Source organism: Monodon monoceros, unplaced genomic scaffold (assembly GCF_005190385.1).
Source record: "Monodon monoceros isolate NGI ecotype Baffin Bay Population unplaced genomic scaffold, NGI_Narwhal_1 Contig534_ctg1, whole genome shotgun sequence".
NCBI classification, from domain to species: domain Eukaryota; kingdom Metazoa; phylum Chordata; class Mammalia; order Artiodactyla; family Monodontidae; genus Monodon; species Monodon monoceros.
The window spans coordinates 303,802-375,890 of record NW_021701183.1 but is presented as its reverse complement, the minus strand read 5'-3'; positions in this window follow the sequence as shown (position 1 = coordinate 375,890).

Below are 72,089 nucleotides of genomic sequence, written 5' to 3'. Positions count from 1 at the left end.
TCAATAACAAAAAAACAAACAACCCAATCCAAAAATGGGCAGAAGACCTAAATAGACATTTCTCCAAAGAAGATATACAGAATGCCAACAAACACATGAAAGAATGCTCAACATCATTAATCATTAGAGAAATGCAAATCAAAACTACAATGAGATATCATCTCACACCAGTCAGAATGGCCATCATCAAAAAATCTAGAAACAATAAATGCTGGAGAGGGTGTGGAGAAAAGGGAACACTTTTGCACTGCTTGTGGGAATGTGAATTGGTTAAGCCACTATGGAGAACAGTATGGAGGTTCCTTAAAAAACTACAAATAGAATTACCATATGACCCAGCAATCCCACTACTGGGCATATACCCTGAGAAATCCAAAATTCAAAAAGAGTCATGTACCAAAATGTTCATTGCAGCTCTATTTACAATAGCCCAGAGATGGAAACAACCTAAGCGCCCATCACTGGATGAATGGATAAAGAAGATGTGGCACATATATACAATGGAATATTACTCAGCCTTAAAAAGAAATGAAATTGAGCTATTTGTAATGAGATGGATAGACCTAGAGTCTGTCATACAGAGTGAAGTAAGTCAGAAAGAAAAAGACAAATACCGTATGCTAACACATATATATGGAATTTAAGGGGAAATAAAATGTCATGAAGAACCTAGGGGTAAGACAGGAATAAAGACGCAGACCTACTGGAGAACGGACTTGAGGATATGGAGAGGGGGAAGGGTGAGCTTTGACAGGGCGAGAGAGAGTCATGGACATATACACACTAACAAACTTAGTAAGGTAGATAGCTAGGGGGAAGCAGCCGCAAGGCACAGGGAGATCTGCTCGGTGCTTTGTGACCACCTGGATGGGTGGGATAGGGAGGGTGGGAGGGAGGGAGATGCAAGAGGGAGGAGATATCGGAACATATGTATATGTATAACTGATTCACTTTGTTATAAAGCAGAAACTAACACACCATTGTAAAGCAATTATACCCCAATAAAGATGTTTAAAAAAAAAATCGACAAACTATTTCTTGTATCTTTTTACACAAAAATAACCAAAAAAAGGCATATATATGGGTATTCATATAACAATAAGCATTCCACACTAAATTCAAATTATATGTAATATGAGCCTGCTGTCTACTGATTACATAGGAACACAAAGCTTCTCAATGACAAGAAATGAATGAATCATTTTGTAATCACTATCTAAATTTTAAATGGGGTAAAGTAATATTCTATATTTTGACTAGTTCAAAATTCAGTTCATACTGATAAGAAAACCTTAGCTTAATCATCTAAGAAAGCAGACTCTTACCCTAATAAAATATTATTTAAAGATGGCTTGAGTAGCATGTCCAAATACTATTGTAGTCATTTCTGTAATTATTAACAGTACACTAAATCATTCCTGAGAAAATGTGGTCCCAAATAAGGATAAGTAAGCAATTTAGAGTGTCTTAACTATATGATACTCTGCAATAAAAAACTAGAGATTATAAAAATCTTACATTTATGTAAAGCCAATGCTTACTCTGTTATTAAAATAAAACCAGACAAAAAAATGATGCATACTGGGCAACGCATATTTAATAACTAACATGTATGATAATAATCTTTCTGTTTAAAAGAATGAGAGTGAAATTTATTGGAAAATAACAGAATCTTGTGCACAATGTGATTCTGTTTGTATAAAACACTTTCAATATTAAAAAATTAAAACAGATAAATTATTCAAATTTATGCCACTATCCATGTATATACATTTAAACTTGCAAAGGAAATTATATCTTGAAAGACACAGACCAAGTTACTGATGGTGATTACCATTAAGATGTGAGAAAGAGCGCTTCCCTGGTGGAGCGGTGGTTGAGGGTCTGCCTGCCGATGCGGAGGACACGGGTTCGTGCCCCGGTCCGGGAGGATCCCCCATGCCACGGAGCAGCTGGGCCCGTGAGTCATGGCCGCTGAGCCTGCATGTCCGGAGCCTGTGCTCCGCAACAGGAGAGGCCACAGCAGTGAGAGGCCAGCGTACCGAAAAAAAAAAAAAAAAAATGATGTGAGAAAGAGAAGTTTTATATTAAGACCTTATTTAGGAGTAAAAAACATTTCAAAATAAATGTCATGTGGTCAACCATGTACTTTTCCTTTGTGCCATTAAATTTAGTCATTAATTGTAATTTATTGCATATCTTAAATATTTACTTTTTAAGCATCTGAATTCTAAATGTAATTATAAGAACCAGCTTTTAGACATAATAGTTTCAGTTTTTTAGTTATTAATTTAGTTTTTTTAAAGGACAATTTTGAAATAACATTTCTTTAGTAATGCTTATGAATGCTAGGAGCAAGTAGAGACAGAACAAATCTTTCCTTAAAGTATAAGGCAAATTCTAAAAGAATCAAACAAACCAAAGATATAAAATCAAGAAAATGTCTATTCTTATAATTATTTGGTCATTTTCTGTCGTTATAATACTTCAAAATAGTCTTTAAAATGAAAAATAGGCAAATGATAAAATTGTTCAAATTTTTGTCTTTTTTACGTTGAATGTAAATGAGTGATGTGGGAATTAGATTAGTAGTAAATCTGATACATATAAATATTTCAAAATTATCCAATTACCTTCCAAAATAACAACAAATACAATAAATAATATTTGTACAGAAAAATCAGGAATATATTTTTTGTCCTTAACAATATTGTTAAGCCCTTATTAAAATAACTTACACCACTCACTAACTTTACATAGAATGCAGGATCAGGCCTTAGAACAAGAAGGAGAAAGAGTCATTTACAGAAGAATATACTACTATAAACACCATGACAGTTTGTAGCTTGTAAAACTTCTGTAGTAAACTTAATGCTAAAGAGAAATCCATCTGCACCTTGTGGAATTAATTAGCAGTTGATTTAGAATAACAGTAAATGCATACTTGTTATTAGATTCTTTAGGGACTAATTTTGAAATAGAAGTTACAAGATTCCATTGAAAACAGCTGACTCAATTGTTTTTTAACTTTCAATTTGAAATTCTTAATGATAATATGTTAACAACATGAGGAAACATCTAAGTAAAATATGACCTAATGCTCTCTGAGTTCACTAAATGCCCCATAACATGGATTTATAGTGTAGTTTGTCATAAGATACAGATAGTTTGTCATAAGATACAGATAAGGAGCAGAAGTGGGTAAACAGACAAGTTTAACTGATTATATTAAGTAAAAATACAATAAATATATTTGCTGCCAAAGCATGCAGGAGTTAAGATATACACATTTTATTTAAAATTAAATTACAATGAACGATTATAGTGAACAGATTCAATGCCATTGCAGTTTGATGAGTTTAAATTTCATATCTAGGTCAGTGAGGAATAATTTATCTTTGCAAACTATTTTTTCTATTATTTATAAAAGATGCTGTTTTTAAAAGTCAGTTGAATTGAACAAAGCTAGAAATAATATATTCTTCACATTTTTCAAAGGAAATAGATGACTTCCTGGGATAAGGCATCTTTCATAGATATTTTAAATATACATTTTTAGCACATACAAGAAAGCATATTGTGCAAGTATGTTATCAGTTAGCACGGAAGTCACAGTTGACTGTGGAACAAATTCCTAGAATTTTGTGTAAGTTTCTCAAACCCTTTGGCTTTAGTTGGTCACAACTAATTCTGGTTATATAGGCAATGCATGTTATACCCATAACATAATACTCAATAAATGTATTCCCACTTAATGAAAACTGCCTCAAGGTTTATATTTCTAGTAGACAATTACCTTTTTCTCATTTAGTATAGTTTGCAGGTAACTCAGTTACCTCAGAAAAATGGCTAACACAAAACATTATTAGTAGGAGTTGTTTTAATATTATTTATACATTTAAGGTTACAGCAATGAATTTTAAACTGCAGGGCCCCTCAATGGAAAGTAATTTATTAAAGTGTTCACAGGGGTCATAGGATTTTGTAAAATGTGCATACAAAATAATTTTTTATTTTTTGGCTTAAAGTATATGAAATTTACATATTTTGTATAATATTTAAGCCTCACAAAACTTGGATCTATTTTGGATAAAATATAGACAAAGATCTTGTTGAACTACTGATATTTTTTCCTTTTCAGAAGAAATCCTGGATTCTGGATTTCAAATAAATGGAAGGAATCATTTATGTGAGCCATGCTTTATGCTCAGATCTCTTTAAAATTATCTTAATGAGTATAGTTGCATTGCTCATACATTTCTATATGACAGAAACAGAAAATATAGTTAAATTGTAGACACAGTCTTTACTTTTTTAAATAGTTGACTGGATAACTACCTTCCAGTTGATTACTGAATAATAAAATTATATGAAAAAATGATTTCAGTTATTTCTGCTATCTTTATAACCAGATATGATAAATAAACTAAAATATTGATTTATTCAGTGTGTTCATTCATTAATAATTTATTGATCATACACTTAGTTCACAATTCTATACTAGAATTGGGAAAAAATCAAAATTATCAGCTTCTAAGTGGCCTGCAATTTAGTTGCAAAGATAAAACATGAGTGATTCTACAATTAAACATAATAATTTTCTATCATCTTCTCAAGAAGAATCAGAAATAGAACCTCTATGGAAATAAGTTGTGTTCTAAATATTCAGAAAGCCTTAAAACCTAAAAAAACCCTATTCTAATGTTCTTCTTTCCACTCTGCGAATATACAATAAATATTTAAATCTGATGAACATTAAAAACAGCCATATACCATACTAACCTACTTTAATTTTTTAAAGAGAACTAATATTTTCACTAGAATTATCTTTTCCTCTTTTCTAGTGTTTTAGGAAGTGTAAGTTGATAGAAAAGTTATGAAAGGGCATGATAAACCTAGGTATAAAAGTTAAAGATACAATGCTTTTGTCTAAAAGGAAAGACATGCCCAGCAAATGAATGCTTACAGTTCAATGGCCAAAACTATTTTAAAAGCTACATCTAGGTGGGAAATTGCTAGAAGAAGAGTACTTAACTTTCCACACTCCATAGCAGAGGAAAGCAAGTTTGAGGGTAGTTTGATTTCAGTGATGAATGAGCCAATTAATAGCATACTTCAAAATGAATGTACTCAAAGTGGATTGAAGAGGAATATATAGGTCTCATTTTTTTCTAAAAGCCTTTATAAAGCTTTCCGATATCTCATGCAAAAAGCTATTCTATAAAAAGCTGGTGTGCTAGCATGTGTAGCCTCTTCTCAATGCTCTATTTTATAATCATTATTACTTTGTATATATTTTTTGATTACTTTATCCTGCACATTTTCAGAGAGAAATACCAATGCAAGTCATAATAGCTTTAAAATTGTTTCAGATAGTTTCTGTTACAAATACTTTTAAATAATGGATTGATGACTATGTCGTTGTTACTGAAAGTGGATATGCAAAATGATTTTAATATGGAGAGGGTTCCAGAATAAATCAAAATGTTTTGAACAGTTATAATCTAGTTTGTCCAACTAACAATAAAAACTCAAAATTAATATATGAACATACTGAAAGATCAGATAACAGTTTAAAATGTTCTTCAATAATGACCTTGTGACCATTTAAGCTGTAAGTACCCAGCTCAAGGGAAATTTAGTTTATCCTGGGGTAGTTAATTTATTTAAAATACCTTAGGTTGAAATCACTCTTTAACATATTTAAAAGATTTTAGTCCATGAATATTCTTGTTATTTAATAGGCTTAAGCATCTTTGGTTCTAGTTTTCTTGACTACTAAACATTATAGCAAGCATTTAAATTGTATGAATGCTATGTCAGGCATTGTTCTATGTGCATTACTTATACAAAAACATTCAATTCTCATAACAATTCTGTCAAGTCGTAACCATTATTTTTGCCCTTTTCTAAATTAGGAAAATAAGGCACAAGGAAGTTAAGAAAATTTCCTAAGCCACATAGTAATTGCAGGCTGGGAGTTAAACTGAGGAAGTCCGCTCTACATTCAATACTCATAACTATTCTACAGGTCTACCTATCTATAACATGAAAGACAATATTTTTTAAAAAACAGAAAATATTTGAATACTTTATTAATTGCCTTTATCTGGTCTATATGGATAACACTTTTATTCAGATGTTTATCTTACTTATAAAAAGAAGATTTGGTAACAGTTTACCTATTGTCTGGAATTTAGGAAAATCTTTACTCAGATTGTCTCCTTAAATATTTACTGACTACATATATATCCCATATTTATGATATTCATAATTTATAAAAAAGTAAATATGTCTTTTGTCAATGGGGAACAAGAGTAAGCAAGTTATACTTCTTGCTATTTTATTGCTAATCTCGGTGAAATTTTAATAAACTGCAGTAGAACAAATGTATGGTAAATTTAATACAGTGAGAGAGAATGAAACAACATCTGCCACAAAAATATCCATCACTGGCTCCATATTCTCAATGGCTTCTGCAAGCTGGTAATAAGGAGATATAAATGATTTGACTCTGCCAATTTCTAGTTGTGCAGCCAGTGTAAAATATAGGGATTATAAAATGTTACTCTGTCACATATTTTGGCAGTGATTGGAGTATCTAGTGAAATATGGATTTTATTCTTAGCACTTTAAGTTAATAACAATAACTGTAAAACTAATATTGTTCTTTCCAGTAATTGCCACCATCCATCATATTGCCGAGTAATACAGAAAAAATTTGTGCCACTTTATTTCAGTGCTGGCTCCTGGGTAAAGCTACAATATTATTACTGCAACTTTTCTACTTAAAACATTATTCAAAGAAATGATGAAATCATATATTTAAAGGGAAACACAAAACTAAGAGTGTAATAGTGATTTCATGTTTTATAGCAATCTCACCACCTACTCTCCGACCTGGTATTCTGAGGGTATCAATTTGTTATGAATATAGTTGAACTCCTTGCAAAATAGAGGGTAATGATAAGGTTTTATCCAAATTATAGTTTCTTAGTATATACCATAGGTTTCAAAAGAGAAAAAAATTCAGATTGTGGAATGGACTGTTTTGCTCAGAACTCTTATTCCCAAAGAAAAGACATTTTAAACATCTTAAAGAAATTATTTTATTTTATTTTAGTCTAAAACTACTACATCACTTTTTTACACTTTAAATGGCCAGATAGAGTCATAAGTAAAAAGGGAAATGAAATAAACAAAAGCATGCTTCTTTTTTCCTGTCTATATTTAGTATAAATATGTTTTTAAGTAAAACATTTTTCTTTTTCTTTTTGCTCAAAGCACTATTTCTTTCTAAATAGGGCATGATATTAGTTATAGGTGACATCATTAATGTGCAGTTTAAAAATAGCTCAACAGTCATATCAAATGCTAATTCTACATTCATGTGAAATTTTCAAAGTATCTTGGATGTTAAGTCTCATTTCACAATTACTTAAAGGTGAAAGGGCAAGTTGCTATGGGAAAGTGATTAAATTTTCTAATAAAAACCAGTTGTGTAAATTTAAGCTCAAAGAGAAATTAATGTAAGGAGTGAGTATAATAAAATACATAGTCAATGAGGAGTGGCCTCAGGAAATAGCTGGACAAAGAGTCATTGGTTTTGGACAAATAAGATTTTTTTTTCTCACTGGCTCTCTTCTCTGTTTCTTTTTGTGCATCTGCTCTTCCCTATTGTTGCAAACTGGTTTGTGCTTCCTACTTTGACATTGTGGAAAACAGTCTCTGATGGTGCTCAAGGACACAGTTAATTTCAAAAAGGAGCCAAGCCAATTCTAAATTCTTGGGGAAGAAACTTTAGGTCCAGTATGCTTGTGTTCCCCACTCCCTGCACAGTCAATGCTAACTGAAGTAATCATAGTGCGTGGTCTAGTCTGAGTCTCTAAGATCCCTCATTTGAAGCCACAGTTTTGGTTCTGTGGATTTAAAGGTGCTGAATCTCAGAAGTGAAGTGCCCCATTAAACTATGAAGGGTGGTAAATTATCCCACACCAAACTATGTCACTTTGGCATAAAGATTTTTTTCAGCTAAAGACACTTGATAAAAAAAAAAAATTAAACAGTACATCCTTATCTCTTTTCATCCTGAAAATCGTAGATAAAAACTCCAATGTGAAAGATGCCCTCCCTGTATTAGAAGAAAAAATACTTTGACAGGGAGTCATAACTGAGAGGATTCTGTACAAAATAATTATATAATATTTATTATAAATTACTTTTTTAAAAATAATTCCTATCTTCTTTTAGCATACCCCAATAGTTTAGTACTTTTCCACAATTGTCTCTCTCTGTTCAACCTAATATTTAGATTTTACCATTTCTTTAGGTCTTCATTTCCTTATGAGGGTTTCCATATGATTTAAACTTTATTTTTAAAATATTTATTTATTTATTTATTTTATACAGCAGGTTCTTATTAGTTATCCATTTTATACCCATCAGTGTATACATGTCTATCCCAATCTCCCAATTCATCACACCACTACACCCACACCCACCACTTCACCGCCTTGGTGTCCATTCGTTTGTTCTCTGTTTCTATGTCTCAATTTCTGCCCTGTAAACCAGTTCATCTGTACCATTCTTCTAGGTTCCACATATATGCGTTAATATACGATATTTGTTTTTCTCTTTCTGACTTACTTCAATCTGTATGACAGTCTCTAGATCCATCCACGTCTCTACAAATGACCCAGTCTCATTCCTTTTTATGGTTGACTAATATTCCATTGTATATATGTACCACATCTCCTTTATCCATTCGTCTGTTGATGGGCATTTAGGTTGCTTCCATGACCTGGCTATTGTAAATAGTGCTTCAATGAACATTGGGGTGCATGTGTCTTTCTGAATTATGATTTTCTCTGGATATATGACCAGTAGTGGGATTGCTGGGTCATATGGTAATTCTATTTTTAGATTTTTAAAGAACTGCCATACTATTCTCCTTAGAGGCTGTATCAATTTACATTCCCACCAACAGTGCAAGAGGGTTCTCTTTTCTCCACTCCCTCTCCAGCATTTGTTGTTTGTAGATTTTCTGATGATGTCCATTCTACCTGGTGTGAGGTGATACCTCACTGCAGTTTTGATTTGCATTTCTCTAGTAATTAATGATGTTGAGGTTTTCATGTCCTTCTTGGCCATCTGTATGTCTTCTTTGGATAAATGTCTATTTAGGTCTACTGCCCATTTTTGCATTGGATTGTTTGTTTTTTTAATATTGAGCTGCATGAGCTGTTTATATATTTTGGAGATTAATCCTTTGTCTGTTGATTTGTTTGCAAATATTTTCTCCCATTTTGAGGATTGTCTTTTTGCCTCGTTTATTTTGTTGTGCAAAAGCAAAAGGTTTCCTTTGCTGTGCAAAAGCTTTTAAGCTTCATTAGGTCCTATTTGTTTATTTTTGTTTTTATTTCCATTACTCTAGGAGGTATATCAAAAAAGATCTTGCTGTGATTTATGACAAAGAGTGTTCTTCCTATGTTTTCCTCTAAGAGTTTTATAGTATCCCATCTTACATTTAGGTTTCTAATCCATTTTGTGTTTCTTTTTATAAGTGGTGTTAGGTAGTGTTCTAACTTCATTCTTTTACTAGTAGCTGTCCAGTTTTCCCAGCAGCACTTATTGAAGAGATTCTCATCGCCATTGTATATCCTTGCCTTCTTTATCATAGACTAGTTGACCATAGGTGCGTGGGTTTATCTCTGCACTTTCTATCCTGATCCATTGATCTATATTTCTGTTTTTGTGCCAGTACCACGTTGTCTTGATTACTATAGCTTTGTAGTAAAGTCTGAAGTCAGGGAGTCTGATTTCTCCAGCTCCATTATTTTCCCTCAAGACTGTTTTGGCTATTTGGGGTCTTTTGTGTCTCCATACGAAGTTTAAGATTTTCTTGTTCTAGTTCCATAAAGAATGCCATTGGTAATTTGATAGGGATTGCATTGAAATCTGTAGATTGCTTTGGGTAGTATAGTCATTTTCACAATATTGATCCTTCCAATCAAGAACATGGTATATCTCTCCATCTGTTTGTATCATATTTAACTCCTTTCATTAGTGTCTTACAGTTTTCTGCATACAGGCCTTTTGTCTCCACGGGTAGGCTTATTCCTAGGTTTTTTATTCTTGTTGCAGTGGTAAATGGGAGTGTTTCCTTAATTTCTCTTTCAGATTTTTCATCATTAGTGTAAATGAATACAAGAGATTTCTGTGCATTAATTTTGTATCCTGAAACTTTACCAAATTCATTGATTAGCTCTAGTAGTTTTCTGGTGGCATCTTTAGGATTCTCTATGTGTAGTATCATGTCATCTGCAGTGACAGTTTTACTTCTTCTTTTCCAGTTTGTATTCCTTTTATGTCTTTTTCTTCTCTGATTGCTGTGGCTAGGACTTCCATAACTATGATTGAATAATAGTGGTGGGGGTGTACATCACTGGCTTGTTCCTGATCTTAGAGTAAATGATTTCAGTTTTTACCAGTGAGAATGATGTTTGCTGTGGGTTTGTCGCATGTGGCCTTTATTATGTTGAGGTAGGTTCCCTCTATGCCCATTTTCTGGAGAGTTTTTATCATAAATGCGTGTTGAATTTTGTCAAAAGCTTTTATGCATCTATTGAGATGATTATATGTCTTTTTTCTTCAATTTATTAATATGGTGTATCACATTGATTGATTTGCATATATTGAAGAATCCTTGCATTCCTGGGATAACTACCACTTGCTCATGGTGTCTGATCCTTTTAATATGTTGTTGGATTCTGTTTGTTAGTATTTTGTTGAGAATTTTTGCATCAATATTCATCAGTGATATTGGTCTGTAATTTTCCTTTTTTGTAGTATCATTGATGGGTTTTTGTATAAGGGTGATGGTGGCCTCGGAGAATCAGTTTGGGAGTCTTCCTTCCTCTATAATTTTTGGAAGAGTTTGAGAAGGATCGGTGTTAGGTCTTCTCTAAATGTTTGATAGAATTCACCTGGGAAGCCATCTGGACTCGGACTTCTGTTTGTTGGGAGATTTTTAATCACAGTTTCATTTTCATTGCTTGTGATTGGTCTGTTCATATTTTCTATTTCTTCTGGGTTCAGTCTGGGAAGTTTATACCTTTCTAAGTATTTGTCCAATTCTTCCAGGTTGTCCATTTTATTGGCATACAGTTGCTTGTAGTAGTCTCTTAGGATGTTTTGTATTTCTGTGGTGTCTGTTGTAACTTCTTTTTCATTTCCAATTTTATTGATTTGAGTCCTCTCCCTCTTTTTCTTGATGAGTCTGGCTAAAGGTTTATCAATTTTGTAAATCTTCTCAAAAAACCAGCTTTTAGTTTTATTGATCTTTGCTATTGTTTTCTTTGTTTCTATTTCATTTTTTCTGCTCTGATCTTTATGATTTCTTTCCCTCTGCCAACTTTGGCTTTTGTTTGTTCTTCTTTCTCTATTTCCTTTAGGTGTAAAGTCAGATTGTTTATTTGAGATTTTTCTTGTTTCTTGAGGTAGCCTTGATAGCTGTAATCTTCCCTCTTAGAACTGCTTTTGCTGCATCCCATAGGTTTTGGATGGTAGTCTTTTCACTGTCATTTATCTCTAGGTATTTTTTTGATTTCCTCTTTGATTTCTTCAGTGATCTCTTGCTTATTTAGTAACATATTGTTTAACGTCCCTGTGTTTGTGTTTTGTTTTTTTTTTACATTTTTGTCCCTGTAATTGATTTCTAATCTCATAGCATTGTGGTCAGAAAAGATACTTGATATGATTTCAATTTTCTTAAATTTACTGAGGATTGATTTGTCAACCAAGATGTCATCTATCCTGGAGAATGTTCCATGCACAATTGAGAAGAAAGTGTAATCTCTCATTTTTGGATGGAATGTACTATAAATATCAATTAAATCTATCTGGTTTATTGTGTCATTTAAAGTTTGTGTTTCCTTATTAATATTCTGTTTGGATGATCTGTCTGTTGGTGTAAGTGAGGTGTGAAACCCCCCCTCTTATTGTTTTACTGTTGATTTTGTCTCATAGCTGTCAGCAGTTGCCTTATGTATTGAGGTGTTCCTATGTTGGGTGCATATATATTTATTATTGTTATATCTTCTTATTGGATTGATCATTATGTAGTGTCCTTCCTTGTCTCTTGTAGCATTCTTTATTTTAAAGTCTATTTTATCTGATATGAGAATTGCTACTCCAGCTCTCTTTTGATTTCCATTTGCATGGGATATCATTTTCCATCCCCTCACTTTCAGTCTGAATGTGTCCCTAGGTCTGAATTGGGTCTCTTGTAGTCAGCATATATATGGGCATTGTTTTTGTATCCAATCAGCAAGCCTGTGTCTTTTGGTTGGAGCATTTAATCCACTCACGTTTAAGGTAATTAACGATATGTATGTTCCTATAACCATATTCTTAATTGTTTTGGGTTTGTTTTTGTTGGTCCATTTTGTCTCTTGTGTTTCCCACTTAGAGAAGTTCCTTTAGCATTTGTTGTAGTGCTGGTTTGTTGGTGTTGAATTCTCTTAGCTTTTGCTTGTCTGTAAAGCTTTTGATTTCTCCATTGAATCTGAATGAGGTCTTTGCTGGGTAGAGTAATCTTGGTTGTAGGTTCTTCCCTTTCATCACTTTAACTATATCATGCCACTCCATTCTGGCTTGTAGAGTTTCTGCTGAGAAATCAGCTGTTAAACTTATGACAGTTCCCTTGTATGTTATTTGTCATTTTTCCCTTGCTGCTGTCAATATTTTTTCTTTGTCTTTAATTTTTGCCAATGTGATTACTATGTGTCTCAGCGTGTTTCTCCTTCAGTTTATCCTGTATGGGACTCTCTGGGCTTCCTGGACTTGATTAACTATTTCCTTTCCCATGTTAGGGAAGTTTTCGACTATAATCTCTTCAAATATTTTCTCAGGTCCTTTCTCTGTCTCTGCTCCTTCTGGGACCCCTATGATGCAAATGTTTTTGCACTAAATGTTGTCCCAGAGGTCTCTTATGCTGTCTTCACTTCTTTTCATTCTTTTTTCTTTATTCTATTCTTCAGCAGTGAATTCCACCATTCTGTCTTCCAGGTCACTTATCTGTTCTTCTGCCTCAGTTATTCTACTATTGATTCCTTCTAGTGTATTTTTCATTTTGGTTATTATATTGTTCATCTCTCTTTGTTTGTTCTTTAATTCTTCTAGATTTTTAAAAAAACATTTCTTACATCTTCTTAATCTTTGCCTCCATTCTTTTTCTGAGGTCCTGGATCATCTTCACTATCATTATTCTGAATTCTATTTCTGGAAGGTTGCCTATCTCCACTTCATTTAGTTGTTTTTCTGTGGTTTTATCTTGTTCCTTCACCTCGTACATAACCCTCTGCCTTTCATCTTGTCTATCTTTCTGTGAATATGGTTTTTGTTCCACAGGCTGCAGGATTGTAGTTCTTCTTGCTTCTGCTGCCTGCCCCCTGGTGGATGAGACTATCTAAGAGGTTTGTGCAAGTTTCCTGATGGGAGGGACTGGTGGTTGGTAGAGCTGGCTGTTGCTTTGGTGGGCAGAGCTCAGTAAAACTTTAATCCACTTGTCTGCTGATGGCTGGAGTTTGGTTCCCTCCCTGTTGCTTGTTTGGCCTGAGGTGACCCAACACTGGAGCCTCCTTGAGCTCTTTGGTGGGGCTAATGGCAGACTCTGGGAGGGCTCACACCAAGGAGTACTTCACAGTACTTCTCCTGCCAGTGTCTCTATACTCACGGTGAGACACTGCCAACCCCCGCCTCTGCAGGAGGTGTTCCAACAGTAGCAGGTATGTCTGGTTCAGCCTCCTATGGGGTCACTGCTCCTTCCCCTAGGTCCCAACGTGCACACTACATTGTGTGTGTCCTCCAAGAGTGTAGTCTCTGTTTCCCCCAGTCCTCTCAAAGTCCTGCAATCAAATCCTGCTGGCCTTCAAAGTCTGGTTCTCTAGGAATTCCTCCTCCTGTTGTCAGTCTCCGAGGTTCAGAAGCCTGACGTGGGGCTCAGAACCTTCACTGCAGTGGGTGGACTTCTGTGGTATAAGTGTTCTCCAGTTTGTGTGTCACACACTGAGCAGTTATGGGATTTGATTTTATTGTGATTGCACTCCTCGTACCATCTCATTGTCCCTTCTCCTTTGTCTTTGGATGTTGGGTATCTTTTTTGGTGAGTTCCAGTGTCTTCCTATCGATGATTGTTCAGCAGTTAGTTGTGATTCCAGTGTTCTTGCAAGAGGGAATGAGAGGATGTCCTTCTACTCCTCCATCTTGACTCAATCCCCCGTTTAAATTTTGTATTAACTTATATGATTTTCTCCTGTTAATCTTTGTATGTTAATTTAATTCTCAGGCCCAGCTGAAAACTCTAAGATGACATAGCTAAATTTTTCCTCCCCTACAACTGCAAGTTATAGCTGCCACTGAGTAATTTTGGACTATGTCAAAAGAACGACTGGCAAGACAGTAAATCATGATCCTGGAAGGAGTAATCAATAGGAGTATAGATAAGTTTAATGTGAGCAAGGAAAAATGCATCTGGCACTTGGATATATATTGGCAGTTTCCTGGTCAATTTTGAAAAAATATATGCAGCAGCCACAACCTGAGAAGGCTATGATGACCAGAGGTCTAGATGTCATAGAAATGAAGGTTCTTGTCACTTACCAGCTAAGCCACCTAAGCAGTGGAATTGCTAACTATCAATAAAAGAAATAAAACATGGGTTGTAGAGAATGGAGATGATAAGGATAAGGATCAATGATGCTGACACCAGCTTCAGCAACAAGGGTTATACTTTCCCATTAGACTTTTGCTTGGAAAATATTGCAGAGGAAAAGGCATCAAACCAAAATCCTAGAGAAGCTGTTTCTAGATGGGATAAAATTATGTTAAAGAACAAATGGTGGTGGGGCTTCCCTGGTGGCGCAGTGGTTGAGGGTCCGCCTGCCGATGCAGGGGACACGGGTTTGTGCCCTGGTCCGGGAAGATCCCACATGCCGTGGAGTGGCTGGGCCCGTGAGCCATGGCCGCTGAGCCTGCGCGTCCGGAGCCTGTGCTCCGCAACGGGAGAGGCCGCAACAGTGAGAGGCCCGCGTACCAAAAAAAAAAAAAAACAAATGGTGGGTGTGCCCAAATGACTAAGTAGTAAGACCATGAGCTCACTTTCTCCCGTGTGCACACCAAAATTACAACTACTTAGAGAGAAACTATGGATGAGAATGACCTGAAAACTAGCAGAAAAAATTTTACACAACAAAAGATATAAAGAAAAGAACTACAATGAGACAGGTAAGAGGGGCAGAGATGGATACCCCACAGAAGGCAACCCACAAATGGAAGGATAATCACAATTGCAGAGGTTCTGCCAAAGAAGTGAGGGGTCAGAGCCCCACATAAGGCTCCGCAACCCAGGGGTTCTTCACCATGAAGATGAACCCCCAGAATGTCTGGCTTTAAAGGTCAACAGGGCTTGTGTTTGAGAGAGCCAGAAGGCTTCATGCTCGAGTCTTAAAGGGCACTCACAAAATCTCACACACACTGATACCCAGTACAGGAACAATAATCTGCAGGGAGCCTGTGTAAGACTCACTTGCTGATCTTGGAAAGCCTCCTGAAGAGTCAGAAGGCAACTGGGACTCCCTCAAAGGACATAGATGCTGGTGTCAGCCATTTTGGTGAACATATTTTACCCCAAGAACACTGGTTCAGAGAAGTGCCATTTTGGAGTCGTATCATTAGCCTATTAGTGCCGTGGCTTACCCACATACCAACTGGGTTGTCACTAACCCCAGGATATCATAGGCTGAGCAACCAGCCACACAGGGACATAATTCCACCCACAAATAGCCCACAAATAGAACACACCCTGGGCCTGAAACCTCCCACTAGTGGTCTGGCACCAAACGCAAGACCCTCAAGGCCCTACCACCAACCAAGCTGGAAACTGACCCTGAAAAACCAACAGGCCAGCACAGCCCTTGGACTACTCAGACACCACAGCCAGCCACGTGGGAAAACAGCCTTGCTCACCAATGGGCCAGCAGCCGCTGAATGATGCAGGGAATGGCAGCCAACCAGGCCAGGGATCAGCCCTGGCTACTTTCATGTCCAAAGTAGTTGGCTACATCACAACAAAAGGATTGATGCAGCCTACACAGTGAGCACCCTAGAGCATATACCTCTGGCGACTTGAGGGGAATGTGCTGCTAGGCCCCATATTATGTCTCCTACATAAGGCCATTTCTCAAGATTGGGAAACATACATGACCTACCTATGACATAGAAATGAAAACAGAAAATTAGGTGAAATGTGGTGACAGAAGAATATGTTCCAAATGAAGGAACAAGATAAAATCTCAGAAGAGAACTAAGTAAAATGGAGATAATCAATCTACCTATTTAAAGGTTCAAGGTAATGATTATAAAGTTGCTCAAAGAGCTGTGGAGAAAAATCAATGAACACAGTAGGAAGAATAAAAAAGAGTTAGAAAATATAAGAGGAACCAAACAGAGTTGAAGAAGACAATAACTGATATATATATATATATATATATATATATATATATATATATTAGAAGGGATCAACAGTAGGTTAGATGACACAGAGGAACAGATTAGTGAACTGGAACACAGAGTAGTAGAAATCACCTAAGCTGAACAGAAAAAAAAAAACAAGGACAGTAAGAGACCTCAGGGACAACATCAAGTATACTAAAAATCATATTTTACGAATCCTATAAGGAGAGGAGAGAGAGAAAAGGAAAGATAACTTACTTGCAAAAGGAATAGCCAAAAACTACCTTAACCTGAGAAAAGAAGCAGACATCTAGGTCTAGGAAGCACAGTAGTCACAAACAAGATGAACCCAAACAGATCTACACCAAGACAGATTGTAATTAAAATGGCAAAAAATTAAAGATAAACAGAGAATATTAAAACCAGCAAGGGAAAAGCAAAAAGTTATGCATGAAGAAACTCCCATAAGATTATGAGCTGACTTTTCAACAGAAACTCTGCAGGCTAGAAGTGTATGGCACCATAATTTTAATGTCATTAAAAGGAAAAATATATGTATAACCAAGAATACCCAACAAGACTATCATTCAGATTTGAAAGAGAAATAGTTTTATAGACAAGTAAAAGCTAAAAGAGTTTAGTACCACTAAACTGGTTTTACACAAAATGTTAAGGAGATTTCTCAAAGTAGAAAAGAAAAGACCACAAGTAGAAATATGAAAATTCTGAAAGAAAAAAATCACATTGTTAAATGCAAATATACAGTAAATTTCGTCGGTCAAACAATTATAAAGCTAGTAGGAAGTTTAAAAGATGGAAGTAGGACTTCCAGGAAGACGGCGGAGGAGTAGGATGCGGAGATCGCCTTCCTCCCCACAGATACACCAGAAATACATCTACATGTGGAGCAACTCCTGCAGAGCACCTACTGAGCACTGGCAGAAGACCTCAGACCTCCCAAAAGGCAAGAAACCCCCCATGTACCTGGGTAGGGCAAAAGAAAAAAGAATAAACAGAGACAAAAGGATAGGGACAGGACCTGCACCAGTGGGAGGAGGCTGTGAAGGAGGAAAGGTTTCCACACACTAGGAAGCCCCTTCGCGGGCTGAGACTGTGGGTGGTGGAGGGGGAGAAAGCTTTGGAGCTGTGGAGGAGAGCACAGCAACAAGGGTGCAGGGGGAAAAGCGGAGAGAATCCCGCACAGAGGATCGGTGCCGACCAGCACTCACCACACCGAGAGGCTTGTCTGCTCACCCGCCAGGGCAGGCGGGGCTGGGAGCTGAGGCTCGGGCTTTGGACGGAGCGCTGGGAGAGGACTGGGGTTGGCGGCATGAACACAGCCTGCAGGGGGTTAGTGTGCCACGGATGGCCGGGAGGGAGTCCGGGGAAAAGTCTGGACCTGCCGAAGAGGCAAGAGACATTTTCTTCCCTCTTTGTTTCCTGGTGCACGAGGAGAGGGGATTAAGAGTGCTGCTTAAAGGAGCTCCAGAGACGGGTGTGAGCTGCGGCTAAAAGCGCAGACTCCAGAGACAGGCATAAGATGCTAAGGCTGCTGCTGCTGCCACCAAGAAGCCTGTGCGCGAGCACAGGTCACTGTCCACACCCCCCTTCTTGGGAGCTTGTGCAGCCCGCCAAAGAGAACAAAGAAGAGAAAGGGAAATCTCTCCCAGCAGCCTCAGAAGCAGCAGATTAAATCTCCACAATCAACTTGAGGTACCCTGCATCTGTGGAATACATGAATAGACAATGAATCATCCCAAATTAAGGAGGTGGACTTTGAGAGCAAGATTTATGATTTTTTCCCCTTTTCCTCTTTTTGTGTGTATGTATATGCTTCTGTGTGAGATTTTGTCTGTATAGCTTTGCTTCCACCATTTGTCCGAGGGTTCTATCCATCCGTTTATATTTTTTTAAATTTTTTTCTTAATAATTACTTTTTATTTTAATAACTTTATTTTATTTTACTTTATTTTTGTTCTTTCCTTCCTTCCCTCCTTTATACAGATTTATGATTTTTCCCCTTTTCCTCTTTTTGTGAGTGTGTATGTGTATGCTTCTGTGTGAGATTTTGTCTGTATAGCTTTGCTTCCACCATTTGTGCTAGGGTTCTATCTGTCCGTTACTTTTTTTTTCTCTTAAAATTTTTTTTATTTTAATAACTGTATTATATTTTATATTACTTTATTTTATTTCACTTTCTTTCTTTTTTTCCTTCCTTCCCTCCTTCTTTCTTTCCTCCCTCCCTCCCTCCCTCCTTTCTTTCTTTCTTTCTTTCTTTCTACTTCTACTGATTCTTTCTTTCTACTTTTTCTCCCTTTTATTCTGAGCCCTGTGGATGAAAGGTGCTGCAGGCAGGAGTCAGTGCTGTGCCTCTGAGGTGGGAGAGCCAACTTCAGGACACTGGTCCACAGGGACCTCCCAGCTCCACATAATATCAAATGGCAAAAATCTCCCAGAGATCTCCATCTCAACACCAGCACCCACCTTTACTCAACTACCAGTAAGCTACAGTGCTGGACATCCTATGCCAAACAACTAGCAAAAAAGGAACACAAACTCACCCATTAACAGAGAGGCTGCCTAAAATTATAATAAGTCCACAGACACACCAAAACACACCACCAGGTGTGGACATGCCTACCAGAAAAACAAGATCCAGCCTCATCCACCAGAACACAGGCACTAGTCCCCTCCACCAGGAAGCCTACACAGCCCACTGAACCAACCTTAGCCACTGGGGACAGACACCAAAAACAACGGGAACTATGAACCTGCAGCCTGCAAAAAGGAGACCCCAAACACAGTAAGATAAGCAAAATGAGAAGACAGAAAATCACACAGCAGATGAAGGAGCAAGATAAAAATGCACCAGACTTAACAAATGAAGAGGAAATAGGCAGTCTACCTGAAAAAGAATTCAGAATAATGATAGTAAAGATGATCCAAAATCTTGTAAATAGAATAGACAAAATGTAAGAAACATTTAACAAGGACCTAGAAGAACTAAAGATGAAACAAACAATGATGAACAACACAATAAATGAAATGAAAAGTACTCTAGATGGGATCAATAGCAGAATAACTGAGGCAGAAGAATGGATAAGTGACCTGGAAGATAAAAGAGTGGAAATAACTACTGTAGAGCAGAATAAAGAAAAACGAATGAAAAGAACTGAGGACAGTCTCAGAGACCTCTGGGACAACATTAAACACACCAACATTCGAATTATAGGGGTTCCAGAAGAAGAAGAGGAAAAGAAAGGGACTGAGACTTAATAATAAAAAGCAAACAACCCAATCCAAAAATGGGCAGAAGACCTAAATAGACATTTCTCCAAAGAAGATATACAGACTGCCAACAAACACATGAAAGAATGCTCAACATCACTAATCATTAAAGAAATGCAAATCAAAACTACAATGAGATATCATCTCACACCCGTCAGAATGGCCATCATCAAAAAATCTAGAAACAATAAATGCTGGAGAGGATGTGGAGAAAAGGGAACCCTCTTGCACTGTTCATGGGAATGTAAATTGATACAGCCACTATGGAGAACAGTATGGAGGTTCCTTAAAAAACTACAAATAGAATGACCATATGACCCAGCAATCCCACTACTGGGCATATGCCCTGAGAAAACCATAATTCAAAAAGAGTCATGTACCAAAATGTTCATTGCAGCTATATTTACAATAGCCAGGACATGGAAACAACCTAAGTGTCCATCATCGGATGAATGGATAAAGAAGATGTGGCACATATATACAATGGAATATTACTCAACCATAAAAAGAAACGAAATTGAGGTATTAGTAATGAGGTGGATAGACCTAGAGTCTGTCATACAGAGTGAAGTAAGTCAGAAAGAGAGAGACAAATACCGTATGCTAACACACACACACACACACACACACACACACACACACATATATAATTTAAGAAGAAAAAATGTCATGAAGAACCTAGGGGTAAGACAGGAATAAAGACACAGACCTACTAGAGAATGGACTAGAGGATATGGGGAGGCGGAGGGTAAGGTGTGACAAAGCGAGAGAGAGGCATGGACATATAGACACTACCAAACATAAGGTAGATAGCTAATGGGAAGCAGCTGCATAGCACAGGGAGATCAGCTTGGTGCTTTGTGACCTCCTGGAGGGGTGGGATAGGGAGGGTGGGAGGGAGGGAGACGCAAGAGGGAAGAGATATGGGAACATATGTATATATATAACTGATTCATTTTGTTGTAAAGCAGAAACTAACACACCATTGTAAAGCAATTATACTCCAATAAAGATGTTAAAAAAAATGATCACTGACTTAAATTAATCATTGGATTGTAATGAGGTGATTCATCTGTTAAAAATGTCATGATGGGAGTTTAAAATACAACTCACTATATCTTGCTTTGTGTCATAGATGTGGTTTAAATAGAATGGCAAAGATAAAATTAACTTTCAGATATTGTATTTTCCATGCAATTGCAATATTAATAAAATGACAAAACAGAGTGTCATGAGCAAGATAAAACTTTTTTTTTTCTTTCTCACAGAGTAGTTTAGGGTTAGTTTAGCAGTCCAAAGTTGGTTTTCTCATCTTTAATATATGGCTTCCTCTTTTGGGTCCAATTTAGTTGTTCAGATGGTCACCACCTGTCAGGCAGCATCATGTGGAAGAGGACCAGGGCTCACACACATTCACTTTCTAGGCCTGACCTGAAAATCACAGATCACATTCTACTAACATTCCACTGGGCAGAACTTTGTCCCATCACTACAGGAAGTTGCAGGAAAAACTGAGAAATGTACTCTCTTGATGGTTAACCTAGTAACCAGCTAAAACTAGGAGGTTCTTTTATTTAAAAAAACATAAAATAAAGAACTGCTGGTAGATATCCAGTCATCTCTGCTACAGTAATATCCAGGTCTCACAAGTCCAAAACTTGCATATAACCCACTTGAGGAACTTGTTAAGTTGCAGATTGTGATTTATTAAGTCTGAGATAGAATCTGAGATTATTTTTGTAACAAGCTCCCAAATGGTACCATTGCTAATTATCCAAGAATCAAACTTTGACTTTCAAGACTCTAGATTATATCCTGCCTAGAAGATTTGCTTTTGAGCCAGATCTGGAATGGACCAGGATTCAGCTTAAGCAATACTTTTACTCTTTAGTTTGCATTTTTTGTTTCTTGTATGTGGGATGATGATGGTGGCAATGAGAGAAATCACAAAGAATGAACTAGCATTGCAAATAAAATTAGAAATAAATGGACTCTAAAAAAAAAATTTAAAAAATACAAAAAAAACAGATGAAAGTAGTAAAATTATCTGTATACACAACAAATAACGGATACACAAAAGATGTAAAATATGATTTCAAAAATGGTAAATGTGGTGGAGTGGATTAAAATGCAGGGTGTTAGATTGTACTTGAATTTAGTAAACCATCAACTTTAAGTAATAATATATATAAATATATGCCTCATGGTAATCACAATACAAAATTGTATAATAAATACAAACACACCCAAAAAAAAGACAGGAATCAAATATAACACTAAAAATAATTTTCACATCACAAGAGAAGAAAACAAGAAAAAGAAAGGAACAAAAAAGAACTACAAAAACAACTACAAATCAACTTTAAAAATGATCATAAGTACATACCTATCAATAATTACTTTAAATGCAGATGGATCCAATGCTCCACCAAAAAGACATAGAGTGGCTGAATGAGTAAAAAGCATGATGCATCTATAGGCTGCCTACAAGAGACTCATCTCAGATCTAAAGGCACACACAGACTGAAAGTGAAGGAATGGAAAAGGTATTCCATCCAAATGGAAATGAAAGGAAAGATGGGGTAGCAATATGTATATCAGTCAAAATAGGCTTTAGAACAAAGACTATAACAAAAAACAAAGAAGTACCTATAATGATCAAGGGATCAATCTAAGAAGAAGACACATTCTTAGATTGTAGAAATTGTAAATATATACACAACCAAAATACGACCACCTAAGTACGTAAAGCAAACATTTACAAATATAAAGGGAGAATCTGACAGTAGTACAATAAAAGCAGGGGACTTTAATATCTACTTACATCAATGGAGAGATCACCCAGACAGAAGTCAATAAGGAAACAGTGACTTTAAAAGACATGTTAGAACAGGTGAACTTAATAGATATATAAAGAATAATCTATCCAAAACCAGCAGCACACACATTCTTTTCAAGTGCACATGGAATATCTTCTGAGAGATCACTTTCTCAGCAACAAAACAAGTCTCAGTAAATTTAAGAAAATAGAAATCATACCAAGCATCATTTCCAAACACAAAGGTATGACACTAGAATTTGATTACAAAAAAAACCTCTCCCTATAAACCAAACACATGGAGTCTAAATAATATGCTACTATACAACCAATGGATCACTGATGTAATCAGAAGAAATCAAAAAATACATAGAGAGAAGTGAAAATGAAAGAAAATTATCCAAAATTATGAGACTCAGCAAAAGCCATTCTTAGAGGGAAGTTTATCACAATAGAAGCCTACCTCAAAATAAGAAAATTCACAAATGAACAATCTAAACTTGCACCTAAAGGAAATGTAAAAAGAAGGACAAACAAAACTCAATTAGTAAAAAGAAAGAATAAGGAAGTTCAGAGCAGAAATAAAGAGACTTAAAAAAATGGAAAAGATCAATGAAGTCAAAAGCCGGTTTTCTGAAAAGATAAACACAATTGACTAACCTTTAGCCAGAATCATCAAGAAAAAAAAAAGAGAGAGAGAAAGAGGGAGCTCAAATATATAAAATCAAAAATGAAAGAGAAGTTACAACCAACACCACAGAGATAAAAAGGATCATAAGTGATTACTATGAAAAATTATACCAGTAAAATGGGCAACCAAGAGAAACAAATTCCTGAAGATGTACAATCTCCCAAGACTGACTGAATCATGAAGAAATAGAGAATATTAACAGTTCAATTACAGAGTAATGAAATTGAATGATTAATTTTTTTTTAAATTTCAACAAACAAAAGTCCAGGATTAGACAGTTTCACAGGTAAATCCTACCAAACATTTAAATAAGAGTTAACACCTATCCCTCTTGAACTATTCCAAAAGAGTAATATATACTTCTGAAATTATTCTATGAGACAAGCATCACCCTGATACCAACATCAGACAAGGAAACCACAAAAAATTTACAGACCAATATCATTGATGAACATATATGCAAACATCCTCATCAAATATTAACAGAATTCAACAATACATTGAAAAGATCATATACCATGATCAAGTGAGATTAACCCAGGGATGCAAGCATTGTTCAATATATGCAAATCAATCAATGTGATATATCACATTTAAAAATTGCAGAATAAAAATAATACAACATTCAGTAGATGCAGAAAAAGCTTTTGCCAAAATTCAACATTCATGATTAAAATTCTCAACAAAATGGGAGCAGAGGAATCATACTCCAACATACTAAAAATCATATAATGCAACAACTAACATCATATTCAATAATCAAGAGTTGAAAGCATTTCCTCTAAGATCAGGATTACAAGTATGCCCAATCTTGCCACATTTATCCAACATAGAATCATAAGTCCTAGTCATAGGAATCAGCCAGAAAAAAAGAAATAAAAGGATCTTAATCAAAAAAGGAGTAAAAATGTTACTTTTTGCACATGGAAAATCCTAAGACATCACCATAAAATTTAAGAACTAATAAATGAATTCTGTAAAGTTGTCAGATACAAATTAATATACAGAAATCTATTATGTTTTTTATACAACAAAGAACTATAAGAAAGATAAGTTAAGAAAATAATTCATTTACAGTTAGATCCAAATGAAGAAAATATCTAGGAAGAAATCTAACCAAAAATGTTATACTGTACTTGGAAAAATATGACATTAATCAAAGATTTGAAGACTACATAAACAAATGCAAAGATATACAGTGCCCATGGTGTGGAAGGATCAATTACTAAAATGCCCATATTCCTAAAACAATCTACAAATTCAATGCAATCCTTATCAAAATACCAATGGCTTATTTTATGATCTATAACAAATAATTCTAAAATTTGTATGGAAACACAAAAGACCCTGAATAGCTAAAACAAACTTGAGAAAGAACAAAGCAGGAGGAATCACACTCTTTAACTTTAAACTATACTACAAAGCTAGAGTAATCAAAAGAGCATAGCACAAAAATAGACACATGGATCAATGGAAAAGGATAGAGAGCCCAGAAATAAACCCAAGCACGTATGGCCAATTGACCTATATCACAGCAAACAAGAATATACAATGAGGAAAAGACAGCCTCTTCAAAAAATGGTGTTTGGAAAACTGGACAGCTACATGCAAAATAATCAAATGGGACTACTTTCTCACATGATATGCAAAATAAACTCAAAATATATAAATGACTAAAATGTGAGACCTGAAACCATAAAGCTCCTGGGGAAAAAAAAAAAAAACATAGGCAGTATGCTATGATGCTATAGAACAACAGAAGCCACCACAATGAGAAGCCCGCACATGACAACAAAGAGTATGAAGAGTAGGCCCCACTCACTGCAACTAGAGAAAGCCCATGTATAGCAACAAAGACCCAATGCAGCCAAAAATAAGTAAAATTAAAAAAACAAAAACAATAAAACAGCCTACTGAATGGGAGAAGATATTTGCAAAAGATATATCTGATAAGAAATTATTATCCAAAATATAAAATAAATTTATATAGCTCAACATAAAGAAACACAAACAACCCCACTGAAAAATAAGCAGAGAGTCTGAATAGACATTATTTTCAAAGAATACACACAGCTGGCAAACACACATATTTTTAGACACTCAACTTCACTAATCATCAAAGAAATGAAAATCAAAACTACAATAAGATCCCACCTCATATGTCTTACAAGGACTATTATAAAAAATAATACAAAAAAGTATTGATGAAGACGTGGAGAAAAGAGAAACTTCATGCACTATTGGTGTGAACGTAAATTGGTACAGCCTCTATGATCATCATTATGGAGGTTCCTCAAAAAATTTAAAATAAACAAAATAAGAAATGAAAGAGAAGTAATAACAGATACCATAGAGACACAAAAAAATCATAAAAGTATACTACAAAAAGTTGTATTCCAAAGAACTGGAAAACCTAGAAAAGAACAAATTTCTAGAAACATAGAGCCTTCCAATACTAAATCAAGAAGAAACAATTTTAATAAACATCACCAGTAATGAAATTAAATTTATAATAAAAACAGACCCAGCAAACAAAATTCCATGACCAGATGGCTTCATAGGGTCATTCTACCAAATATGTGAAGAACTAATACCTATTCTTCTCAAACTATTCTAAAACCTGAAGAATAGAGAACATTCCCAAATTCATTCTATGAAGTCACTATTACCCTGATACCAAAACCAGACAAAGCCACTACAAAAAACAAACAAACAAACAAAACAAAATAAATACATACAGGCCGTTTATTTGATGAATATAGAAGCAAAAATCTTCAACAATGTATTAGCAAACAGAATCTAACAATATATAAAAAGAATCATGCACCATGATCAAATTGGACTTATTTCACTGCCACAAAGAGTGGTTCAACCTTTGCAAATCAATCAATGTGATACACTACATTAACAAAAGGAAGGAGAGAAATTATATGATCATCTCAATATATGGAGACTAAGCTTTCAACAAAATTCAACATCCATTCATGATAAAAACTCTCATCAAAGTGGATATAGAGGAAACATATCTCAACAGAATAAAGCCTATTTATGACAAACCCACAGCTGACATCATACTCAATGATGAAAAGCTGAAAGCTTTTCCTCTAATTCAGGAACAAGACAAAGATACCAACTCTTACCACTTTTATGTAATATAGTATTGTAAGTCCTTTCACAGCAATCAGACAAGAAAAAGAAATAAAGGTCTTCCAAATTGGAAGGGAAGACGTAAAACTGTCACTGTTTGCAAAGGATAGAATACTTTATATAGAGAACCCTAAATTCTCCACCCCAAAATGATTATAACTAATAAATGAATTAAGCAAAGTTTCAGTATACATGATTAATATACAGAAATCTGTTGTTTCTGTATGCTAATAATAAAATATCAGAAATAGAAAGTTAAAAAATTGGTTTAAAATTGCACTAAAAATACATAGGAATAAATTTAACTAAGGAGGTGAATTACCTATACTCTGAAAATTATAAAATATTGATGAAAATATTTGAAGATAATACAAAGAAATTTAAAAATATCTCATGCTCTTGGTTTGAAAGAATTAACATTGTTGAAATGGCCTTACTACCAAAAGCAATATACAGATTTAATGCAATCCCTGTCAAAATATCCATGACGTTTTTCACAGAGCTAGAACAAATAATCTTAAAATTTATATGGAACCACAAAAGACCCCGAATTGCCAATGCAATCTTGAGCAAAAAGAACAAAGTTAAAGGAATCACGCTCCCAGACTTCAGACTATACTACAAATCAAACAGCATGGTACTGACACAAAACAGACAAATAGATCAATGGAACAGAATGAGAGCTCAGAAATAAACCCATGCATACTTGGTCTACAACAAAGGAGACAAGAATATACAATGGATGGAGACTTTCCTGGTGGTCCAGTGGTTAAGCCTTTGCCTTGTAATGCAGGGAGTGTGTATTTGATCCCTGGTCAGGGAGCTAAGATCCCACATGCCTCGCAGCCAATAAACCAAAACATAAAACAGAAGCAGTGTTGTAACAAATTCAATAAAGACTTTAAAATGGTCCACATCAAAAAAAATCTTTAAAAAGAGAATATGCAAAGGAGAAAAGAAAGTCTCTTCAATAAGTGGTACTGGGAAAACTGGACAGCTACATTTAAAGCAATGAGATTAGAATATTACCTCACACCATATAAAACCTAAACTGAAAATGGATTAAAGACCTAAATGTGAGACCTGAAACCATCAAACTCCTAGAAGGGAACGTAGGCAGAACACTCTTTTATAAAGTTGTAGTAATATTTATTTTTTGGTATCTGTCTCCACGGGCAAATGAAATAAAAGCAAAAATAAACAAATGGGACCTTATTAAACTTAAAAGCTTTTGCACAGCAATGGAAACCATCAACAAAATGAGAAAAACAGCCAACTGAATGGGAGAAAATATTTGCAAATGATATGACTGATAAATGATTAATAACCAGTATATATAAACAGCTCATACTACTGGATAGTATTTTTAAAAATGAAAAACTAGCCAAAACACATGAATGAATATTTTTTCCAAAGAAGACATACAGATGGCTAACATAAACAAGAGAAAATTTTCAACATCACTAATTATTAGAGAAAAGCAAATAAAAACAATAATGAGATATCACCTCATCCTTGTCAGAATGGCTATCATCAAAATGTCTACAAATAACAATTTGGAGAGGATGTGGAGAAAAGGGAAGCCTCCTACCTTGTTGGTAGGAATGTAAATTAGTACAGTCACTGTGGAAAACAGTATGGAAGTTCCAGACTTACCATGGTGAACATTTTGTAATGCATAGAATTATCAAGTCACTATGTTGTACAGCTGGAACGAACATAGTGTTGAAGGTTTAATATAGTCCAAAAAATATGTAAGGTATGAACTGTAGGAGGGGCACTGGGTGCATCATCTAGATCCTCCCCTTTCAAGACAAAGGTACTGATTCCTCAGGAGCGTGCCTTGTGATGGCTGAATCCTTTCCCAGAAATTGCTGAATTTCCCAGAAATTGCTCCAGTATGAGGAGCTCCTTTGGTCAAAGCCATGGTCCCTTCAGTGGACAGCTGTAACAATGGTTGGTCTATGTAGAGAGGTAAAAATTATGTCCCCCTTTCATTTATATCTCAAGTAGTCTCTGAAAAATCTGTTGATGCCAACTGAGAACAGCTATTTGAAAAAATTTGGAGCTCAACTTTTCTGTTTGTCCTTTCCTGTCCTTCTCACTCCCTCACAGTGGGTTGTTTCTGTTTCTCTCTATTAAACTTATCCATACAAATTTCCATCTCATTGTTTTTCCCAAATCTATCACCTATTGGAATAATGCTGTGAGAATAAAGCAGTACCCCATAATATCTGAAGTCTCTAGAGTTTCCAGCACAAGATGGTTATGTAGGAAGATCCTGAACTCACTTCCACCTACAGACACACTGAACCTACAGGTATATGTAAAATAATTTCTTCTGGAAAAAAAAAACCATAAAACTATCTGAGTAATTGCAATAAATTGCTAGATGAGAAAAAAACACCATGAAAGCAAGTTGAAGAGGCTGAGCCATAGTCTTGTCATAAACCCTATCCCTGAATCAGTGACCTACAATCAGGAGGGAATTGAAAACCCAGAGGAATTAAAAATATAAACCCTACATAGGGTATCCCAAATTTTAAGACCTCCATCTAAGTGATTGGCCTCCAAGACATATAGTTTTGAAAGCCAGTGGGGTAGAGGTCACAAGATCCATGTGGCATAGTGAACTGAGAAACAGTTAAAGGCACAAACAGGTGGATTACCCACCCTAAGACTCACAGAGGAAGCCAAATGAAAAATGCCCAGACTCTCTGTGAAAGAGGCTCATTTTGTTATCTTAAAGTGTCAGCCTGAGGGTCCTACTGAAATGCTCTCCAGGCACAAAGGCTAGAAAACACCAACTTTGTGCTCTCCCTCTGTCTTGCTCCATCTGGTAGGCACCATCTTTGCACTTCCCCTGTGCTGAGCTCCAGAGAACAAGTATCTCCCGGAAGGGAGGTTTTACAGGTTTCTGGTGACAAGTTTTTTTGCAGCTGCCACCCAAAGGATGACCTTTGTTTGACCTGGCTCTGTTGGCAAGCATGGCTTGTGAACCTGGATCCTATGGGGCAGAATCTTGGCCAGATACCACCCTTAGGATACTGTGCAGACACTAGACTGAAACACACTCCTAGTCTTTCTGTGAATAGACCTATTTCTTTGTCCTGGAGCTTCAATCTGAGGGACGAGCTTCAGGTACAGTACATAACCAGTGGTCTAATGAACTGCTTTCAGGGAATGGAGAATGGCCAATGTCATTTTAGCAATCTCCCTCTACCTCAATCCAGCTCACTGGTATTTCCCAGAAAGGAGGCATCTTCAATGGGCATCCTAAATATTTTTGCTGCTGCCTATGGACACCTCTAGGTCACCTGGCTCTGTTGGCCAGTGGGGCCTGTGTTCCTGGGTCCCATGGAACTGTGATAAACAGAGAGAGAGTTCTTGGTTGGCTACCATCCCCAGGGCATTAAAAGAGGTAAAGCGCTCTTTCTCTGAAAGAGGCCTATTAGCTTATTTTCATAGCTGCAGCCTGAGGGACAAGTTTCAATTTAACCACACAACAAACTGACCACTGTAACCCTCTTCAGAGACCTTGGATGTCAGGTACAATATTCACATTATCTCTCTACTGCATTGAGAGTGTCGCTGTCTCCCAGAGGGTAGTATGTACATGTATCTAGTACCCAGGTTTTTATATCTGATGCCCTGATGTACATTATGTGACTTCTGCCTCATAAATGTTCCTATTCACTTGGCTCTGGTGGCCAGTGGGACTTGCGCCCCTAGGTCCCATTGGACTATAAAAAATGTAGAAATAGATCTTGGCTGGCAACAACCCCCAGAGAACAGCACAGACAGCAGACTGGAACACACCTTCATTCCTGCTATGGAAGAAGCCTATTTGCTTATCCTAGAGTTTTGGCCTAAAGGGAAGGCATACATGGTTCGGCATACACCTAGAGGCCTACTGAGGGTTTTCCAAGGATGCAGGCTGCTAAACACCAGGTTTGTGGTCTTTCTCTGCCTCATTCCAGGATGCTGGTATCTCCCAGGAAAAAACTTGAGCACCCATTTGGCATGCCAAATATTGCAGCCTTTTTTCTAGGGGACAAGCCTATATTATCTGATTCTAGGAACCAGTGGGACCTAGGCTTATGGTCCCACAGTACTATACATATTTACATACTTCAAGAGCTGCTACCTGAAGAGATCTGGCTTCCAATCAGCCTGAATCTAGGTCTTGACTGAGATTCTCCCCTTCTGTACACTGACACGTCCTGGCACACCCTCAAATACTGGAATCTACTAAAAGTAAAATAAGCTGCTTTGACAATAACAAAATTTTGAAAACAACCAAGAGCTAGAGCAGAGTTGAACTGTAGGTTCATCTCCTACATGAGACCATCCCTCAACACCAAGAAGTAATTGTTTTATCTTAATGCATATAACCAACAGAGAGAATTAAGGAAAATGAAAAAAAGAGGAATATGTCCCCCCCTCCAAAAAAAGATAGAACTTCAGAAAAATTCCTGCATGAAATGAAAATAAGTGATTTACCTGATAAAGAATCTAAACTAATGGTCATAAAAATCACCGACAATCTTAGAAAAAGTAGGTATAAACATGTGAGCACATAGTGAAGAGAAAGAAAATATAAGAAATTACAAAATAGAAATCACAGTGCTGAATAATACAAAAAGTGAACTGAAAAATAAACTAGACAGACTCAACAGAAGATCATATGAAATAGAAGAAAGGATCAGTGAAATTGAAGACAAGACAGTGGAAATCATCCAATCAACATCAAATAAATAAATAAATAAAATAAAAGAGGGAAGATAGCCCTTAAGGAACTTATGGGACAATAGTAAGCAGACCAACATTTGCATTATCGTAGTCCTAGAAGGAGAAGAGACAGAGAAAGTGGAAAAAAACCTTTTTTTTTTTTGATATAATGGCTAAAAATTTCTCTAATCAGAGGATGGAAAGAGACATTCTGATCCAGGAGCTCATAGAGTTCCAAACAAGAGGAACACAAAGAGACTAAGACCACAATATAATTAAAATGTTGAAAGTTAAAGACAAGAAAAGAATATTTAAAGCAGCAAGAGAAAAACAACATGTTAGATACAAAGGAATCCCTACATGACTATCAGCAGATTATTTAGCAGATAGTTTGCAGCCAGAAGGGATTGCCATTTATATTCAAAGTCCTGAAAGAAAAAAAAAATACAAGCAAGAATATTTTACCCAGAAAAGATGTCATTCAGAATTGAAGTAGGGATAAAGATTTTCCAGATAAGCAAAAGCTAAAGGAGTTCATCATCATTAGACTGTCCTGAAAAGAAATGTTAAAGGGACTGTTTAAAGGAATAGAAAGTGTGCTAATTAGTAATAGAAAAACATAAGAAAAATCTCACTGGTAAAGGTAAATATATGTAATAGTCAGAATAATCTAATGTAAAAGTGGTTACTTAATCACTTATAAAGCTAGTACAAAGATTAAAAACAAAAGTAGTAAAAATAAGTATAAGAACAATAATCAGTTAAGGGATACACAAGATAAAAACATGTAAAGTGTGTCATCAAAACCATAAAATGCAGGGTTGGAATAAAAACAAAGAGATTTACAATGCATTCAAAATGAAGCTGTTATCAAATTTAAAATAGACTGTTATAAGTTGTTATATGTAAGCCTAATGATAACCAATAATAAAAACCTATAGTAGATAAGAAAATAAAGAAAAAAGAATCTAAGCCTAACAGTAAAGAAAAGCATCAAACCACAAAGGAAGAGAACAGAGAGGAAGAAAGTAGGACAAAGGAACTACAAAACAGCCAGAAAACAAATTACAGAATGGCAATAAGTACACACCTACCAATAACTACTTTAAGTGTAAGTGGACTAAATTCTCCAATCAAAAGACATAGAGTGGCTGAAGGAATTAAAAAAACAAAACAAAACAAAAAACCACAACCCATCTATATATTGCCTACAAGAGACTCATTTCAGATATAAAGACACACACAGACTGAAAGTGATGATATGAAAAATGATATTTCAAACAAATGAAACTAAAAGAAAGTGGGTCTTGCTATACCAGACAAAATAGACTTTAAAACAAAAACTGTAATAAGAGACAAGGGTATTGCATCATGATTAAGGGGCCAATCCAACAAAATAATATATATTATTTGTAAACATTCATGCACCCATTTAAGAGCATCTAAATATATAAAGCAAATATAAAAGACCTAAAAAATATACAGCAACACAGTAATAGTAGAGAAATTTAATATGTTATTTGTGTCAATGGATAGATCATCCAGATAATCAGTAGGAAAACATCAGCCTTAAATGACACATTAGATTAGATTTACTTAACAGAGGTATGTTGAACATTCCAACCAAATGCAACAGAATACACATTCTACAAAAGAGCACATAGAACATTCTCCAGGGTAGGCCACTATACAGGTTCTAAATTTGGGAAGATTGATATTTTGTCAAACATCTTCTTCAACCATAGTGGTATGTATTTAGAAATTAATTGCAAGAAGAAAACAGGAAAATTTGCAAATATGTGGCTTTTAAGCAACATGCTACTGAACAACCAATGGGTCAAAGAAGAATTCAAAAGTCAAGTCAAAAAATACTCAGAGGGCTTCCCTGGTGGCACAGTGGTTGAGAGTCCGCCTGCCGATGCAAAGGACACGGGTTTGTGCCCTGGTCCGGGAGGACCCCACATGTCGTGGAGCAGCTAGGCCCATGAGCCATGGCTGCTGAGCCTGCACGTCTGGAGCTTGTGCTCTGCAACAGGAGAGGCCACAATGGTGAGAGGCCCGTGTACCACAAAAAAAAAAAATACTCAGAGACAAGTGAAAATAAAATACAACTACCAAATCTTATGGGATACAGCAAAAACAGTCCTAACATGGAAGTTCATAGCAATAAAGGCATAGATAAAAAAACAAGAAAAATCTCAAATAAACAATCTAACTCTACCCCTAAAGTAACAAGAAAAAGAAAATCAAACAAAGCTCAAAATTAGTAGAAGGAAAGAAATAAAGATCAGAGCAGAAATTAATAAAAATTGTGACTAAAAAGAAATAGAAAAGATCAATAAACTAAGAGCTAGTTTTTGAAAAGATAAATGAAATTGACAAACCTTTAGCTAGGCTCACCAAGAATAAAATGAGGAGAACTCAAAATCAGAAATGAAAAAGGAGACATAATACTGATACCACAGAAATACAAAGGATTATAATATACTACTATGAACAATTAGAGACCAATAAATTGGACAACTTAGAAAAAATGGATAAATTCAAGACTGTCATGAAGAACTAGACAATCAGAGCAGACATATTACTAGTAACAGAATTAAACCCATCATCAAAAAAATCCCAACAAACAAAATGCTAAGAACAGATGGCTTTACTGATGAATTCTACCAAATCTTTAAAGAAGAATTAATACTAATCTTTCTCAAATTATTCCAAAAAATGAAGAGAAAGGAACACTTCCAAATTCAATTATGAGATCAACATTACCGTGATATGAGCCAAGGACACAACAAGAAAAAAAATTACATACCAATATCTCTGATGAATATAGATGCAAACATCCTCAACAAAATATTAGTAAACTTAATTCAAAAATACATTAAAAGCATCATGCATCACATTTAAATCCAGAAATGTTTACACATTTGCACATTTGTTTACACATTTGCACATTTGTGCAAAGATGTTTACACATCCATAAATCAAACAATATGATATACCACATTAACCAAATGAAGAATAAAAATTATATAATCATCTCTCAATATATGTAGAAAAATAATTTGAGAAAGCTCAATATCCAGTCATGAAAAACTCTCAAGAGTGGGTATAGGGGAAACATACCTCAACATAACAAAGGCCATACACGGCAAGCCCACAGCTAACATCATACTCAAGGGTAAAAAGCTGAACACTTTTCTTCACTGATAAGGAATAAGACAAGGATTCCTACTCTCACCATTTTTATTTAACATGGTACTGGAAGTTCTAGCCAGAGAAATTGGGCATGAAAATGTGTGTACATTATAACGTGTACATTCATTAAAAGGTGTGTGTGTATTATACAGCATGATACATCTGCCTGCCCCCTCATGTCTTAATGGCAGTATCTATTTTTAAGAAAGAGGGAGAAATCTAAGAATATGTGCATATAATATTTAATAGCATATTAATCTGCTAGAGTTATCATAACAAATTAACACACACTGGGAACTTAAACAACAGAAGTTTGCTTTCTCACAGTTCTGGAAGATTGAGGGTTAATATGAAGGTGCCAGCAGGGTTGATTTCTGCTGAGGCCTCTTTTCCTGGTCACTTTCTCACTGTATTGTCACATGGCCCTACTCTGTGCACACTCAGAGAGAGAAAGAGTTCTCTGGTGTCTGTTCTTGTTCTCATAATGGCACCAGTCTTCCTGAATTAGGACCCCTCACGTATGACCTCATATTAATAATCACCTTAAAGGTTCTATCTCCAAATACAGTTACAGTGGGAGTTAGGACTTTAACAAATACATTTTGGGGATACACAAATCAGTTCATAACAAACAGGAACCACCCTAGACCTTAAACAAGTTTTAAAAGGAAATAGAGGGGCTTCCCTGGTGGTGCAGTGAGAGGCCCGCGTACCACAAAAGAAAAAAAAAAAAAAAAGGAAACAGAGCAAGGCAGCTCTCCAGATTGAGGTATGAAGCATCAAGTTATTTATTAAATACATAATAAAAATGGAAGCACACTTCTAAACCTAAATAGAATTAATTACTATTTATTTGTTAACTTGATATGCATGACCATGTAATTTGGAAATGTTATAAATAGTACTATGATCCAGCCAACTTGCCCTGCCTCTTGAAAGTGTAATGTGTTCACCTCTTTCCAAACCTGTTTTTAATGCCTTCATGCTGAAAGCCTGAAATCAGGCAGAGTAGTTAAATAATATAGAAATTTGGAAAAAGCTACAAATAGGGTTCCCCCAGCACATACCTAGTTGGAGAAATGGAGTTGAAGAATTTAAGAATAGGTATTTATAAAGAGAAAATGTACTAACCAGAAGGCAGTGTTTATTCCATAAAAATGGCAGGTAGTTGATCTAATGGAAGTAGCTATAGGTTTATGTTTTTTACTCTAGGGAATTCTTCTTACTTTATTTTAGGACAAACTCACACAAGAGAGAAAGTTTTAAGAGGTCAATGCTCCTAAAAATTGCACCTTAATAATAATATATTTCAATGCCAAATGCAATTCATAGAGAGTTAGCATGTCAAATTACCCTGTCAGAATACATCTTAAGACAAATTGTTCATTTAATCATCAAATATTGTATCAGGTAAGGTCATATATTTTGCTATGTACTAGATGTATAAACCTGGAAGGGTCTCTTTCCTTAAGGAAAGTCTAGTGATAAAACAGATATGAACAAACAAATCAATATGAAACTACAAGTGTAGAAAAGATCTATTAAGTTCATGAAAATGTACCATGGTAGAAAATGACAAGGGCAGATTTAATTAGAATTTGGAGGAGACTTCTTTGAGAAGATGATATTTAAAGTGAGATTTGGAGGATGAAATGAAGCAGGCTTTGTGAAAATTCCTAGAAAATGCACTCCACGCTGATAGAACAGCATGAAAGGGCACTAAGTAGGACGGTTCTTTGCTTGTTTTACGAATTGAAGGCAGGGCATTTTGGCTAGGGCACAGGCTGAGACTCAAATGCCTATTGGGGCCAATCAGGCAAATATGTAAACTAGAAATGTGTCTTTAGTTGTATTCTTTTTATCCAGATTTATTTCATTTGTATATTAATGAAATCTTAATTGTATTCTTCCCAAAGGGACACTCTCTGGTTTCACATTAAACATATAAGAATATTTTTTACCAACATGAAGAAATATGTTCTGTCTTAATTTTGTGATACATTAGTCTTCTGGGACAATCTTGTTTTCTCCCTCAACTTTGCTATACTGAAAACAGCAAGGCAAGCTCAATGATAAATGACAAATGACAGTGGATCTTAGTACTGAATAACAATAAAGTGTGTATGAGGGTCTCTAGTGAATTGAGAGTACACAGCTCTCTAAAGATGAGTTACTATATAACCTGAGTGATTTTGCTGTGAATGAAGGATGGTCCAGATTAGATAGAGGTTATGATTTTTAAAGAGGAGCTTAGATCTAGAATTTTACATGTAATCTCCACATTTTTCAACATTGGTAAAAAAAATCAAATTAGCAAAAAATAAACATCACAATAATTACTGTTAAGACCAAACAATAACTCAACAAGACCTAAGGAAAGCCTGGGGTTTTACCCTACTTGCAATCTTGTAAGTTAGCCTTTAAGAGTTTCATCAGTGTTGCAAGATGTGAGACTCCTGTGTCAGGAACAGAGGACAGTTTATTGCTCATATTATAAAATTAATCAGATTATTAGCATTTTTGTTGTCTTCCTCAGCCTCATTCCTCACTGATTAATGCAACGGAGCCAGCTGACACAAGCATATATAGTTGATTGTGTTACAGGAAAGGAACACTCACTTTAGAAAACCTAAATCTTTTATAAGAGGCAGAAAGCAAGTCTATTTTTATCTTCCAATGTTTAAGCAAACCTTTTGCTCAGCAGGGAGGCTATCTCTGTATTGCAAGGCTGTTCACTATATAAACATGTTTGAAAAGATTGCCAAGAACAATGGACAGTCAGTGCCTCTGCTTATAAGATGTGCCAAAACACAGGAAATTTAAAATTGTCTTTCAACATCCACAATCCTCTAATTTTCAAACTCTATAGTACAGCATAATGAGTAAAGGGGAGAGTAATTTAAAGTAATGTTTCTAGAGATAGGAAAGAGCCAAACTGTTTAGGGGCTTATAGGCCACATGAAAGAGCTCCATTTTTATATTAAATTTGTTGGGAATCCAATGTTGAATATTGAGAATAAGAATGACACGAGCCACTTTATGTTTTCAAAAGAGCATTTTTGCAGTCAGATGGAGAATGGATTTGGCAGAGACCATATTGACAGAGGTGGATCACTTAGGAAAGTCATCTCAAGATGTCTAGACATGACATAATGGCCTGGCTAGGGTGGTGTAAATGCAGATGGAGAAAAGTAGATTAATTTTTTATATAATCTAGAGGTTGTGTCTATAGAATTGACGGACAAATGGGAAGGATAATGGCGATAAAGTAATTAAAAGAGTCTCACAATTTTTGGTTTGAAAATCCAGGACAATATTTGACCTCACATATATTTATTTGAAAGGGAAAACTAGTAAAGCAATATGTTATATGAAAAAAAAGAGTTAAGTTTTGTATATATTATCTTTCAGATGCCTACTAAATATTCATGGACAGAAGCAAAGTAGGTAGTTGAATGTATAATTTGGATACTCAGAGGAGAGTAGTACATATATAATGTTGGAAGCATTTGACATATAGATGGCATTTAAGTGATTAATATGAACAAAATCACATCAGGAGAAAATAGTAACAAAACCCCCCACAATTTTAGAATGTTTGGAGAAATTTGGGAGAAAATGAGATTGATAAAAACTTTTAGAGTCAGAAGGAAAAAACAGAAGATAGATGGGTGCAACAGAGACTAAGAGAATGTTTCTAGGAGGGTAATGTAAATCATGACACTTAGAAAAAGTGAAATGATGACAGAGATGTGTTCATTAGATTCACAAACATGGGGGTCAAGAGGAAAAGAATACAAGACTAAGACTGGTATGGGTTGAAGAGGAATTTAATGGTGAGGAAGTAGAAACAGACTAAGCAGATAATATTCTTCAAATTTTTTTTTCTATGAAAAAAGAGAAAACAAAACATCAATGTATTGAAGAATCAAGGAAAGGTTTTTCTTTAAGATGGATTATTTTTAAAGGGTCATTAATTCCTAATGGGCATAATTCTATTGAGAAGGATATACAGATAATATAGGTGAAATAATTAAAATACAAATCATATAAATTTGATCTACAGCCTCTGTGGAGAGATTGTCCTTCGACTAAATATGAAGCTATTCTATCTTCACAGAGAGAGGCAGAAGATGGATTCAGAACAAATATATTACATGTTTTACTTAAATGAAGATGAAGGTATTTGTGTTTCATGGCTCTTATTTTCTTAATGACATGAGTTAAAATCATTAGTAGAGAATGAAGAGATAGTAGATTTGAGAAATGAAGAAAAGGTAGAATACAATAATTGTGCAGAGTGAGAGAGTGATCTTTGTTAAGTGCTTGAATGAGGTTAACATTCATGAATCTATAGTGATACTCTCATTCTAAGACATGGAATTTTCTCTAAGAATAATCCATTGCATTAATAAAACATAGAGAAGATAGTTGTTGGAGCTTATCCATGGTTAGGGTACTAGAAAAATATATCTGGAGGAGAAAGGGACAAGAGAGGCAACAAAAAAGAATGGTACTTCTTTGCAAATAATACTTTAAAAAAGGTGTAGTAAATAGAAAGAACACCTGAATTTGAATCCCGGTTCAGTCACTTACTAGCAGTGTGATCTAAGGCAAGTCAATAAATCTTTATGAATCTGATTCTTCATACACATGGGGATAAGACATTTTAAGTTTTGCTGTAGTGAAATATGATACTCATTATTTGTGAGCACAAAGGTTAGTGTTTAAGAGACCTAAGTCTTTAAGAGACCTTTGTAGAATAATAAGCACAGAAACCTAGTTTACGAGTAAATGCATTAGAGCTAAATAGGAGGAAAATTTGCATCAGGCTCTGTCACTGAATTTAAGTGTATGAGAAACCAAAGTGGGGTAAGAAATCTGCTCAAGGGCACACAATAAATTTAATTGAAAAACTAGAAATTAGAGAGAAACCAATGGATCTATGTCAATATTGCAAAGTATGAGGAGAAAAAATGGAGCCTAATGCTCTGGGAGATGAGAACTCTGTGCACTATTTAACTCCTGGAATTTGAGTTAGTCTCAGAGTATGATCAGGCCTCATCCAACAGTGAGAAACAAGTGAAAGGTGGTAGAGGAGAGTCCACAATTAAGGTAGTTTCTGGTGACCTACAATGGCACTCTCTTACTAGGTTGGCATACAATTTGTTTGTAACCTATAGGTAAAAAATATATATATATATATTCTATCTCTGAGCAGTGAATATGTTTAATGATAGCCATCATCCTTTTCACCATTTTCATAGAAATTTACATTATAATGGTATCAGCATAGCACATTTGGCATTTTATCAAATGTTGCCTATCTGGCAATTCAACTGGCTCACCATCATTCCTGTAAATAAAAATTTCTCAATCTACCAGCTTCTGTGGTAGCAGCCTATATATATATCATAATCTTGCAAGATACAAAGAACATGTCTGTTTATTTATTTACTTATTTTAGCACTAAAAAGCAGTATATAAATGCAGTTACAGTTCTAAGTACATTTAGAGTTTTGAAATATCATTAACCAGTTAAGCTATAATCTAGAGTCCTTCTCAATTTTACATTCAATCATTCTTTTTGAGGAGGAGGAATATCAGCTGAAAGACATTGACGATTAATTTCCACAAGATATGTTGGTAAATCCCCAACACTAATCCACTGACTAGCTGAAGTTTTGGCTTCATCATTACAGACACATGCCTCATATCCACTCCCACTCCTGCACCCATAAAAAAAGTCTACTACTATACTATACTATATTATACTATACTATACTACACTATACTATATAAAGTCTGCTTCTCCCATTCTGAGATCAAGAAACATCTAATAGCCTGACTGTTGTATTATATCATTCTCTATAACTCACTTGACCTAACTTAATGTTCTCTAATTTCTGATGATAGAAATCACCAGTGGGCAGCGAAACAGACTTTGAAGCTCCACCCTGGAAACAGAGTCTGGTGGATGTCATTTTTAGGCTCTACCACTGCTTCACTGCAGGTTACAGGTATCTCACAGAAAGGAGCTAGTACATTTGTCTTGTACCTCAACTTTTTTGACTACCACACAGCGGACCACTCTAAATCTCCAAGCTCTGGTAGTCAGTGGGACCTAAACTTGTGGTCCAAGAGACTGTATTTATTAACATACTTAAAAGATGCTACCTGTGGGTTTGCCTTCCAATCAGCTTGAATCTAGGTGCTGATTGAACTTCTCCCCTTTGAGACTGATAGATATTGGCACAGCCTCAGATACTGTGAGCCACTAAAAATAAAATAGGCTATTTGAATAATCACAAATGTTTGAGAGACAAACAAGAGCTGGGACAGTATTGAACAATAAAATTTATCTGCTACAGGAGGCCATCCCTCAAGACTGGGGAGGTGACTTTTATCTGATGCATAAAACCAGCACTAAGAATCAAGAAAAATGAAGAAACAGAAGGAGATGTTCGAAACAAAAGAAGATAAAACCTCAGAAAAGTCCATCAGAAAATAGAGATGTGACTTACCTGAGAAAGGTTTCAAAATAATGGTGATATAAATGCTCATCAATCTTGGGAGAAGAATAGATGAACACAGTGAAAACTTCAATAAAGAAATAGAGAGTATAAGAAATTACCAAATAGAAGTCACAGAGCTGAAGAATACAAGAAATGAACTGAAAAAAAAAAAATGAGAGGGGTTCAACAGCAGACTAGATGAAAGAAACAAAGGATTAGTAAACTCAAAGAGAAGGCAATGGAACACACACATTCAGAGCAGCAAAAAAAAAAAAAAGAATGAAAAACATTGGAGGTAGCTTAAGGGACTTGTGGGACAATATTAAGGTGACCAACATTTGAATTACAGGCATCCCAGAAAGAGAAGAGAGAAAGGGGTAGAAAATTTATTTGAAGAAATAATGGCTGAAAAATTCCCTAGCCAGGCGAAGGAAACAGACAGGTAGATCCAAGAAACCCACAGAGTTCCAAAAAAGATGAACCCAAAGAGACCAACCCAAGGAGCAATTATAATAAAAATGTCAAAAGTAAAGACAAAAAAATAATCATAAAAGCAGCAAGAGAAAATCAGCATGAATGAACAAGGGAAGCACCATATGATTACAAGCAGACTTTTCTTCAGAAACTTTGCAGGCCAGAAGGGAATGGCACTTGTTCAAAGTGCTGAAAGAAAAAAAAATCAACAGAGAATACTGTATGTGGCAAAGTTGTCATTCAGAATTGAGAGATTAAAAGTTTTGTAGATAAGCAAAAGCTAAAGGATTTTATCATCAAGAGGCTGGCCTTACAAGAAATGGTAAAGGGACTTCTTTAAGGTTAAAAGAGAAGGCATTAATTAGCGACAAGAAACTGTGAAAGTATAGATATCACTTGTACAGGTAAATATATAATAAAATTCAAAATAATCTAACATTGTAAGTGTTGTATATTAATTACTTATAAAGGTAGTATCACAGTTAAAGACAAAAGCAGTAAAAATAAGTATAACTACAATTAGTTAAGGTATACACAAGGTAAAATATACCATCAAAAACATGAAACATGCTGGAGGGAGTAAAAATGAAGAAATTTAGAGTGCATTCAAATTTAAATTATCAACTTAAAATGAACTGTTGTAAACATAAATTGTTATGTGTAAGTCTCATGGTAACCACAAAGAAAAAACTATGGTAAGTACACAAAAGATAAAGGAAAGAAATCTAAGCATAACACTAAAAAATTTCATCAAACCACAAAGGAAAAGGGTAAGAAAGGATGAAATGAGAACAAAGGAACTATAAAACAGCCAGAAAGCAAATTACAAAATTGTCATAGTAGACATCTATCAATAATTACTTTAAGTGTAAATGAACTAAATTATCCAACCAAAACACATAGAGTGGCTGAATGGAAAAAAGCCAAGACCCTTTTATATGCTGCCTACAAGAGATTCATTTCAGAGGTAAAGACACACACAGGCTGAAAGTGAAGATATAGAAAATGATATTTCACACAAATGAAACCAAAAAAAACAGGTGTTGCTATACTTATAGCGGACAAAATAAAATTTAAAACAAAGATTGTAATAAGAAACAAAGATGATCATTACATAATGATTAAGAGCTCAATCCAACAAGACAATACTTATCATTCATAAATAGCATTTGTAAATTTCTGCACCTGTTTATGAGCTTCTAAATATACAAAACAAGTATTAATAGACCTGAAGGAAGAAATAGACAGCAACACAACAATAGTAGAGCACTTTAATACCTCATTTCATTAATGGATAGATCATCCAGACAGAAATTCAATTAGAAAACACTGGCCTTAAAAGACACATTTGAGCAGAGGGACTTAACATATATGTACAAAACATTCCATTCAACTACAATAGAATGCACATTTTATTCAAGAACACATGGAACATTCTCCAGAATAGATAATATGTTAGGCCATAAAAAAAGTCTTAATAAATTGAAGAAGACTGAAATTATATCAATCATATTTTCCTACCACAATAGTATGAAACAAGAAATCAATTACAAGAAGAAAAGTGGAAAATGAACAAATATGTGGAGGGAAAAATCATGCTAATGAACAAATAATGCATCAAAGAAGAAAGCAGAACAGAAATTTAAAACATATCTGGACACATATAAAAAGGAAATCCAACATACCAAACTTTTGGGATGTAGCAACAGCAGTTCAAAGAAGGAATTTCATAGTGATAAATGCTTACATAGGGAAACAAGAAAAACCCCCTCAAATCTCCTATATTTACACCTCAAAGAATTAGAAAAGAAGAATAAATAAAGCCTGGCATTAGTAAAGGGAGGAAATAAACAAAAAGACAAAATTTTAAATTTAATTTAATAAATTAAATACAGGATAACAAGACATAGAAAAGACTAATGAAACCAAGAGCTGGTTCTTTGAAAAAAAAAATTGATAAACTTTTAGGCAGATTCACCAAGAAAAAAAGAGAAACCTCAAGTCAATAAAATTAAAAATGAAAGAGAAAACATTTTAACTGATACCATAGAAATACAAAGAACTTTAACAGACTACTATGAACAAGTATATGCCAACAAGTTGGACAACCTAGAAGAAATAAATTCCTACAAACGTACAACCTACCAATATTGAATCATGAAGAAATGGAAAATATGAACAGACCAATCATTAGTCAGAAAATTTAATTAACAATCAAATACCTCCCAGGAAACAAGAGACCAGGACCAGACAACTACACTGGTGAATACTATCAAACAGTTAAAGCAAAATTATTACCAATTCTCAAACTCTTCCAAAAATTAGAAAAGGAGTAAACTCTTCCAAACTAATTTTATGAGGCCAGGATTAACCTGATACCAAAACCAGACAAGGTCACCAACAAGAAAATTAAATTGCAGACCAATATCTATGATGAACATAGATGCAAAAACTCTCAACAAAATATTAGCAAACTTAATTCAACAATACTTTAAAATAATCATACACCTCATCAAGTGAGATTTATTCCAAGGATGCAAGAATTTTTAAACATCCACAAATCAATGTGATATAGCACATTAACAAAGTGAAAGATAAACATTATATGGTCATATCAATAGATGGAGAAAATGCATTTGATAAAATTCAATACCCATTTATGATAAGAATGCTCAAAAAAGTGTGTATAGAGGAAATATATCTCAACATAATAAAGGCCATGTATAACAAGCTCACAGCTAACATAATTCTCAAAAGTGAAAGACTGAAGCTTTTTCTCTAAGATCAGGAACAATACAAGGATGCCCACTCACCACTTTTATTTAACACAATACCAGAATTGTAACCAGAGTAATAGGCAAGAAAAAGAAATGAAAGGTATCTACATTGGAAAAGAAGTAAAACTGTCACTATTTGTAGATGACATGATATTATATATAGAAAACCCTAAAGACTCCACCAAAAAACTGTTAAAACTAGTAAATGAATTCAGTAAAAGTATATGATAAAAAATCAATATACAAAAATTTGTCACAGGGCTTCACTGGTGGCACAGTGGTTGAGAGTCCGCCTGCCGATGCAGGGGACACGGGTTCATGCCCTGGTCCAGGAAGATCCCACATGCTGCAAAGCGGCTGGGCCCGTGAGCCATGGCCACTGAGCCTGCACATCCAGAGCCTGTGCTCTGCAACGGAAGAGGCCACAACAGTGAGAGGCCCACATACCACAAAAAAAAAAAACAAAAAAACAAAAAAAACCTGTCACATTTCTATACTCTAATACAAGCTAACAGAGAAATTAAGAAAACAATCCCATTTACAATTGCATCAAAAACAATAAAATACCTAGAAATAAATTTAACCTAGGAGATAAAGACTTGTATACTAAAAACTATAGGACATTGATGAAAAAAATTGAAGACATAAATAAATGAATAGTCTTTGCTCATGAATTGGAAGGCTTCAAACTGTTAAAATCCATACCATTCAAGGCAGTCTACAAAGTCAATGCAATCCCTATCAACATTCTAATGGCATTTTTCTCAGAAATTAAAAAAAAAATCCCGAAAATTTGATAGAGAAGACTCCAAAAGACCTCAAATATCCAAGAAACCTTGAGAAAGATGAATAAACTAGAGGTGTCATGCTTTTGATTTCAAACTTTATTACAAAGCTATATAATTATAGCAATATGATATTGCCATAAAACAGACATATAGATCAATGAAACAGAATCAAAAACCCAGAAATACACCCACACATATATGGTCAATTAAATTATGAGAAATATGTTAAAAGGATAGTATCTTCAACAAATGGTGTGGAAAACCTGGAGAGCCATATGCAAAGAATGTAACTGGACCAAAATGTCAGTATAGCCAGTAAACGGTGCTGGGAAAACTGAACATCCATATGCAAAAGAATGAATCTGGACCACTATCTTACACCATACACCCTGAAAATGGATTAAATACTTGAACACGAGACATGAAGCACTAAAATTCTTAGACAAAAACATTGGCAGTGAGTTCCTTGACATTGGTCTTGTGATGATAATTTTTTTGATTTGACACCAAAAGCAAAGGCAACAAAAGCAAAAATCAACAAGTGAGACTATATCAAAGTAAAATGCTCCTGCACAGCAAAGAAAACCATCAACAAAATTAAAAGGCAACATACATAATAGCAGAAAATATTTTCAAATTATATCTGATGAGGGGTTAATATCTAAAACAATAACAAAAAACAATTCAATTAGAAAATGGGCAGAGGATCTGAATAAACATTTTTCCTAAGAAGACAAAGAAATGGTCAAAAGTCATATTAAAAGGTGTTCAACATAATCTAATCACCAGGGAAATGCAAATCAAAGTAATGAGATATTACCTCACACTTGTTAGAATAGCTGTTGTCCAAATGCCAGGAAATAACAAGTGCTAGTGCAGATGTGGAGAAAACAGAGCCCTTGTGCACTGTTGGTGGAAATATAAATTGGTGCATCCACTGTGGAAAACAGTATTGAAGTTTCTCCAAGAATTACAAATAGAACTATCATGTAATCCAAAAATTCCACTTCTGGGTATTTACTTAAAGAAAGCAAAAACACTTGAAAAGGTATCTTCATGCCCATATTCACTGCACTATTATTTGACAACAGCCAAAACATGGAAACAACCTAAGTGTCCATCAATGGATGAATGGTTAAAGATAAGGTAATATATACATATAATGGGATATTATTCAGCCATAAAAAGAAGGAATTCCTGCTATTTGCAACAACATGCATAGAATTTGAGAGCATTATGCTAAGTGAAATAAGTCAGAAAGAGAAAGACAAATACTGTATGATCTCAGTTATATGAGAAATGTAAATGAACAAACAAACAAAACAAAACAAAAAACCAAGCTAGTAATACAGAACAGATTGGTGGTTGCTAGAGGTGGGGCTGGGGTGGGCAAAATGCATGAAGGGAATCAAAGGTACAACTTTCCACTTATAAAATAAATAAGTCATGGGATGTAATGTACAGTATGGTAACTATAGTTGAATCGTACTGTATTGCATGTTTGAAAGTTACTAAGAGTGTAGATCTTAAAGTTCTCATCACAAGAAGAAAAAACTTTTATAACTATGAATGTGATGGATACTAACTAGACTTATTTCAACAATCACATTCTTTATATAAGTATGCATAGTGGTGCATTCATTCCAATTTGAAGTTACTGTGCCACCTTTTGTACTTCCAAACTATACAGAATGTAAAAGATCTAAGCAAACAAATATAGGCCTTTAATTGTAATATGTGTGACTATTAATCAAAATTAGACTAAGGTTAAAAAAAATGAAAAGGCTAAATCTTATCATATCTACTTATGATATTTCCAAAGAAATTATAGAGTAACTTTAAGACTTACTTAAGTATTTAGTGTATTTATATTCATTTTATTTCACTTTGATTTGAAAAGTCTATCATGTGAGAATGGAGGCTTTTAGTTGAATGAAATGTCATGCAAAGATATGTCTATTTTGGACCTTTTGTACTGAAAATATCTTAAAACTATGGGCTTGTCAGGAGGAAAATAGCTACAGTATTAAAATTCTCTATTACATCTGATGCTGTAAAAGCTCTGAATTTCCATGTTTACTATTGATAAAATATTTTGTGAGAAAACAAAATAACTTATAAAAGCCAATTATATGCATAGTGTCTACTATATGAAATATTGATGATATAAATTAAACATGCACCATATTTTTAGCATATTTTAATTTGTGCAGCTTTATTTTTTGCAAGTTGATAATACTATAGGCATTTTTAGAGACATAATTGTCAGCTTTATTGAGGTATAACCTTGTCTCGTTAGTTTTGGCCATGTCACATGGCTTGCATGATCTCAGTCTCCCGACCAGAGATTGAACCTGGGCCATGGCAGTGAAAGTCCAGAATCCTAACTACCAGGCAACCAGGGAACTCCCTAAATTTTGTTTTTAAACTCAAACAGTGTTACTGTACTTTTTGGACTATATGTGAAATATCCCATTTAGGGAATTGCACTATTCACCAAGAGAGAAAATTTAGATCAAAATAATTCGGTCTGATTTGAATTATTCAAAACATACAAATCCATATCTAAATGGAAATGACTTAAACTTCCTTTCTAGGAGTTTTAATATTCTAAAAACAAATGCCCACACTCTAAGATGATTAGTCTGTATGGTATGTTTCCTTTCAGAAACAGTTTAGTTAAAAGAAATTGAACAGATATATTATTAACAAACAATTTTTAATTATTCAAAGTCTACCATGTTTCTATCAAGATTTCTGGAGTTTTCATGTTGGATGCATATCTATTCTCTTCCTACTCTGGACCCAAAGATACACTTATTGAAATAATGACAGCACAGAAAAAGCACAATTAAAATACTACCATCAAGGAACTGGTGGTAGTATGATGGCTGAAACAGTAAAAACTACAAGTTGAATATTTTATTATACATTATTACATTCACAAAGAAGATTTACCACTCAGGTTCTATGCTTCTGAAAGTTTTGAAAGTTTAGTAACAACTGAAATACCCACAAGGTAGTCTTCTCTGCCATTTCTAGATCAGGTGCATTTTATTGTGTTATATGGTACCGAATTCATCCCTGTTACTGTTCATGTGGACTTAGATTGCAGGAACTAATTGTTAGAAATTCTGTGTTACTACTCAATATATAGTTAGGCTAGTGAGAGTTACAATTTTAATGAAAAAGACACATTATTTAAAACAAGTTACAATTTAAAATTAGGTGAACTAAAGAGCATTCACTTATTTAATAAACATTTAATATCTTTCATCTCTATAATATTTACTCACATAGTAGTTAATAGTGCGCTGTATTCAGTGCACTATTGTAGATATCTACAGCATTACCCACAATACTCGTTTTTCATCATAATATTATAGCTATTACCTAGAGTTATATAATGATAGTTTTGAATGTTTTAAATTCATGGAAAAGAGGTAAAGTGTAAGAGAAAAACAAAGCAAAAAACATTTTGTGACAATGAAATGCTTGGAGAAAAGTAGAGAATAAAATTTTAAATTCATGGATAATGCAAAGAAGCAGATCATTTTGAATAAATTCAAGGGAATCCTTTAAGTGCAATGATGTTCCATGCTCAGTACACAGGGTGTAAGCCACAGAGCACTTGTTAGGACTGATGAGGTCTGGCCTTTCGAAGCATTTAACATCAGAGTGAGAACACTGCTGTTAGCTTTTAAAAAGATGATGAAGTAGTAAAATTTCATTGTTGTTAGTACACTTTCTCTCAAAAAGATATGGAACAAAACATTTGTCCAGAAAGCACACAAAATTACTACCTAGACTGTCTACATATATCCAAATGTCTACTGGTTACATCTTCTGGGGTTTTTTTATGATTTTAACATTTTGTTTTTGTACTTTTAAATCAGGCTTAATTCTTGAAGTAGTACTTGAATTGACAAGATGTACAATGTCTGAAAAAAGAGATTCCCTTATTTGTGTTATTGCTTTTATTATAGGTAAGTATAAGAGACAATATAGAATCCTTCAGCTCTAGTGATTGACAGATTAGTTAAGGTATGTGTTTCATAGTGTCGAAGAGGGACTATCATTTATTTCTACAAAGGTAAGCATGTCATTTAACTACGTCAGTAAACAAGCAGATTTTATGTGAGTTACCCAAATTGTCCAACTTTAGTAGGTAAAAAATTTCAGAGTTTGTGGATCCATCATGAAGACCACTGAAAACAATGAATTGGTCATGTCATTGTTCAGCTTGGCAGCTGCATGGAGAAATACTTGTAGTTACAATTGTCTCAGAGAGAAAAAGTTTCATTTACTTCTTGCAGAGAATGACAATCTTTGTTGTATATTTTCACTTTCCAACTTCCTTTTAGAACACTAAGTCCTTCAGATACAAAAATGAAAGGACACTGAATCAAAAAAATTAATGAGAATGAACAATTAAATCTATCAGTGAGATGTTATGGGCTGCTTTATATAGGAATAAAGGGAGTCATATGTGCTTTCAAATTCCTTCATAGTTAAAAATTTCTACTCAGGTCTCAGTTCTGAGTTACTGGGGGCAATAATTTATGTCTTTTTAGCTTAATGAATATAGGGGTGAACGGGTAGCCAATTAAATAATGAAGGAATTACCTAGTAAAGGAAACAAATATCTTTTTTTTCAGAGCTGGAAATTGACTAATGGTTTCTTTCTAACTTTTATCTTATGAAAATATTTGTGAAGATCAAATTATCAAACAAATGTGGTGTTCATTTTAAATCCTGTACTAAAATAATAGTCTTTATATGACACATAATTAGCCAAAGGCACTGTAAAGAAGCAATTTTTTAACATTTTATATGGCACATAGTATAATGAAACGTGAAAATATTCCATGAAAGAAATTGTCTCTGTTTTTCATATGTATTAATCCATAAGCTAAAGGAAAATAAAGTTTGTTTTGTATTGCTATCCTTTACTCTCTTCTTTTTGACACCATTACATTCCAGGCAACACTAAGTACATTATTCTGCAGAAGGATTACTTTTATATCTTTGGGTCAATAGAAAGCTTTCTGGTTCAAATGTTTATTTCAGTTACTTTATTCAAGACAGGCAATGCATTCTGTGATGCCCATAACAGTGGAAACTGGAAAGAGTGTTAGAGAAAAAAAAAAATTGCAAACGTGAAAGTGGCTTGTCTCTAAACTAGTAATTATACAATTAATCACATTAAGGCATTGTCACTACTCTAGGAATTGGTAGCACTGTTTCAGCTTAGGAGACAGATTAGTATAATTCTTTATAACTGTCGGTATTAAAATCAGTGCTGGCTAGCAAAGAACAGTAACTTATGCTAAAAATTAATTCTTAACTTTGGGTTTAAGGTAATGTATGTATTAAGACCCAGTGTACTGGACTTGTGAGTCTCTAAGTGTATTGTCTTATTTACAGTAGTTTCCCCACTCTGTCTCACAGTGAAAAGCACATAACACATGCTAAATGTCTGTTTGAATAAGTAGAATATTAGACAACAAGAAGTTAATCAAAAATTTCAATAATCCGTTATTTAAAAAAATGATTGTATGGGTCACAATATTATTGCCTGATCAAACAGGCAATATATAATGGAAGATGAAAGAAAATTGAACTTTTAATGGTTTCTTTAAAAAAATTATTCATCAGAGGTCACATAGGAACATTAAAATAAATATTGTCACTATGGGAATAATTAAGTGATAATAATAATTAAATAAGTGAATAATTTAAATAAAATCAATACTATAAAGGTGCTTAACTACTTATTGCACATGGGATAATTTATCATTTGGATAAAATTTTTTCTCATCATTCATAACTCTGTTTAATTCCAAAATGAGAGTTAACACAAAATATGCCTATTTGGCAAAAACAGGCCATTAACAAATCTTCTAATTACCATTCCTAGAATGCTTTAGAAAAATAAACCATCTGTGGCATTTTCCTTGACTACAGGTAATCACATTAATCCATAATTAATCCATAATTTTTTACACTTCATCCACTCGTGTTAATGAAATTCATACGCAATGTAAAATTTTATATATATGAATATGGCAAAATGTTTCATTATTTGTTTTGATCTCTGTTTAAAAATTGTTGTGGGTATCTAACACAATCACAATTGAAACATCTTTCTAAGTTAATATAGCAATACACTTTCACACACATGGAACTATTTACCTCCTCTTAATCCTTCCAAAAGTTTCTAATTATAGTATTAGATTTTTTCCCACCAATTTAATGCACGGGTTTCCCTTTCATCTTTACCTCTAAGATTCACATTGCGAGACTATGATATATATTGCAATAGATAATATGGCAAATTCTACAAAAGATACCATATTAAAGTAATTCTATATATTCAAAGTTAAAACCTATTTGTTATAATAAAAAAAATTTTTTAATTTAGTCAAAAATATTTGACACTTTTTACATGAAAAAATAAAATGATTCCCTACATGTACACTGAGAAATTGAAAATTCAGTGATTTCGAAATGCTGGGACCAGCTATATAAGGAAAATCTGGGAAAATTGTAAAAATTTAACTCCTGGATTTAGTATATTGGAGTGGATCAGGGAGTCTACAAGGTTTAATGATTCTGAAATGTTCCATTTCCCAAACAGCTTTATTAATTATTGTGCTATTGATTCTCATATTTCCTTCAAATTAAAATGCTATATATAACTTTAAAATACTTCATTAAATTTCTTCAAATTTGTTTTCATGTACATTTGTGTTGTTGATGTTATTGTAAATATTATCTTTACCAAAGAAAGAATATGATTGTAACAGATTTCTGTTAATTTTTTCAATTAATTTTTTTTAATTTTATTTTATATTGAGGTATAGTTGATTTACAATGTTGTGTTAGTTTCCAGTGTACAGCAAAGAGGTTCAGTTATATATATATATATATATATATATATATCTATTCTTTTTCAGATTATTTTCCCATTTAGGTTGTAACAGAATATTGAGTAGAGTTCCCTCTGCTATACACTAGGTCCTTGTTGATTATCTATTTTGTACATAGTAGTGTGTATATATCAATCCCAAGCCCCTAATTTATTCCTCCACCCCCACTTTCTCCTTTGGTAACCATAAGTTTCTTTTCAAAGTCTGTGAATCTGTTTCTGTTTGTAAATAAGTTCATTTGTATCATCTTTTTATATTACACATATAAGTGATATCATATGATATTTGTCTTTCTCTGTCTGACTTACTTCACTTAGTATGATAATCTCATGGTCCATCTATGTTGCTGCAAATGGCACTATTTCATTCTGTTTTATGGCTGAGTAATAGTCCATTGTGTGCATGTACCACATGTTCTTTATCCACTTCTCTGTTGATGGATATTTAGGTTGCCTTCATGTCTCAGCTATTGTAAAGAGTGCTGCAGTGAACATTGAGGTGCATGTATCTTTTTGAACTATGTTTTTTTTTTTCCCCACATATATGCCAAGGAATGGGATTCTTGGATCATATAGTAGCTCTATTTTAAGTTTTTTAAGGAACATCCATAATGTTATCCATAGTAGCTGTACCAATTAACATTCCCACCAAGGTGTAAGGAGGGTTCCCTTTTTTCCACACCCTCTCCAGAATTATTTATTTGTAGACTTTTTGATGATGGCCATTCTGACTGGTGTAGTTTTGAGTACTCAATGAGTACTACAATGTACTTATTGTAGTTTTGATGTTCATTTCTCTAATAATTAGTGATATTGAACATTTTTACATATGACTGTTAGCTATCTGTATGTATTCTTTGGAGAAATGTCTATTTAGATCTTCCACCCATTTTTTGATTGGGTTGTTTATTTATTTATGTTTGATATTGAGCTGCATGAGCTGTTTGTTAGTTTTGGAGATTAATCCCTCATCAGTAGCTTCATTTGCTAATATTTTCTCCTATCTGTGAATTGTCTTTTCATTTTGTTTATGGTTTCATTTGCTGTGCAAAAGCTTTTAAGTTTCATTAGGTCCCATTTGTTTATTTTTGTTTTTATTGACATTACTCTAGGATGTGGATCCAAAAAGATCTTGCTGTGATTTATGTCAAAGAGTGTTCTGCCTATGTTTTTCTCTAAGAGTTTTATAGTATTCAGTCTTACATTTAGGTCTTTATTCCATTTTGAGTTTATTTTTGTGTATGGTGTTAGGTAGTGTTCTAATTTAATTCTTTTACATGTGGCTGTCCAGTTTTCCCAGCACCACTTATTGAAGAGACTGTCTTTTCTCCATTGTATATCTTTGCCTCCTTTGTCCTAGATTAGTTGCCCATAGGTGTGTGGGTTTGTCTCTGGGTTTTCTATCTTGTTCCATTGATCTATATTTCTGGTTTTGTACCAGTACCATACTGCCTTGATTACTGTAGCTTTGTAGTATAGTTTGAAGTCAGGGAGCATGATTCTTCCAGCTCCATTTTTCTCTCTCAAGAGGCTTTTGCTATTTGAAGCCTTTTGTGTTTACATACAAATTTAATTTTTTTGTGTGTTAGTTCTGTGAAAAATGTCATTGGTGTTTTAATAGAGCTTGCACTGAATCTGTAGATTGCCTTGGGGAGTATAGTCATTTTGACAATATTGATTCTTCCAATCCAGGAACATGGTATATCTTTCCATCTGTTTGTGTTATCTTCGATTTCTTTCATCAGGTTTATATTTTTCAGATTACACACCTTTTACTGCCTTAGGTAGGTTTATTCCTAGATATTTTATTCTTTTGGATGCAATGGTAAATGGGATTGTTTCCTTAATTTCTCTTTCTGATTTTTGTAGTTAGTGTGTAGAAATGCAAGAGATTTCTGTGTGTTAATTTTGTATCCTGCAACCTTATCGAATTCAGTGATGAGCTCTAGTAGTTTTCTGGTACCATCGTTAGGATTTTTCTATGTACAGTAACATGTCATCTGCAAACAGTGACATTTATTACTTTTTCTTTTGCAATTTGCATTCCTTTTATTTCTTTTTCTTCTCTGATTGCTGTGGCTAGGACTTCCAAAACTATATTAGACATTCTTGTCTTGGTCCTGATATTAGAGGAAATGCTTTCAGCTTTTCACCATTTAGTAATGATGTTAGCTGTGGGTTTGTCATATATGGCCTTTATTATGTTGAGGCAGTTTCCATGTATACCCACTTTCTGGAGAGTTTTTATTATAAATGAGTGTTTAATTTTGTTGAAAGCTTTTTCTGCATCTTTCTTCTTGGAGATATTAAATATCTGAGGTAATGACCAGTGCTGCTCTGTGGCAGTTTTGATTTATGCTAAGGTACTAAAAATTATGTTTCTTCAGGGAATGTCACTGAAATATAGTGCCACTTGAAATGCATATGTAAAAATAGATTTAACTATATATTCTTTGTAAAAGTTCAAGGTGTAATTGGAGATTATAGTTAAGAATGACACAAACATGATCAGAAACTATTTAAATTAGAGGATGACAACTCTTAATAACGTTTTCAAAGTCAAAGCTTTTAGTAATTGCAGATAGTTATGATATTGATCATTTTATAATGTATCCTCTAATAATAGTGAAATAAAATTCATAATAAAATTCATAATATATTTGTTCCTTAGTAAAGTAAAATGGCTTTAATTCTAAATTAGTGTTTTTTTCAGAAAATGTTATTTTCTCTTTGAAACTATCAGTATAGCTTAGGAATTATTTCATTTCTCCATTATACAAGCATCATTACACAAACTGCCAAATTTTACAGAAGCCAGAAATACAAGTTTTATACACTTTTTGTAATACATTTCTAAAACTTTGACAGAGAACATCACATATTGAGCAACTCTAACACAAAGACTCTAATTCTTTCCAGGATTTTAATTGGGATGTGTAATTAAGACCAGTTAAAATATTGCTTTTAAAATGACATGTTTTACCATTTCCTCCTGAATTAATTGATACCCTGCAGCCTGAACTTTTAGAAGAAGATTGGCTTCCTGTAATACCCTATTGAATCAAGTCCTTGCCCAATACCTAGACAGCTGACCCTGGTCAACTGCAAGACTTGGATTCCAGCTCCTCAATCACATTGTGTTACTTCCCCAGCAATGATTGTTGATGTGGTGAATCTTCCACTGGCTTACTATATCCTATAGCTGTACAAAAGTGTTTGTATTTCAGGCCCTCCATCATGCTAAACAAAGACTGAGTACTACCCCCAACCACAAAAACTAAGCTGACAGTGAGTTACAGTGTGGCATACTAATTCATGATCACACCAAGGCAGGGGCAAGGGCTTCCCTAGATGTGTAGCTTAAAACTTCCTCAGCTACTTGAATCTGATATCCAGCCCTTCTGGTTACTGTGAGCCACCCCAGAGTGGAATAGCCACTGGGTGGAGGGATCACATACCTGTTCCTCATCCTTTTTCCCCAGTAAATAGTGTCCCAGCAGATCTTCTATATGTGCTGCCTCCCCATGTGCCTCATATGATTAATAGTCTCCATCAGTCATCTTTCAATTCACCAAGATATATTAATATGGTCTATGAATGAAAATATAAAAAGGGTCAAAACAGTGCAGTTATGCTGAAAGGTGAAGGTCATCTCCTATTGAAAATGTAAGAAAGTTTGCTTTCTTACACTAACAAGGCCAAACATGACTTTAGCAGAAACCTACAATTCTAACCAAGGGATTATGTATATGCTTTCAGAAAAAGGACATGAAACACGTGTTTCGATGAAAAGACTGCACAATAAACAATGTCAAGAAATACTTAAATGGTGTTCTTGTCCTCATCCCTGCTTATACAAACCAGATAATTCCCCTTCTCTGGAAGTGTTAAACAGAATGTATGAGTTGCAATCATTCAATCATACAGCAATTAATAAAATATCATCAATTTACTGTCCTCTCTCCCTTGCCAGTCTTTATATAGAAGCTTGGAAATGCAAATTCTTTCTTTCCTTATCTCCTTTGCAGTTAACTGTGGCCTAAGAAACAATTATTGTCAACAAGATATTTCAGGACATCTGAGGATCCTCAAGATGATTTCACATTCTCAGTTAAAGAAACATGCCACCACTCCATTCTTAACAATTTATTCTGATCCTTAGATGAATGTACTGTCTGCAGCTGGACAAGATCATGTTATCACAAAGGAAATTACTGATTCTAACTTTGTTGAACTACAGAACTAATTGAAACATTTGCTTTCTTTAGAATTTCTTGTACAATTGGGGATGTTACTCCTATATTTTTAAGTCATTATTGGTTGTATTTTCTATCTCTTTCTGTGGAACTATGTCCTGATTTGTACAATTATAGATGTAAAATTTTGTACTTTTTTGATTATCTTTGAACTTGATAAATGGCTTAATATTTGTTCTTGAAAATTTATGTTTTATCCCTTTGTCAGCTACTTTCATGGCACACATATTTTACTGTTGGATTGTAAGGATGTCCACTAAAGTCTTTAAAATTCACTTTTGAAATTAATGTTTATGATATATGCTTATACACAGTTTAACAAACACACACACACACACATATATATAATAAAATATGTATAAGTTTTACTCTGAAATTTAACAAAAAACAAATTGTCAAGTTTTAAACACTTTGACCAAAAGTAATATTAGAAAACAAAATCATTTTTATGTTAAAAGAGGTCAAGAATATAATGGAAATTACTTTGCAACTGCTAGTTAGAGCTTTTATAACAGTACCCCAATTATATGGAGCACTTATATAAGCTGTTTTTTTTTTGTAATGGGCTTACAGAATATCTCAGGCAATTGCTAGTTTTCCAAGCAGTCCATTTTCCTCACTGTATGTATGAATTTATAAAGAATTGATATGTCAATATTTTCATACTTTTATTGGCTTTAAAGATCAGCTGTGGTCAGCAGCGATTGAAATAGTGCTAAATTGAGCTGTCATATGAATTGTAAGGCAATTGATATTTATACAAGAAATGTACCTTGAAAAATATAAGTCATGCTTTTTTTTCTTATTTGTGTAGAAGCAAACAGAAATCTTATTAATAAAATTATTCAGAATGTGATTCTGTACTAGTAGACTTTTTTCAAGGACTAAAATCACTGTAGTCCCCAAAGACAAATTTCTGTGTGAGAAAATATAACAATAACCCAAACTCGCTACTAATTTGACAAATATTTACTGAGCTCCAAATATATATCAAGTAGTGTGTCTCCCTTCAAAACCTCTATTGTCTTTTGGAAGATAGGCAAAAAGAAATAAGCCATTGTATACTCTTTAGAAGTAGAGATGATGTTTTGGGGGCACATAAAAGGTATACTGAATCCAGTTTTGGAAATGAAAGCTAGCAGAAGCAGGAGATAAGTGGATGAAAAGGAGTGAAAGGGATGAATAGACACTGTCGTGAGGAAACAAAAAGGTATAATACATTCTAGCAACTGTACACTATTTAATTGAATATATTACCTCACCAAAGGGAGATGGTGACAGATGAAGAAAGGGTCAGGAACAATTCATAAAAGGCTTTGTATACTATGCTAAGAGATTGCCTATAGAGAACTAGAGGACTCTAAAAATGTTTTAAGATGAAGAATGAGAGGATCAGGTTTATATTCTTAAATACCACTTTGATCACAGTATAAAGCTTAGATTTTAGGTGGTGTGGAATTAGGAGAGGATAGACTAGTAGCACCAGTCAACAGACTGTTACATTGATTCCAGTGATAGGCAGCTGTCACTTAAATTAAATGGGTATCAACATAAAGATTTGTGAATGGATTTGCAAGCTAAAAAAAGCAAAGGGCTTCCCTGTGACGCAGTGTTTGACAGTCCGCCGCCGATGCAGGGGACACGGGTTCGTGACCCAGTCCGGGAAGATCCCACATGCTGAGGAGCGGCTAGGCCCGTGAGCCATGGCCGTTGAGCCTGCATGTCTGGAGGCTGTGCTCCGCAACGGGAGAAGCCACAACAGTGAGAGGCCCGCATACCGCAAAATAAATAAATAAATTTTAAAAATTTAAAAAAAAAAGAAAGCAAAATATCTGAAGACTTTTATTTTCTTTGCTATATAAAGCACAAGTTTAGTATGGTGAGAGATAATAAATTAGACAGACTGAAAAATAGAAGTGTGGGGGAATGGAGAGATAATTGAGTAGTCTGGAGTGTTCTACCTCATGGCATAAAATGTGATTTTCAGATGGGACTTTCCAGTATCCTTGCCCCTAAATACTAACTGATATTAAATAGTCATTGTTTTTATTTTTGTTTGTTTGTTTTAAACATATGTCAATTTGGAGACACATTTGGTGTCAGGCATTTAGCCTTTCATGTACATTTTCTCATTTAATGTTCTTAATAACTCTGTATTATTATTATTATATGTTTCAGGTGTACAGCATTGTAGTTCAACATCTGTGTACAGTACAGAGTGATCACTACCACAAGTCTAGTTACCATTCATAACCATACTGCTGACTCCATTCACCCATTTCACACTCCCCCAACCCTCTTTTCCTTCTGGTAATCACTAATATGCTCTCTGTATCTATGGATTTTTTGCTTTATTTTATTTATTTGTTAACAACTCTGTGTATTAAGAGTTATTTTTCTACTAAAGCAGAGAAGTCTTGCCCAAGTCTGTATACGTAAGTGCCAGAGGAGAAACTTACATGCAGTTTTCTGATTCTAAATCATTTGTGTCTATAAAAACTGTGTAGGTGCTAAAGTAAAAGTTTTCTCTTCCTTTTGAACTCTCTCTCTCTGTCTCTCTCTCTCTTTCTCTCTTTCTCTCTCTCTCACACACACACACACAAGCTAAGATCCATGACAAGATGCAATAAAAATATAACAATTCTATTTACACCTGATCTGGGAGAACTCATTTTCATTCTTATCAATATCTTTCATTGGATAATATGTCAAAGAATTTTTCATTACATGAAAAATGTGTGTGGGAACCTCTACAATGCAAACATAAAACAAAAATCTGGAAATTTCTGTAGTAAGTTAGACAGCAGCATATGGTTCATAATATTTTTAAATGAATTACAGCAAATCAATGTTGTTATAACTCCATTCAGGTATTGATGTTGGATGTTATACATTTAATTTTCAAAAATGTTACCAAAATCATCGATTATGATTTGGAATAACAAAAAGATGAATTATGAGACTGCTTTCTTTTCTATAAAATGATCAACAACTTATTTAACATTCATTCTTTAATTAAATGTGCACTGAATGTGGAAGACAAGTTTGCTGTACAAGAGAAGACTTCTGCTTTTTTTTCCAATATAGAAAGATGTATGAGGAATTTCACACATGCTGAAAGTAACTCATACTAGGTGGTGGTGCTGGGGAAGGACTTAGACATAAGTTGAGAGGTTTCATTACCAATGCCCAGGGACTGGGTGGTTAAAAACAAGCAAAAACCAGGCAAAAGATGCCTTCCTTACTAGCATAATTTTGATCACCCAGGTTCACATGCTAATGACTAGGTCATTAGCAGTGATTAACCATCTGACTTACCTAGCACGTAAGTTCAGTTTTGATTCTTGTGCTGTTAGTGTTTAAGAACATTAGAAAGGAAACGTGGAAAGAAACTGTCATAGAGGTGAATCACATCTAGACAATACTGTAATTTTATAATCCTAAATTCAGGCAACAGCTCTAAGATGGCATTTAAAATCTTTCTTCTCTCTATTCCTATTTGCTATCATTTGTAATTAGATAATTAAACTTTCTAGAAAAGAAAATTCTTGAGATTTGTTTGGATTTAGGGTGGACATGGGATCTGGTGTTAAGCAAACATGAAGGTGTTATGCTGACTCTAACATGGTGCCGAAAACACTTTCTCTACTAGGTGCCAAAAACACCTTCTCTACTAGGTTCCAAGAGTATTTAGTATATCTGGCACTAATTTGCTAAAGCATCTATTTATGTTTCAACCAAATCACAGTTTTCCATAGTCATAGCATTAGAAGGAAATTATAATTCATAAAATAAAACCTTATTACAGTGTAGATGGCTGATTCATAAAAATTCCTTAAATATATTCACCTGGTGTCTGAACAGCTGTAGTCAAAAGGACTTTCAAAAAATTATTTTCTTAATTGTGAAATATTTCTAGTGACTAGAAAAATGATCCTTGCACAGAGCCAATATTTCTCTTTCTAGTTTCCAAAAATTTATCTTGAGTCTTTTTTTATATCTACCTAAAATATTAGCATATACAGACATTAAATTTTCTCTTTTCTCTATGGAAATATGGGAAAGGGAAAAAATATTCAATTTTAGAAGTAGAGAATACACTTGAAGGAGATATACTAATTATATCAATGAATCCACTCTCCCTGCATAAAAAGTGAGAAAAGTGTAACTCAAGGTACTAGAAAGTGAAAATCATTTTAAAAAGTACACTCGCTTATCTATTTATTTATATTTTTGAGCACTTAATGTTTTTTCAGGTGAATAAATGATGAGAATATTAATTTTTCTGCATGAAACTGATCTATATTTATTAAAATAGTTAAATATTGAAGAACTCCTAAATTCACTCTCTCCAAAGTCCTATAATCCCTTATCGATGTATGGAGGTTTTCAATTTCAAAAAAGTACCTCTTATGAGATGCTTTTTAAAGTGCAATTTAAATAACTTTAAGAAAATTTGATATATGATCATTTGTTCAAAAATTGATTAAATGTTTGTTTCTTGCTCTATTTGGCAATGTGATACCCAGACAAAAGATAGAAAAGTTATGTCTTGTGTCAAAGATTTAAGAAAATGTAATGAACTGTCACTATATGTGTAAGTAAAGTGGTTAAAATCTTACTGTCTGCTTAGGAAGTGATCAATACTCTAAATATTTTACAAATATTTACTCAATTATTCCTCAAAGCAAACTTAGGAGATGGGTAATCATAGTATCATTATTTTATAGAGAGAAACTAAGAGACAGAAAAATTAAATAAATTGCTCAAGATCACACAGACAGAACATAATAGAATGAGGCTTTGAACACCAGATGAATAATTGAAGACTCCAGGGCCTAATCTATTAACACTATGCTTGAAATGATACAGGTAAACATCAGATACCTATAAACACATACAGAAGGATGCTTTCATAAAGGATACTTTATATACTGAAAATCAGAGATATTTTCTTGAGGACTGTGATAAATAAGTTGTGGTTAAAAGGACAATTAAGTTAAAAAAGAAATGGAGAAAGACATTACAGACCAAGGGACATTGTGATGCAGGTCATCGGGTCTTGAAAGAACTTAGAATATAATATTATTAATACTACAAAGCAGGGACAAATAAATGATAGTTTTCAGAAATGAATACTGTATTACATACTTGAAAGTTGCTAAGAGTAGATTATAGATATTCTCACCATACACACATATAAAAAGGTAATTATGTGAAGTGATGAATGTGTTAAATAACATTATTGTGGTAATCATTAAGAAATATATATGTGATTCAAATCAGTAAGTTGTACACCTAAAACCTACATAATGTTACATGTCAATTGCATCTCAATAAGGCTGGAAAAAAATGGGAAAAAAGGCCAAAAGTTCTCAATTGAATGTACTCCATTCTGAACTATGTCAATTATTTTATTTATTAGCATTTATCTAACAAAAATGTATAAATAAGATTCTATACCCACTCTAATGAATATGTTTATAAATATATCAAATTCAGAGGTCTTCTTAGTTGAATACAATAAAGAATGATGCTCATATAACAAGCATGATTCACAACCTAGAGATTAGAGTACTTACTCCATTTTTTAAAAAACATCTAGAGTATTTCCAGTTTTCTTTTCAAGAATTCAAAAATTTACATACAAATTTTGGTGTGACTCTTTGAATTTATGTCATTAAACAGAAAATATTATCAATAAAGATCAATTTATATTTTATATATTTATATTATAAATGCATATTTAAATAGAATAAAAATCATAAAATTCAATAAAACCTCCTTGGGTAAAATATGAGTTACTTTATTTCAATTATAAATGGTGTTTGGAACTGTGCAAGCTACTGTAGTGAATAAACTGTCACGTAGTTATAAGAGACTTTGCATACTGAAACCTCTTTTATAAATGACTTTGCATCTAAAACTGCATAGATACTCATCTTTTGGCTTTACATTCATTCCTATAAAATAAATATTTGAAAATATAGCTGTTCAATTCTTGAAAGTTATTTTTCTTTAATTTAAAAATGCTGCAATGTCATCAACTGATTATAAAAGGGCAAATGATAAAATATGTTGAATTAACTGTAAAATTTGTGGGCTAATATTTGATTCTAGATCATTTAGTACACACACACACACACACACACACACACAACTTCAGTTCAAAGAGAACAGGTTTTTTTAAAAAATTAATTTTTGTTTTTGTTCTCCTCATTCTTTGGATTGTTGCTATAGCTTCCCTAAGTAAATAAGTATTCTTTAAAACTGGATCATTGATTCCCTGATTTCAGTGCCATTTGTTTTATCTTTATCTTTACTCTTTCATCAAGTAAACACACAAGTTTACTTGATTTTTTAGATCTTTCAGTTTATGGCTTGTATATGAGGCTATTTTTCTCTTGCTTAACTAATAAATGATGAACTAACTACCTGTTGAATCAGAATCTTTTTACACTGATACATGAATGAAAAGACGTTCATTACCACTTATACATAAGAATATCATATGTCTGCTGAGATTTTGAGCAATATGTGACAGTTTTCTTGAAGGAAATATCTATACATAAAACGTATTTATGAATTTAGAATAATATATCTGAAAAAAAGTATTTATCTTTGAACTCTGCAAGACAGCATTTTTAAGAAATATACCATGAGATTTATCTTGTTGAAATAGTAATGAAGATGGGAGAGGATCAATATAATTAGATAACTGTACCCAAAATGGAAAAATTATAAAAGAAGATATCTTGGAACATCAAGGAAGAAAAAGAAACAATGAAAATAGAATAAATGTGAGTACATACAATATGTTATCCTTTTCCTTATGAACTTATAAATAATATTTAATAATTAAAACAAAAATTATACCACCATCAAGACAATAATACTTAAAAGTGTGGAAGAAAAAAATCTAAATGAAACTGAGTTTTCCACACATCACACAAAGTGGCAAAATATTTATGTAAATTGAAATACCCAGAGCAACCACTATAGAAATATACTCAAAATCACAATAAATAAATGAAGACAGAATCATGAAAAAAAAAAAAGTTCAAGTAACCCTCATGAAAACAAAGCAAAAGAAACAGTTATACGTACCAGAGAAAACAGATAGAAAACAAATAAAAATGGCAGACTTAAGCAATAACACATCAATATTTATTTAAAATGTAATTGGTCATTAAAATACACCAGTCAAGAGATAGATTAGCAGAGTGGATTAAAAAATTCAATCCAGCTTGCTACTTATAAGAATCTATGCTTAAATTCAATGGCATATATAGCTTAAAAGTAAAAAGACAGAAAATGATATAGCATGTAAATATTAACCATAAAAAGCAAAAGTGACTATATTAATAAGTAATAAAATAGACCTTATAACAAAGAAAGTTACTACAGACAAAGAGGGACATACATAATGATAAGAGAAAGGATCAATCCATCAAAAATTCAAAGCAATCCTAAATATGTACATATCAAAAAACAGGTCCCCAAAACTTTTGAAGCAAAAGTTGATAGAACTGAAAGGAGAAATAGACAAATCCACAATTACTGCAGGGGACTTCAACAACCCCCTGTTTGCGACTGATAAAGCTACTAGACAGAAGATCAGGAAACATTTGGAAGAGTTGAACAATGTAACAAACCAACAGGATCTAATTTGTTATATATTGCACACTCCACACAATAACAACAGAACATACATTTTTTTGAAGTGCTGATGTGTTATAGATTGAATTGTGTCCCTCCAAATAAAGATATGTCTAAGTCTTAACCCCCAGCACCTCAGAATGTGATCTTATTGAGTAATAGGGGTTATTGTAGATTCAATTAGTTAAGAAAAAGTCAAACTGGAGTAGGATGGGACCCTAATTCAGTATGACTGGTGTCCTTATAAGAAGGGTCAAAACAGAGAGAAATGCAGAGAGAACACCATGTGAAGATGGAGAAGTGGAGTAATGCATCTAGAAGCCAAACTAGGTCAAAAATTGACAGCAAACCACCAGAAACTAGAAAGATATAAAGAAAGATTTCCATACAATATTTCAGAAGGAACATGGCACAGCTAAATATGTTGTTGGAATTCTAGTCTCTAGAACTGTGAGATAATACAGTTCTGCTATTTTAAGCCAAGCAATATGTGGGACTTTGTTATGGCAGTCCTAGGAAGTTAATTCATCATGGAAGATTCAACAAGAAAGACCATATCCTAGACCCTAAATCAAACCTCATAAAACAAATTTAAAAGAATTTACATCCTAGAGAGTGTGTTGTCTGATCATAATGTAATCAAGCCAGAAATCAACAGAAAGATAACAGGACATTTTTAAACATAGGAATTTAAAAAACACACTTTTTAATAATCCATGGGTAAAAGGCATTCATAAAGAAAATTTAAAAAATAGATCTTAATTAAAATTAAAATGAGACATATGAAAACATGTGAGATTCATATAAAGTAGTGCTGAGGGGAATTTGTATCACTAAAGGCTTACATTAGCAATAAGAACAGTTCTCAAATCAATAACTTAAGTTTCTACTTAAAATACTAGAAAAAGAAGAGTATAATAAACCCACATTAAGCAGAAGACAAGAAGCAATAAAGAGCAAAATTCAAGGAAATTGAAAATAAGAAAGCAGTAGAGAAAACCAAGTAAACAAATGTTCAAAATAAAATTTTAAATTTGATAAACTTCCAGCAAGAATGACAAACATACAAATTGAAAAGACATGAATCATCAATATTAGGATTAAGAGACATATCACAATAGATTCTGTAGCTATTAAGAGAAAGATAAGGGGATTCTATGAATGGCTTTGAACTCATAAATTTGAAAATTTGAAGAAATGGACCAATTCCTCCAAGACCATCAACAAACAAAACTCAACCAAGATAAAATAGATAATACAACTAGTCTTATAACCATTAAAAAACGTATTTGTAATTTAGAGCTTCCCCTAAAAATAAACCCCCAGGCTGACATGGTTTCACTGGAGAATTCTACCAAATATTTAGGGAAAATTAAGAACAATTTTATGCAATCTCTTTGAGAAGATACAGGAGAGACCCCTTCACCTCTTTTTATGAGGCCAATATAACCTTCATGCCAATACTAGACAAAGAGTACAAAATACAAAATTAAGGAATAATATCTCTCATAAACTTAGACACAAAAATTCTCAACAAAATATTAGCTAACTGAATCCAATAATGTATAAAAGACATTATGCACCATGATAAATTGTGATTTATCCCAGTTATGCCAGGCTGGTTTAACATGGAAATTAATGAATATAATCCATCATATCAACACTCTAAAAAGAAAAATATGATCATATTAATTAATGCAGGAAATCATTTGACAAAATCCAACACCCATTCATAAAAAAAAGCTCTCAAGAAATTAGAAATAGAGAGGGATTATCTCTTCTTGAAAAGGGAATTCTATAAAAGCCTTCAGATAAATCATAGTTAATGGTGAACAAATTTTTTCTCTCTGAGATTGAGAACAAGGCAAGGTTACCTTGGTCAGCTCTCACCATTCCTTTTCAAATTATTGCTGGACATTTTAACCAATTCTAAAAGGCAAAGAGGAAAAAGGTGTACAGATTTTAAAATGATGAAATCATGTCATTATTTGCAAATGACATGATTGTATACGTAGATAACCATAAGAAATGTACAAAAATAAAATCAGTGAAATAATAAGTGACTTCAGAAAGGTAACAGAATATGACACTCAAAAATCAACCCCATTACTATATTACTTTATACTAATGTTTATACATATATATGCACACAAAAATACATAGTTATATATAACTATATGTTGCAATACTAATACTAATATATCACAATGAGCATGCTGAAACTGAAAACAAAACAGAATACCATTTACATTCACTCCAAAGAAAATGAAATACTTAGATATAACTTAACAAAAGAGGTACAGGCCTGGTATGCTGAAAATTACAAAATACTGATGAAAGAAATAAAATAATATTTAAATATCAATAAAAGGAAAGAAATAATTTTCTCACGGAGGTTGGAAGACATAGTAAAGATGTTATTTTTCTTTATGATTTACTTACTTCACTCTGTTTGACAGACTCTAGGCCCATCCAAGTCTCTACGAATGACCCAATTTTGTTCCTTTTTATGACTGAGTAATATTCCATTGTATATATGAACCGCATCTTCTTTATCAGCTCATCTGTTGATGGACATTTAGGTTGCTTCCATGTTCTAGCTATTGTAAATAGTGTTGCAGTGAACACTGGGGTGCATGTGTCTTTTTGAATTAACGGTTTTCTCAGGATATGTGTCCAGTAGGGAGACTGCTGGGTCACATGGTAGTTCTATTTTTAGTTTTTAAAGGAGCCTCCATACTGTTCTCCATAAATGCTGTATATTAACACATATATGTGGAATCAAGCAAAATGGTGCAGATGAACCTATTTGCAGGGCAGGAACAGAGATGCAGATGTAGAGAATGGATGTGTGGCCATGGAGGGGAGGGGTAGTGGGATGAATTGGGAGACTGGGATTGACATATATACACTACCATATGTAAAACAGATAGCTAGTGGGAACCTGATGTATAACACAGGGAGCTTGGCTCGATGCTCTGTGGTGACCTAGATGGGTGGGATGTCGGGGGGAGTTGGGAGGGAGGTCCAAGAGGGAGTGGATATATGTATATATATAGCTGATTCACTACGTTGTACAGCAGAAACTAACACAACATTGTAAAGCAACTATACCTCAATTTACAAAAGTGAAAAAAATGTTATTTTTACACAAACCGATCTATACATTTAAGGCAGTTTTTATAAAAATCTCAGCAAGGGTCTTCCCTGGTGGGGAGTCCGTCTGCTGATGCAGGGGACGCAGGTTTGTGCCGCGGTCTGGGAAGATCCCACGTGCCGTGGAACGACTGGACCCGTGAGCCATGGCCGCTGAGCCTGCACGTCCGGAGCCTGTGCTCCACAATGGGAGAGGCCACAACAGTGAGAGGCCCGTGTACCGCAAAAAAAAAAAAAAAAAATCTCAGAAAGGATTTTGTAATCATTGACAAGCCCATGCCAAAATCTATATGGAAATGGGAAAGGGATAAGTCCTAGAAGAGCTCAGATCTTGACAGAAAAGAACAGAGTGGGAAGAATCACTCTACTTGATACAGTACACTAACTGAGACAGTATGGTCTTAGCAGTGGAATAGACATATAGATCAATGAAACAGAATACAGTACCTAGATATATCCACACAAATATGTTCAACTGATATTTTGACAAAATTATAGAAGAAATTCAGTGGAGAAAGGATAGTCTTTTCAATAAATGGTGTTGGAGCAATTGAGTATCCTTGGAAAAATGGAACTTGACCTAAAATTTATATCTTATACAAAAAAACTAATTCAAAATGGATTATAGGCTTAAATATACAATAGAAAACTACAGAAAATTTAGGAAAAAGTAAAAAACACTGGGGAATATCTTCAGGATCTAGGGCTAGGCAAACTGTTCTTAATATTGACACCAAAATATGATCCATTAAAGGAAAAGAAATTCAGTAAAGTAGACCTCATCATAACTAAAAATACTTGTTTAATGAAAGTCCAATGTGAAGAGAATGAAAAGACAAGCTACAGAGTTAGAGAAAATATTTATGAGTCACATATCTGACAAAGGGTTAGTTCTATAACATACACAAAAATGTCTCAAAACTCAATAGTAAAACAAACAACAAAAATCCAACTAAAAATGTTCAAATGACAGAACAGATGTTTTATTTAAGATGATATACAAACGGCAAACAAGCATATAGAAAGGTATTCAGATTTATTAGCCATCAAGAAATGCAAAACAAAACCAAAATGCGATATTGCTATACATCTATTAGGATGGCTAAAGTGAAAAAAAAAAAAAGTGACAAGACCAAATGCTTGTGAGAATGAGGAGAAACTGGATTATCGATATATTGTTGGTGGAAATGTAAAATCATACTGCCTCTCTGGAAACAATTTGTCAGATTCTTATAAAATTAAAATGTAATTGTCACATACCCAGCAATTGCAATCCTGGAAATTCACCCCAAGGAAATGAAAAACGTATGTGTACCAAAAAACCTGCATACACAGTATGCAGTAGCTTTATTTGTAATAGCCAAAAACTGGGTGGGGAGGGAATGTATGTTCTTCAACAGTGAATCGTTCAACTAGTACATCCATCTCATAGAATACTGCTCAGCAATAAAATGAGACAAACCACTGATACACAACACAACTTAGATATATCTCCAGGGAATTATGCTGACTACAAAAGCCAGTCCCTAAAGGTTACATAATGTATAATTCCGTTTACCTAACATTTTGAACTGATGAAATTATAAAACTGGAGGACAGATTAATGGTTACCAGTGCTTTGGGACAGAGGAAAGCAAGGGGGGTGGGAATGATAAAGGTGCACTTATACAAGCATAAGAGGAGGAATCTTCGTGGTGTTGAAACTGTGTAGTACCTTGACTGTTGTGCTGGATACAGAGCTCTACAAAGGTGACAAATGCATGTGGAACTTAATACATACACACACACATGCATGCATGCAAAAACACATGAGAATAAGTAGAACTGAAAAGATTTGAATAAGATTAGTGGATTGCATCATTGCCAATATCCTTCATGTAATATTATAACCATAGTTTTGCTGTTACCATGGGGAATTGGAAAAAGTGTACAAGCGATCTCCCTGTATTATTTCTTGCAACTGTACATGAATCTACAATTATCGCAATAATTTTTTGAAGTTTTTTTAGATTATGAACCTCAGTTAGGCAAAGAAATTATCAAACTGACAAAATAAGTATAAAAAATTCTATAGAATAAGATGAGATATAATATACTTCAGGCAAATTCTAATAGTTCAAATGAAAGAGAATAAATATAATTTATTGAAACAGCCACTGTGGAGAACAGTATGGAGGTTCCTTAAAAAACTAAAAATAGAACTACCATACAACTCAGCAATCCCACTACTGGGCATATACCCTGAGAAAACCATAATTCAAAAAGAGTCATGTACTGCAATGTTCATTGCAGCTCTATTTACAATAGCCAAGACATGGAAGCAACCTAAGTGTCCATCGACAGATGAATGGATGAAGGAGATGTGGCACATATATACAATGGAATATCACTCAGCCATAAAAAGAAACAAAATTGAGTTATTTGTAGTGAGGTAGATGGACCTAGAGTCTGTCATACAGAGTGAAGTAAGTTAGAAAGAGAAAAACAAATACTGTATGCTAACACATATATATGGAATCTAAATAATAATAATAATAATAATAAAAGGTTCTGAAGAACCTAGGGGCAGGACAGGAATAAAGATGCAGACATAGAGAATGGACACTTGAGGACACAGGGAGGGAAAGGGTAAGCTGGGGCGAAGTGAGAGAATGACATGGGTATATATATACTACCAAATGTAAAATAGATAGCTAGTGGGAAGAAGCCTCATAGCACAGGGAGATCAGCTCTGTGCTTTGTGACCACCTAGAGGGGTGGGATAGGGAGGATGGGAGGCAGGAGATATGGGGATATATGTATACATATAGCTGATTCACTTTGTTATAAAGCAGAAACTAACACACCATTGTACAGAATTTATATTCCAATAAAGATGTTAAAAAAAAAGAAAGAAAAGAAAACAGTGGGGGAACAGAGTGGTTGGGGCACAAAGAAGAATGACACTTCTCTGATTGTAGCTCTTCTTGTTGTATTATTTTATGCCAGATATTAAGGGAGCTCTTTTAACAATGTTTGGCAAATAGAAACATAGGAAACAGCTAGACGAGTCTTCCACTTGCCAAATCTGAGAAACATTTGAACACCACAATAAATTTGGAGAGTAATAAACTAGAAACCATTCAAAATAAGAATTCATGACTTCAAATTAATGATGGACACACAGACAGTTGGATGGATGATAGATAGATAGATAGATGATAGATAGATAGGTGGATAGATCAGTAAAAAAAATAGAGTGTGAGCTTACAGATGTTGATTGCTGATTAGTAAATGTAGTGGAATTGTAGCAATTGGGAAATCATTTTTTAAAATATCACAGTATAGGCTGGTATAAGCAAGAATCATCAGTGGCTGCTAAACTCAGTGGAAGGGATGAGCATCAGGATATTTGTATCATCTGAAAGTGTCTCTGCACTGAGAGCATATTACTTTTAAGGGAAAAATGTTATCCATTGTATACTTGGGATAACACCTTGTTCACGCGGTCAAATAAATTTTACCATTAAGGATCATATGGATATTGTGTGCCTCCCTTCAATTATCTTGCTTGGCTCAATTCTCCAAACTTCAGTGAGCATGATTAATAAAAATATTATTTGACAATATCACATTCTTTTGGTGGTTTTCATGCATTCAGAATTAGGTTCAACTTCCTTAATAGGGCTTAAAAGATATTTCAAGACCTAGAATATTTCTGGACTGCTTTAGATCAATTTTCTACTTTGGTGTATTTTGCAATCAATATTGAACTTCTTTTAGTTTCTAGAATGTGTCATGTTCTTTCTACTTTACCTTTTCTCATACAGTGTTCCCTCTGCCAACAAAAATCTTCTCTATACTCCACACTTCATACGCTATTGGGGCTCTCCTTGATTCTACAATTCCTCCTTAGAATCCCAATGAGTCTCCCATTCCCCTGTTTATAGTTTCTCTGGAATGAAAAACTATGTCCTTTTCCCAGTGTATGTTTTAATCGCCTCCTCTTTACCCCATTTCTGAGAGAGGGAATCCCACCCTAAGATTATGTCACTGTCTGAACACATAACATCTAACCCTGGATAGATGAAGTAGACAGAGGTTTATTAGTCATATCTCCTCACAGGTCATTGTTGGGGACATTGTACACCATGTAGAGTCACACAGAGGCTGCACTCAGGAACAGAGTGAACAACCAGGGGCTATGTGAGGCAGGCTTTGTAGTATCAAGAGGTGGAGGTGCCCCTTGATTTCCACAGGAGGATGTGATTTGTTTGAGTGAATAATTCTGCAGCATGGCAGGAAACTGAAACCTTCCACTCAGGAATAAGTAGGAACTGCACCTGGTCCATATGATAAGGAGTGCTACTCGACCAAGGGACCTTATCTATAGGAGCAGAGTGGGGATGGGAACTTGTTGTTAGGCCATTCAAATCCTCCCAATTTTTCCAGGTGTAAAGGGAGTACAGCATGTTACTTATTCAATAAAAATGTGTAAATTTTAGTTTTCCTTTCTCCCCAAACCATGATACCCCCTTGAAAACACCACTTCTAAACAACTCAGCCATCCTCTGCACTCCTAAACACATGTGGCCCAAACTGTGATTTATAAAAATAATACTTTATACTTTGTGTTTCAGAAAATTTATATTGAATTTACTTATACTCTCAAATCAACTTGTAATCTATTTACCAAAATGTTTTCCAATACATATTTATGACTTATTATTTAACACAGGTTGCCTATAATTTTTGATATATATGTAAGATGCAATAATATTACAACCATCTAGGGTTTAATTTGCCAAAGCTTCCTGATGATACTAACTTGCCCTTTGTATTATATTTAGCATATTGCTGCTTTTTTTCCCCAAGAGTTGAATGGATTTTGATTTACCATCATTTGAAATATTTAACTATACAACTACATAGAAGTTCTGAGTTTAAGTCAAAACTAGCTGCAATGTACATTTGCTCTGTGTATCATTTATGGTGTTTGAAACCTCTGAAATGAAATGTACAGCTTCTTGCCTTATGATCACTTTTTCATAAAGACTTGAAACACTTTTGAATTGTGCTTTGAGGAAAAACAATTTAAATATATTTTCAAGATGAGTTTACTGACATTTCAAAGATGGCATCTTAGACTTTTCTTTCAAATAATTTTGT